This window comes from Protopterus annectens, chromosome 4.part1, assembly GCF_019279795.1.
Source record: "Protopterus annectens isolate FY-2018-M chromosome 4.part1, PAN1.0, whole genome shotgun sequence".
Taxonomy (NCBI): Eukaryota; Metazoa; Chordata; order Ceratodontiformes; family Protopteridae; genus Protopterus; species Protopterus annectens.
The window spans coordinates 43,386,599-43,458,687 of NC_056734.1; positions in this window are offsets into that span (position 1 = coordinate 43,386,599).

The following is a 72,089-nucleotide window of genomic DNA, read 5'->3' on the forward strand; positions in this document are numbered from 1 at the left end:
TTCATTTGGTTTCTAACTGTAATCAGGAGCATGCGCTTCAAGGATAACAAGTTGTACAGTGTCATAACAAAAGTGATATTGTTAAGATTGTTAAGATATTCTGTAAGTTTCAGTAAATGTTCATAATGTGATTACCTATGAAGACCAGAATTTAGCATTATAGTTCTTCATTTAAGTAATGGAAAGCTATATATATGCAGTATATAAAATATATCTTTATAAAACATAGTTTACTTTACTTTGGCATTAGCCTTTATTCATGTAATGAACTGCATATTATTTCAGATCATTCAAACAATGTGCTGTACTGTAGTATTGTTGTCATAGGCGGTATATGTTGAAATAAGGACACCTGCCATAATGGCGTAGTGTTTGAACAAAATAGGAACAGTCAAACTGTTTTGATTGACTCCCATATTTCACAGAAGAAAGTCTATTGGAGTTAGTTACATTTTAGAGCTTTGGGAGTAAGGGCATTTCTCCATATCTCCAAGGTTGCATGATCTCAGTGTGAAAATGTTGCATATTTGGAAATGAGGAAGTTGGATGGTTCCATTGTAAAAACTCTGTTAATTTTGTCAACATTGCCCTTTTGCATTGCTGGCTTAGCAGTTTTGTTATGCCTCAGACCCATTGAAAAGTTACCATTTCTTTACCATCTTTATGTACCCATGCAAGGTTTTTGTCTTTTAAGATTTCCGGTGTATTGCATTTTGATGACAGTACTCTCAACCTGCACACTGCTTCTTTTGCTATATGGTTTAGGTTAAGGTTAGAAAAGGTCTTTGGTCAGCCCACTTACATGGTTATTAAAACAAACAGACACTCACAGTAAGTTTCAACAGTACTTGAAATGACTACTTAACTAATAGAACATAAATTTAAATGTATGAAATCATTCCTTAACTAATTATAATGTGAGTTTTAGGGGTTTTAGTCATTGATATGCAGACTAGCACAATGAACTCTATTTCCATTGTAGTTAGTGTTATCTTATATTCACTCCTATAAATTTTGAGAAACACTATGAATAGGTTAGTTAACACTCAGAAAGGAGAAATTCTAAATGCCATAGTGAGAGTTATAAGTTCCTAACTTAAAAAAATTTCAGTCATAGATTTCATATTGGTAGATGATCATATTCACTTCTATCTGTTAAAGTACTCAAACATGCAACTGGTGGTGATAGTGGAGAACACTGACCAGTCCCATATGATTTTCCATGTAGCAGTCAGATTGTTATGATGGAAGCACAGATTGAGAGCTGCCTCGTCATTTTGACATGTACAGAGATTGAGGAAAAACTGGTTTCCTAACAGCAGTATACACTCATGGACAATGTAGAAGGAGTCGTATGACTAAGTTAACAGGTTTTTCTATTATTTCATTTGAAAGGAAAGTGCATGTGTCCCAATTAAACTTCCCATGATCTCCATGTCTAAACAACATGCTAGGTGTAGTGCAGTGCAGTTTAAGGAGGCAGCAATCTCCTTTATAAATTGAATTAACAATCTATATATCTATCTATCTATCTATCTATCTATCTATCTATCTATCTATCTATCTATCTATCTATCTATCTATCTATCTATCTATCTATCTATCTATCTATCTATCTATCTATCTATCTATCTATCTATCTATCTATCTATCTATCTATCTAAAATGCCAGCATTGTTATCAAGTAACAGATAAATCTGCATTTTCATGTCACCATATTGCTGGCTACTGTGCACCCACATTTATGAGAAATCCATTGTTTTCCTATAATTGCCCAGATAGTATGCCTTGAATAAAGTAACTGTACATGAAAATTAAATTGGAAAATTTGAAGCTTTGTTGCAATGAATAGCTGATTTTTTTTGTATATTACATCACACCTTTTTGATTAAAAATTTGCTTTATGAGAACTTTGAATATTCCCAGAATCCTCATTTCCCTGAATTTACATTTTCTTTAAAAAAACATGTTGCACTGTTAGCTTTTCTTTTCATGCTGTAAACATTTTGCATAAACCTTGAAGGTGAATATGAAGACACATTGCTTGAAATGCAATATGCAAAATTCACCTTTGTAATCTAAAGAAAATTATTATGCAGACTGATTTACATTAGCTTTCTAGGTGTGGATAACTCATGACATCTTTTAAATGAATTGCTCCGGTATATAGTGACAAATAATCATATATCTATATCGTGTTTGCATTTTATGAAAATTAATTAAAAGGTTTTAGAAACTGATAGTTTCTCATAACAGCATTTCTGTTATTTGAAATTACAACTGTGAGATTTGGTATGTCTTTTATTACTTTAGGTTCTGTGAAATATCAAGAAAAGTGTTTCCATTATCATTGTCTTCCAGAAGCACTCTGTCCTATTCTAAAATGGAACAATTTTGCTTCTGTCTTATAGTCAGTAAAGGATTTCATATTACTGTGTCTGAGTTTCTTCAGCTCTACTAACAGTAACATCAGGAATTCTCTATGCACTACAGGCAGAATCTATGTCTCATGCACACACTTAAACTTCAGGTTGGCTGGGGACATCTCTTTTTTTATGATATACAGCATTGCTGTATGTGTCTTCCATGCCTTATATTACATTTTGGAAATTCCCGTAGATTTTTCTGCTTGGTCAAAAACCTTTCCAGCTATCCATTTTCCTTGAGAACACTGTGGTATATCACCTTCCAATGCTGTATTCCCAAATTTCTGAAAATCTGTTAAAAATATAAACTGCTGACTGATTGACTGTTATCCAGTCTAATAGTTTTTGTCATCACTAAATTTAAAGGCAGTTTGTCAAGTAGGTAATATCACTGGAAATCTTCAATGCTTATAGTTAGAATAAGCAGATTTTTGATGTATTAATCAGATTGTAAAAACAACTATGATATCCAAACTAAACCATTCACACATTTGATTGTATTTTATTGCCATAGTATATCACCAGTTGGCATACTCTTTGCAATAGTTTCCATTTCTGGGAAACACTTTTTCTCTCTCTCATTGATGCTATGTTTTAAGAGTTGCCAGCAGTGGTTCATGAGGACTTAAGGTAGGCCTTTTTGCTCCTTTTCTAGAATGATTATACTAGTGCCTTTCATCTTAACAATGGTTTTATTGTCTTGACAGAAGATTTAATAGGTAATTGTGTTCTAACCTTCATGAGTTTTATATTCCAATTGTATTTCTTGTAACTTCTTTGCATCATTTCAAAGACAAAGTTAGGTTCAAATAGATACAAACAATCCTTTTTACAAAAAAAAAGTCATGACAAGTCAGGAGCAGCACAGCCAATGTTCATTAAAATTGTAGGAAATGCAAATTGTATAAGCTTTTATAAGTACACTGAGTTTCCTCAAGTAATAAACACACACATAATACACACACAAGGATAGGAGCACTCACAAGCTCTCACACACATACCCCCATACCCAGACATTTTAACAGAACTGGACAGACAGGTTTGCTTTTGAGATTGTCCTTGTTACACTATAGCATAACTTGGAAATATGACTGCTCAAGCTATTACAGGTTTTACAGTATAAGAGTTATGAAAGTGTGACACTTGGTTGCTCTTTCCTCTGCAGTTGTTATTTTGACATTTTTGTCTTGTAGATATATCTGTGGTTTCTTCTATGTAGCTGGAAGACTTCATTGTTAACTACACAGGATCTTTCCTTCACTCCATTAGTATTTCCAACTTTAGACTATCCACTGTCCAGTGACTTTTGGATTATTTACTTTATGCTGACTTTCAGGCACCAGTAATTGATTATTGTTGGTATCAACTTTTCAGCTTATTGCCTGTTAACACGTTTTTGGAAGCTGTTTTTTATCACAGTGCTGTTCATCAGGGAACCCCAGTGCCTCTCCTCAACTACTAGGTGTACCTATAAATCCTGGCACACCCAGACGTGCTACAGTAAGGGTCAAGGTCAACAAGGAGATTAAGGCATCACAAGTTCCAGTTATACACCTGCTGGGAGTGTTTTCATAGCTATCACCCCATGCATAATTCTTTCCTTGGAATTTCCAAGGAAATCTAATCACTTTGCATACCCTGTGCACAGAGCCCACCTTCCTCCCATCCTAGGATGGTAACTTAAATCTTCCTCTTTTAATGCCTCAGGTGCCTAAGTCTCAGATTAAATCTGGGTCATCTGTATCATAGTCAGGGCTTTTCCCTTTATGCAATGGTACTGGCTTTCTGGCTGTTAATAAGTAAGCTGATGAGTGCCTGACTCCCTGCAATAAAGTACTTTTGTATTCCAAAACTGCAAAATGGTAATTTTCACAATGTTTGGTAGAGGTATTTCTCATAATATTCTTCATTGCTTAGATAGATTTCTCTAATTTACCTTAAATTGTGAACAATATGGGCAAGATGTTATATGACTGGATTCCAATGCCTGCATAAATCTGAATTCCCAACTTGTATACTACAGACTATTGTTAGATCTGAGAACTTCTGCCATCCTCTGTCTAGGTAATATATATATATCTGAGTATATTAAGTTTCTTTAAAATTTGTTGTGCCCATGATTTTGACCGTTTGGATAGCTTGGAAGAATTATCTATACATATGAGATACATGTCTTTGCTATAATATAAACAAGTCTATACCATCTGTGGTCAACAGATGATATGTAACCAGGTCTACTAGTATGACTTCCTTAGGGTTGTTGTTTTGGCATGCATGGCAAATAGCATAATTTGCATTACTTGTTCTGAGTTTATATTCCTGCCCATATCAGTATATTTCTTATTCTTTCTTTTCACTTAACTATGCCCAGATGTGATTAACGTATCCTTTCAGCATTTATTTTCTCAGTGGATTGTAACTGCTCTTTGTTAGCCTTGAACATCAGTTATTGTACACTACTAATTATTTCTTGACTGACACATAAGGCTAAACTTATTTTTTACTGATGATTTTTGGCCAGGGCATAATTTCACTCTAATGATTTTCAGTCATTTAATTTCAAAGTCAGTGTCAGTATACCTCTGAAATTCATTTAATTTCCTTTTGTTATTAGTAACTGTATTATTAATCAGATAATCTCTAATTCATTTAACAACTTTTCATTTATTTCAGATAAACATTTTCTGTTCAACATATCTGTTATGTATAGCTCCATGCTTATTTTGCATTTCAGTGCAAGATTATTTTTCTGCAGATGAAATAACATCTTTTGCTAACCAGGACTTTATAAGGATATTTTGTAAGGGTTGGTGGGTTATAACTGTCTGAATTTCTTTACTGCAGACACAGCCATGGAATGTTTCATATTCTTGCACAGCTAATGCTAATGACTTAATTCCTTTTTACCTGAGTATCTCTTCTATCCATCTATAAACGATGATAAAAAATTTGTCTGTTCTCTTTAAGAATCACAACTCCTATGTCTGTTTGACTGACATCTACTTGAGTCACTATGGGATTCTCCATGTTATAGCCTTTTAATACAAGAGCACTTTTCACTATTTTTGAACATTTCACAACTCTTTTTCTGTCCATAGTTCAAATCTCAGGCAATGTTTTCATTTAAGATCTTCCTTAGAGACATACTTCTCTCAGACATTAATAAAAATCTTTGCAAGATAAAACCATCATTCCTGGAAAATTATGTAATGTCTGCTTGTCTTCAAATCTTGTTATTTGGACAACTGTTTGGATTTTCTTTTCTTTTCTGAATCAGATTTCAAAGCTGCAGTAGACTACAGTGCATATGTTTAATCATTCTTACATTCATTTTAATTTGTTCTTACAAAATGTGAGATCAAGCTGTTCTAATTTATTCTGTGGCTGTATCAATCATATTATACTGCATTCTGGTGTTGGAGACCACTGTTATAGATCATCACATATGTAAACAACATATTTTAGGCTTTAAAACACATGCTCAACAGCTCTTTGCAGTTCCTCTTATGCTGACAGAACATCAGGTGTCAGTCTATTAAATTTGTATCATCTCAATATTGCATAAAGTATACATATTTTGAAGTTTGAAAACTATCTTTGTATCCAGTTATGACAAATAGATTAGTATTTGACATTCATTAGTCTACTTTTCAAGAGTAAGCAATGGGTAATGTTCTTTTAATAATTACATTTAAACCTTGCAGATCAATAAATGCAATATTTACCTTCATTTATAACAGTGCCTGTACTATTAGTTTTGTTTGCTCTATTTGCTTCTTAATAACACCTAAGGTTTCTATTATCATCATTTCCTCTTCTAATTTACATCTCTGTTCAACAGGTGCTTTTCAAGCATGTTTCACTGGCACAGCCTCAGTTTTATTTGTACAGAATCTTTTCCAATCAGCTTCTGTGAATAAATCAACATAATTATGCAGGATATCATTGCTAAGGTTGTGCACACTATCTGACACATACTTGTGTTTATGTGAAACTTTCTCTACTCATCCAGTCATTAGTTATATTATGTAAAATTGCTGTACCATTCCTAGCTTCTCACAATACTGAAAACCCAAATATAAAGTTAATTACCTACTTTAAGTAAACCATTCACAGAAGTCTGTACTTCAAATTTGTATACCCGTGTGTTAGCAGTTTTGACTCAGTGATGCTATAGTTGGTCAGTATAGATCAATGATGGTCACAGCTCTGTCTTCTGTGCCATATAGCCCCAAGGCTTTAAAACTTTTGCTGAGAAGATATTACATGCTATATAAGTGTCTAGATTAAATGCCACATCTTGATAATTAATTGTCAACATTTCTTACAGCCTAAATTCTTCAATGTCTGATGATATTTTCAGGCTTTCCAGAATCAAATGCATTTTCCCTTCTACAATATTCATAAATAGTCACCTTCTGCTTTATGTAATGTATATTCTTTTGAGCCCACTTGCCTTTGCTTTTACACTGCCTAGAAAATATAATTTTCTATCACAGACTCTGCAGAATTGATTCGATACAGGATAGTTACTCCTGTCATGTTTATAGCCATAACTAATGGGAGTTTTAACTACAATTATATGGTCACTTTGTCCTCTGTCCAGCTCTTACATGTCTCTCTTTCACAAACCAATTAATTTATAACAAAGCCTGCCTTTCAGATTTTTATCTTATATACCTTCTTTTTATCCATCACTTTTTTGCAAAGGTGCACTAGTAATTTTATTTCCTCTGCACTCAGAGTTATATAAAGGGAGTTTTTTGTCTTAAAATCCTACCCTGGTTTCATAATATATTCTACTACAAATTTTCACCTTTTTTACATAAACAGCTTGTTGTTGTGTCTTTCGGATTTTCCTGGTTAGGGGTCGTCACAGCGAAGGTATGCCCATTCACACATGTCTCCACACAGAAGACGCTTTAGCTGAGAATCGAACAGGACAACGTCTTACTGTGAGGCGACAACAGCAATTCTAATTTAATGTAACAGAGTGGGATGATGCCAAACAGAAGTTTGGACTGACAGTTAGAGTCTGCCTTCCTTATGAGAGACTGATAGCAGAGTGTAGGCAAAGAGAAAGGGATCTAAGAATGCTAAATGAAAGACTAGGTCTACTAGAGTTTTAAGTCAAGTTTAGAACTGAAATTGTTGTTAGAAATTGATATGTATCAGAGCATATACACTATTGCAAGATAACCATAAGAATCAATTAGAGAAGGTTAGAAAGGTATGGGAAGATATACTGGAAAGGCAATTTACAAATGGACAATGGGGGAACATTTGTATGGTTTAAAGTATGTGACAAAGTCCAGATAATTTAAGATTTTTGCTTGGAAGTATTTGCATTGGTAATTTTTTAAATCCCAAACAGACATTAGAGAACTTTTCCTCAGACAGATACCAAATGCTGAAGGTGTAATGGAAAACAAAGAGATAAACAGGAATATGCTTTTGGTAGTGTGCCAAGCTGGCATATTTTAAAAACTAATTACACAGTACTCTGTCAGAAGTGCTGTAGAAGTAAACTGTTATAACTAAGGACATTACTCTTTTGAGCTGGGGCAGAAGATCTGAATGGCTTATACATATTAAGGCCTTACTAAGTTTAATGCTATTGGCCACCAAAAGATTAATTACTAGAAAACAGAAATCTAAACAATTGTAATTGTAGAATTCAATACTGTAAATGAAATAAAAGAGCTAGTGGTATAATCTTTAGAACAGAAAAGGACCTATGATATAATAGACCTGCTGGAGAGACAGGTATGTACTCCAGAGACTACCCCTTCTCTTGAACAGGCCCCCAATTTATGTGTACCTTGGACATTTGGATGGAGAACAGGAAATTCACCCCTGGTCTGGCACCTCTGTTTTGAACTGACACAGGCAGTCTGTAAATGATTCATCTCCCAAGCCCTCACATGTAAATGTTTAATCTCCCAAGCCCCTGCTTACACTTATCTAGTGTAGCAGTACTTGTCAAAGATTTGAGACACATGGCTAGGCTTAAAAAGATCCTTGAGGTCATTAGCTTAGTACACACCTAGGAATCTTTGAAGCTTTAAGCAAGTTCCATACAAGTAAATGGAATTTATGAGGACACATACAGAAAATTGTTCAGAACGAGGAGCGAGGTTTAAGGGAATACAGAAATTGAGCAATTTATGCATTACCAGAATGAGTAATAATTGTTAAAAAGAACAATAACATGCAGGTAATGTATAATGCATGAAGATGAAAAATGCTAATACGGTTTGCTTTCTTTTCTACTAATGTATGTTTGCTTATGTAATAATTTATAAGTTAGTAAAGGTGCATAAAAACAAATGTGCTTTAGATGAATGGATGAGTAGCTCTACATTCACACTAGTTTAGTCCCATTAGCCTTCATTGATGGGGAAGCATGCAATTACCCTAATATGTACTTGTTCAGCCTATCCTTGAATATTTCCATGGCAATGCAGGGCTAGGTTTCTTAAAATGTTCAAAGATCAGTAGCCTAGTAAGTAGCTATGAACCTATAAAATATATAGTTGACAGTCTAAAAACACTAAGTGTATTTGTAGGTAGGTGGTTAGATAATGGGATCTGGCCAGTACCTCAGACAACATAAGGATTTTATACATCCTAATGCATTTCTTTCATTAGTCAATTGTTTTTGTCCTTTGATGGACATTATCAGTGATCTGCTGCAGCAGATGCTTTGTCTTTTTAAATGGTGATTCTAGGAATTTGTAAATAGGCTTTCCATAAACTGTACTAAAGGAGACTCCATCTGGCATATGACTCTCTTCTGTTCAGAACCTGTGGCTTGTGGAACTGGACTCTCTCATTGTGTTCCTTTTGGTTGTTTGCTCTTGTGACTGATTTAATTTGTGATATTGCTGTCCATGCCAGTGATGGAACACAACGTGAAGATGCCAAGTAAAGTTTACTACAACAGAAAATCACAATGCCATAAATGAAAAGAATATCGCTTAGAGGTCTTCAAGCAAGTAGCACCATATGTCATTTCAGAAAAACAAGTGGTATCTCCAGTGTCCATATGCAGCAATGAACCCACTATCAGGCTTATCAGGTGTATCACTGACATTGTTAGATGCATGTATATATACAATGTCATCACATATCATGCAATGTGTCCTATTGTCAACAACTGTGTGTTTCCAGAACCCACAGTGGTGCACATGGGTCATGTCACACAGGGTAACATCCTGCTCCAGCTGGAAGTGTGCCACCTCCAACGTCAGTCTTACATAATAAATATCATTGCATGCATCTAACAGCAGCTCCAAAACTCATATCCAAAAAAATAACTAGCAGCTATCACACTGACCTGCCTGCAGTGTAAAGTAGCTAATGCAGCTGCACAGTGCATTAAGTGTGTATGAGTGATAGGGCTTTAGAAACTGTAAAGCTTATTTGCTGGTCCTACTAAACATAGTGGACATGACAACAGTTTTGCTAAACTGGGATATTGCGACTAAGTGCTGATGTACCTTGTGTTGTATCTGGGAATTACACTGTAAAATAAAGGTTAATGTGAATTATCCACCCAAAGTATAAGAGGCAAGCTAAGCATGTCCTAGAGGCTGCGCAGAGTGGCAGGAAGCAAATGACTCTCACGTCTGCTATAAAAGCTGAGTCCTTAGTTTTGTAACTATAGTTGTAGGAGCCCTATTACATTGTGTAGTATGATAAGAATCCAGCAGTACTTAAGCCTGTTACAAACACTGTATGCTGATGTACTAATATTTGAGTAGGAGTCTGAACTGTTTAATTCAATAGATCCTGATATATATAACTAGTGAATGGTAATTTGCTTCAGTACTATTTTTTTTTTTTGCATTTACTAATGACAGGAAATGACAAAGCATTCTGTGTAAATGTTACTTGTTTAGTGTAGATATGTTACTTGTTTAGTATAGATATGTTAAGCTGTCCTATAGTGCATTTGCTATAAAGATTACTAATAGAAAAGGAGTTTGTTCTCTATCCTAGCCTGCTCCCATATCTCTCTCTCCTTCCTAGGTATCCTATACTTTTTCCTTCTGACCCAACCCAGCCCGCCCCCATTGAAAGGCTTGCAACACTAGGAGTCTGCCGATCGCAAGTTTCAAGCAAACTAAAGTAGACAAACTGTCTTCTAATTAAAATATTGTCTACTGCAAGGAAAACAAGGTTAATATTGTTTCCCAATATTTCTCTTTTTTGAAATTTTGGGTCATAGCTCTGTAGCGTACCTCTCGGGGGTCCAAAGCACTAGTAGTGTCACATTAGGATTCCCCATTAGTCCTGCACCTAAATAAACAAGGTACTCTGAAAATACAAGTTAAAACTACTTTTACCTGCACCTACATGTACAAGGTGCTCTAATAATATAAATTAAAACTGTCCTAACTTACTCTCGGCCATCACCTGCCCTGGAAAGGGCATACCAATTGCCTCTGCAGTCTTGCGATCTGTATGGGCCCCACTTCCCTACACTGCTACCATTTCCCACCCACCCCCATGATACCTACATTTATTTCTAACCACTCATCACCTGACCCAAGCCAAACCAATCAGCTACCTCAAAATAATGTCACACCCCCTATCTGACTCACCAAACTTACACATAACTCCTATGAACCACACCCCTACTTTTTCCTCTATTCCTCAACCACCTTACCACCTACACACAAGCATCACTTACATACAACATGCAAATCATTCTAGTATCTATCTCACTAGCTCTCACAACACTAGCTTACATCACATTTATCCAAACTAACATACCACTAGACAATACTACATTCCATACAACACATACTTCCATGCCTACAAAAACCCACACAAACTTTATCAATTCTACAATATTTAATGATAGCACCATACTCTATATATATATATATATATATATATATATATATATATATATATATATATATATACATGTGTATATAAGTTCCACACACCAAGATGCAACACTCTAAAAATATCACCTACATCCAAAAAAGAAGCAACAGACATACTCAAACACCTACTATCATTCAAAAAGACACTACTTGCCTCAGGCAACATACACCCAAACCCAGGTCCACATAACAACCTGCCTATATCCAAACAAACATCAGACCTATTCATTCTTAACATCAATGCAAGAAACATAGCTAATAAACTACCTGATCTGCATGCATTTATAAGCCACTACACTCCTGACATACTAAACATTACTGAGACATGGCTAAAACCAACTATCCAAAATGAAGAAATCTTCCCACCAGGCTATGCTATGCAAAGACTAGATAGAGCAGGTAAAAATGGAGGTGGAGTAGCAATTTTCTTTAAAAATACACTAAATCTCCAACCTCTGCAAACCCCATTACCTAAATTAAAAAATGCCAAAACACTTGGTTCAGTTCTATGCATAAATAAAACAAAAAATCAATATCCTCTGCTGCTATAAATACAGAAAATGTAATAAGGGATCTGGGGACCCAAGTAAATAGTAATCTCTCCTTTCATAATCATATTGCCAAGGTGGTTAGAAAATCCTTCTATGTGACCCTCCAAATCACAAAAGGGTTCGCATCTAGAACAAAAGAGGTTATTGTGCCCCTCTACTCATCACTCATCAGACCCATCATAGAGTACAACGCCCCATTTGGGATGTACTTTACAAGACACCTGCAACAGCTGGAAAGACCACAGAAGTAGCTCACCAAGAGGATTACTGGCCTCAAACATATGCCTTATGCAGCCCAACTGAAGAAACTCCAGCTGTACTCGGTTGCATACAGCTTACTCAGAGGTGATCTCTGTCTGACATACAAAGCCATGGCCAACCCAGAATTGATAGACATGCTCCACCTAAAAAAAAAAATCCCCAAGAGCCACATGCTCTAGGGATCTAAACCTCACCACTCCGATAAATAGGACGTGCTGGAGGGATAGATTCCTGTCCCAGACACTCCCCATGCTTTGGAACAGGATTCCAATTTACAGTAGGCAGAGCCCCTCACCAACACCCTTCAAGAAAATCCTTGACGAGTGGATGGGAAACAGAAAATTTACCCTAGGGATCATTGCAGTGGCTCTGCTGGACAGAGGCACAGGAAACTAATGGCTCTGCTGGACTGAGGCACAGGGAACTAATCTAAGGAGGTGGCAAAAGCCAACATATTCTGACTAGGCTTATAGATGCCATTGGGCAGATAGCCTAGTACTTACCTATGAACCTATGAACCTATATCCCACCAGGAAACAACTCTCCCATAATTGAGGAAATCTTACAATGGTCTAGAGATAATCTCCCACAAGAAACTATTCTGCTAGGTGATCTTAATACTGACTGGTTAGCCTGCAATTCCAGCTGCCCCTCTAACCACATAAATCTCTGTGGGTTCTCACAACTCATTGATGAACCCACCAGAATAGATAAAAAAATCACAGAAACCATCCATACTCAATTGGACGATGGTCAACTGCTCCAAACAAAACTACCAGATAGGCTGTCTACCAGATACTCTAAGCGACCACCTTCCCACATTTCTATTACGCAAATGCACTAGCTTACCCAAGCCCATAGTTCATAGGCAAATCCACAACCTAAAACCACAGGATCATAACTCAATTCTAAAACAATGTAACTGGAAACCTCTACTAACCCTTGGACTAGACTAGGCAGTCAATTACTTTAACAGAACCTTTATCAATGTCCTCAATAATATTGCCCCAACTAGAAAGGTAAGAGTAAAAGCTAACTATGCACCATGGCTAAGTAGAGACACTAGAGCCCTACTAAAGTCCAGAGATAAGGCCAGGAAACTCTGGAAGAGGGAAGACACTGCCCTAACCAAACAAAACTACCAGCAACTTAGGAACCAAGCCAAAAGACAAACCAAACTTGACAAACAGAACTACTTCCTTAATGCCCAAACCGAACACTCTAGAAACCCACAAAAATGTTGGCAAGCCATCAACTCCTTACTAAAACCAGGTAAAACTACCACTCCTATTCCCAACTCCACCATTAATGGCAAGGATATAGCCTCTCAATTTAACCATCATTTCACTGACTCTATTCTAACCTTGTTTAACCAGTTATCCAAAACTAAACCTTTCATATTCACCAAACAAATGTCCAAACAACATTCCCCCCAACTCTCTCACCTGTTCCTACCTCAACAATTAAGAAACTCCTTCTGAAACAAAAACCTGACACCCTAGCAGCTAATAATTTAACTGCTAACTTCCTAAAAATGGCTGCTGAATCCATATCCTACCATGTTTCCATCCTCATTAACTGCTCCATACAAGAATCCTATATCCCTCAAATGTGGAAAATATCATACATCATCCCTCTTCATAAAGGCAGTAATTCTTACAATTTCTCAAATTACCATCCAATTGCCATTCTATCTCCCCTGTCTAAACTTCTAGACAAATGCATTCACTTTCAAGTCATGAAATTCCTGGACATACATAAACTCCTGTCCACCACACAACATGGCTTCCGGCCACATCACAGCACAACTACTGCTCGTCTTTCCTTTACTAACATGGTTAACTAACACAGAAATAATAACTTCACATCTGCTATATTTCTGGATCTCTCCAAAGCATTTGACATGGTCTCACACATCATTCTACTAGATACTCTAACCTCCCTATCCTTTGCCCCATCTACTATCGCCTGCTTCAAGAATTATCTATCTGACAGGCAGCAGTCTGTCCAATGGCATGGTATACTTTCCCCTCAACTTCCAACTTCCATAGGTGTACCACAAGGCTCAGTACTAAGCCCACTTCTCTTTTCTATTTTCACCAACAACTTACATACCCCAACCAAGCAGGCCTCACTTATACAGTATGTAGATGATTCCACTCTAATCTACTCAGCCCCTTCCCTCTCCTCCCTTCAACAACGTACCCAGGAATCCTTTAGCTCTGTGGAAAAGTGGATTACTGACATCCAACTCATCCTGAACCCCAACAAGACTAAATTATTGTTATTTACCCCCAAAACATCAAAAACTACCCCTCTTTACTTTACTGTCACTTCCAGAAATGTTAGTACCATTTCCCCTTCAACCCACACCAAACTCCTTGGCATCGAAATTGACAAAAACCTTCACTTCGATGTCCATATATCCCAAACTATCAAAATGAGTCACAAAAAATGGGGTACACTCTACAGGCACAAAAACTTCTTCTCAGATGAAGCTAGAATCACCCTAGCACAAACTCACCTATTGTCCACATAATGTATGCAGCACCTATTCTTAACCATATCAGAAAAATAGACACGGATAAACTTGACTCATGCTATAGTAAGATTGTCAAGTTTGCTAACAACTCATCCTTCAGAACATACCACTGTATAGCTCTTAGGGACCTACAATGGTTAGAATTTCCACAACTTCTCAATTGCCACCAGCTAGTCATTACTTACAGCATTTTAAAATATCCTGAAAATATCCTGATAAAACCCCATCACTATGGCAACTACTAACTCAATACACACTAAATTACCCCCTCCGCTCTAATGACAAATAACTCCTCTGTATCTCTAGAGCTGACAATATCACAGGAAAAGCACTGTTCTCCCACACCATTGCTAAAAACTGGAATATCCACCCCCTTCACTAACAGCTAGCTCCTCTACCTCACAATTCAAAAACACCCTAAAAGCACACCTACTGAATACCTGGTGATGTCCATGTATTACATAAAAATAAATGTTTCCTACCTCGCACCCTCCACTGGCAATGATAGCTTTTAATTACTTCACTGTAGTACCCTACACTACTAACAGTTAATATAATAGCTAGTTAGTAGCCCGTCAACCTTGATCACTGCTGACATATGTTCTGCTATATTCATATTTCCAGCTTGAAAATGTGAATAATGTTGTTTAAGAGTGTCTTGTCTGTCTAAAAATTCCTATATGTCAATATCTATCATGTCTTGTCTGTCTAGAAATTCCTATATGTAAAACTCTATTAGTGTTCATCAGTGTTAGCTTGTTCTTATAATACTGTTTAAAACATGTATTATGGTTATAATTCTGTATTAAACATTTATTATTGTTATAATTGTGGAGCTTTTCTCCCCGGGCCTCTGCTGTAAATGAACCTAGTCCAGTTGGACTTTCCCGGCAAACAAATGTAAAATAAATAAATAAAATAAATAAATACAAATGTCATCAATAAGCCTGATACACAATTTAACTGATAGAAGATAGCACATTTTATAGACAGCAGGCACTTGCAGTTTAGCCATCTATTCCTCCTACTGCATTTCCCCCAAAATGTCCACAGCAGATTATCATAAAAGTGCTTACATTGTTCTGCTTTTGCATGGTAGCTCAGTTCTAGATGGGAGTTGCTGCAAGGCTGTGTTATCGTTCAGTTTTTTGAAAGGTCTTTAATAGACCTTCAGGAGCTTAAGCATATATTGTCTTTGGAGATAATGCAGAACAATTAACCTGTGAACTATGAACTATGAACTTTCACTCAAGAAATCTTTGGCATTTTGTTTGTTTATATATTGTGCAATTGTTGTCTGTCTAAAGTTTTCTAACATTCATTTAGAGCTGAATACAATTTCTATGTATCAAAGCTATGCCTTCAGGTATAGACCGTGACAGGAACAATGATGTTGACAGTTTATTGGGATAAGATGAAGGAAAAGGGGGAATAGTGAATACATACAAGGTGGTATTCACTTATAGAAGTAATGGGACAATGGCAAATTAGTTGGCTGGGAAGCTATATCATATGGCTTTATCTGGAGATATGCATGTCATAAATATTATCTGACTATGTGATGAGGAGGAACTGATTAAATACTTATGTAAACATAAATGAAAGTTGCATGTGTATGCGAATGGGGGGATATCATAGGGAAAGATATTACCGTTGAGATTTGGGCTACATTTTGTTGAAACACAAAAATCTAATTCTCAGCAGAATGATCTTGCCTGTTTATTAGTTAAGCACTTTTGTCAACAAGATATCTGACTTCATTAGAACCAATAACTTAAGACACAGTCATCCTTCCCTATCATATATATATATATATATATATATATATATATATATATAGATAAATATATATATATATATATATATATATATATATATATATATATATATATATCTACACACACACACACACACACAAACATACATGCACACATAGCCAAAAACAAAATAAAGAAATAAACATATAATTAACTAAATAAAATAATTTAAAATAGCTTAATTTTTAGCTTTTAACTTACTATATATACAGAAAAGATAATTTATCCCTGGCTATTTTGAAACAACCAGAATTAATTGCTTCTAAGTTTTTTTACATTCAGTATTAACATCAGTGTCTCTGTTAGAAAGCTTCATACAATATATTACAATCCCCTCTAAAAACCCTTCCTCTAGATGATGCCATTTCCTACTTTAACCACTCATTCCTAACCTTTCTCAATCAGCAAGCCCCCCCTCAAACCAAAAGCATCAAAACCAATCCCTGCCCATGGTTATCAAAAGATACTAAACTAGCCTTGCACCAAAGGGACAAAAAATAGAAACAATATCAAAAACATAAAAACCCTAACATCCTCCTAGACTATAAGTAACTACGAAACTCAGCAAAAAAACTAATAATTAAAGATCACAAAACCCACTATTCCAAACTCCAGTCCTTGCACTCAACAAATCACAAAAAATTCTGAGACTCTATCTCATCCATGCTGCATCCTGGCAACAAAGAAAACCCCTGCCCAGACCCCAGCCTCTCCAACATTGAAACAGCCAGCCAGTTCAACTCATTCTTCATAGACTGCATAGCTAAACTATCAGCCTCCTTCCCAACCCCCTCCTCCACCACCACCCCCTCCTGCCCCAACCACTACCCCAATCATCAACCTTCCTCCACATCCTTCTGCCTCAAGCCCATCCCCACAAGCACTATGAAAAGACTTTTCCTCAAACTCAAACCCTGTCACAATGCACCTGACAACCTTCCACCCACCTTCCTCAAACAATCTGCAGACAGCATTGCCTATTCCATCTCTATTCTTATAAATAGATCCATACAAGAATCATACGTCCCTTCAATCTGACACCATGCTTACATCATCTACCTCCACAAAGGTGGCAAAAATACTGATGCCACCAACTTCAGGCCTATTGCCATCCTTTCCCCTCTTTCTGAAATACTAGAGAAAACAATACAAGCACAATTCATGGCACACCTAACACTAAACAATCTCCTCTCCCCTACCCAAAATGGTTTCCGCCCTGGCCACAGCACCATGACTGCCCTTCTTTTCTTTCTTGAAATCATAAACCTCAAACGCAACTCAGGCAAGTTCGTATCCAGACTATTCCTAGATCTGTCAAAGGCCTTTGACACCATCTCACACACCCTACTTATATCCCAGCTCTTCACCCTACACCTCTTGCTCATCACCATTGCCTGGTTTTCCAGCTACTTGTCCAACTGCCAACAAGCTCTCCAATGGAAAACTTCAACCTCCCCCTTCCATCCCACACCACAATTGTCCAACAAGGTTCTTTTGTTGGCCCTGTTCTCTTCAACCTATTCATTAACAACTTTCACCAATCCATCCCAGACTCATCTGTCATCCAATATGCAGATGACTCAACAATCATCTGCTCAGCCTTCTCCCACTCTGAGCACCTAGCAAAAACCCAACCAGCCTTCTCCAAAACAGAAACCTGGATGCAGTCTAACCATCTGGCACTAAATGCAAATAAAACCAAAGTAATGTTTATTCCCCTACCAAAAAGTCCATGGACAAATCCACATTCACCATACAGAGCCAAACAACAACCTTCTTGAAATTGTTCCTAAAACCAAGCTTCTTGGCATCATTATTAATGAAGAGCTAAAATTTGACACCCACATCCACTCCTCAATCAAGAAAACCCACCAAAAGTTAGGTGTCCTCTACAGGCGCAACCACTTCCTTAGCCCCTATACCTGTCAAACTCTTGCATCCACCTTCCTACTACCCTCCCTTATGTATGGTGCCCCTCTTTTCACCAATCTCCATCTTGGCCTTCAGTCCAAACTTGAATCCTGCTACCACAAGATCTCCAAATTTGCAAAAAATTCAAAACACTCATCCCACCACTGCCACTCCCTCCTCACCCTCATCTGGCTTGAATTACCCAACTACCTCAGTTACCTACAACTCACCATTGCTCACAAGCTCATCTTTAAACCTGCCAACTGCCCGGCTCTCACTACTTCCTTAAAAGCTTACATTCCCAACCGCTCACTCAGATTCAAAAAACAAAATCTCCTTCAGGTCACAAACCTGCATGGCCTCCTGACCATCTAATGCTCTCCCACTCCTTAGCCAAACTGTGGAACTCACTCCCCATGCATCTATGCAACCTACCTAACCATACAAATTTCAGTTCTCAGCTAGTCTCTCATCTTTCTTCCAAATGGGAATGCCCTTGCCATGCTCCAACTTAAACCCCTCGCCCCCCTCATTCCACCTTGCACTGACTCATCCAACTACCTCTACTATTATTTCATCCCACCCAAAACAATCCCTCCCCTACCAAAAACTAATTTTCTCTCTAATATCTATTGTACTATACTCTCCAATCTCAATTATACTATTACCCTCTCCATGCATAATATTTTCCTAACCTACTAATGGCTAATAGCTATATATTTTGAAATGTTGAACCTACAATTGAGTTTATAAAAAAAATATTCACTTTATGTAAATGTTGAAATTTCTGTATTGAATTATGTGTTCTCATTTTTGTAAAATTGTGATAAGCCAATTGCAAATATCATGAAGCTTATTTGTAAATGTTTAATGAGCTGTATGAACTATGTCCTTTTGTAACATGTGAAATGTAACTTGCAATTATTGTAGAGCTTTTCTCCCCTGGCCTCCACTGAAAATGGGCTCTTCTTGGCCCAGTGGACTTCCCTGGTCATCAAATTTAAATAAATAAAAATAAATAAAATTACAGCAAATGTAAATTGTCTAAAAATATATTTCAAAGAAGTATAATACAAAGCATTCACTGCTGCAGGCATTCTAATGTCAAAAACATGTCATTAATTGATTTTTTTATCTAATCTTGTTTTCCCCACATGAAATGAAAAACAAGGTTGTTAAGCAGCTTAATAAATCACCCACCTAGATAAACATGTAAATCTACCCATTGGCTGAGTTATTTTTTTTCCCTTTTACTGTTACCACTCTGTTATCAGTAAAGTTGTGGTACTTACAAAAACACAGGCATAATTGCCTTCAACCTTAAATGAAGGTTTCATAACAAAATAAGTATTTCACTAGATGAATGCTAAATATCTTAAATTTTTGACCTCCTATAAGTAAATGAAAGGGCAATAATAAAATATCTTTAATATCTGTATTACACATTAAATATTTCCAATTATTAATAATAACGGTAAGGGCTGTCATATTATGCAGACCATAATCTCATTTGTGTTACCTCAGAATTAGATCACATCACCATTATATCATTGGCAGAACCTAAAATAGGTGCATATTTATTATTGTGGTCCTGAGTTATAGCTTTGAACAGTGTCCACAAAAATTTGGCAGATAACCCATATTATTGAAGAAATCCAACAAAAACTCAGCTTCCGATATAAATTTCCTACCAGAATAAGTTAACCAAGAAACTCTTATAAGTTGTTCCTTAAAATATCCTTTTTAATAAATAATGGATGTCTACTAATGCAATGCAAATAGCTATTAGAAACAGTTTCTTTTCTACAAATTGCGAAGTGAATTTCTTGGCTTCAAGATTTTTACTAATAATGTAAATAATTAATAGCGGTAGTATTATTACTCCAATGACACAAGTGGTTTAATTTAAAAAATTTATATACTTATGCAGCTTGCTAACAACACCTAATCACATTAAAATAAATAATCAATATAACAATAAAAATAAATCTGATGTTTACATATATTTTCCTCCCATTCATTGATAACAATATTTGCGTAGTTAGGGGGTCATAATAGCACAAAGATCCATGTCCCATATTTGTTGACAATATCTCCATTAAACAGAAAAGATCTTCCCCGGGATTTATGAACCTTGCGCCAGGCGCCAGCATAGCGTCGGCGTTATAACGCCAAATATGGCTGCTGAGCGATTCAGGTATGAATGAATTCCACGTGCACTACCGGCGTGCGCCGGACCGTCTCCGCCCCCCGCGTAGGTATGCAAATCACACTGTGTGCGGTATTGCACCATGCAAATGAGGGCAAATAGTGATCCACGGCGGCGAGGTGTAGCGTAAGACGGCAATGTAAACCAAAAAAAATGGTTTACATTTACCCAAACATACCGGAGGAGTAACGGAAGGCTGTCAAAGTCAGGTATCATATAGGTGCAATATGCCAATGTGGAAAGGCACCGAGAATGTCCAAAGAAAATATGCACAAAATGTAAAAAATGACATAAATGGCACGTACGTAGAAAGAACAGCAGACCCCCCGGGATATGTGCACAGAAGTTGCAAAGCAATGAAATAATATGACAATGTCCTAAAAGAGCAGTATAATGCACATCAGCTACACAGCCACCACACACCATAGTATGTATGTAAAGCTTCAACCCCAGCGCAATGGTTGTCAAGGAGTGGTGGCGGTGTTCGGTGCCGTAACCATGTATTAGTAGTCAATTCCATGCAAATGAGGCAGATAATAGTGAATCGCAAAAACGGCGCCGGCGTAAGGATGGAGCAAACGGCGTAGCGGTACTACACCGAGGAGTGGCCTACATGAGATACATGTCAACCACAGAGGGGTGTGCCACTGTAGGAGGAAGGATATTGGAGGTCAGCAAATCTGGGCTGTACAATGCACATCACAGCATCAGGACTGGCGTGTTAGGAAATAGATGCGCTGAGAGTACAGAATGCGCGTACAGATGCATGTGCACGAGGATGACTACGTTCCCTAAACCAGTCATGTGACGGCCTCACCATCAACAACCACGGATATAGGAAGGTAATGCGGAGAATACGAGGAAATGCGGAAGCAGTGTAAATGGAGCCGTAATGAGCAATCAACACCAATAAATGCAGGAAGGGCAAACGCCGGCAGCTGACATACTGGTCCACGATGTATACTGTTACATGATGAATGGAACTGCACTGTCACCCACTACAGGGCCATCTGACACAGGTGTGTTGTGACTGGTGTAACCCATGTTTGCACAGGATACACACTGCTGTTGTAGGCAGCCATGCTGGTGGCCACCAGTGATATATGCAGTGGTCATACAGACATACCGTACACAGTGTTCATGCAGGAATGTCCATTGTCGTGGGCGATGTGCTGCTATGTGAATGTAGGTGTTTGTTGTGAATGTCACACATCCAGAAGACACCATCTGGTGCAGTCATGGTTGTCAGCACCGGTACACAGCCAGCAGTCAGAACCAGTCCTGACAGTGTCAGTCACCGTACTGTGTGACATATGTGCCTATGGCGGAAATCCTCCCACTGTCATCTAAGCTGGCTACATATGATGGCTGGAATGTGCTTTGTAAATGTACAATGCTGGTAGCCCAATGAAGTACCTGAATCGAACACAGTACACTATGTCAATATGTAAACCATGCGCAACAATGACGTAACAGACGCAAACAGTACATTGACACATGGAACATGTGCGCGACAACCCCAATGGTATGTTGCACATATTGATGTACAATTGTCATCTATAGCCTTAGCATGGATACGAACACACATATACTCCTGGAGTAGTACCATGTGATGTAGGTAAGAGCATTAACAAATTGTACATGTCACAGTAACTGTACACACACATGTCCTGTAGCGTCATGTAGGGGTAGCTGTGGTATGTGACTACTAGTTTATGCCATACAAGCCAACCATGTCCCTGGGAATGTGTTAGGTGTAATACTGCTGATGTGTGCTGACAACAAGCTGCGATGTGTGGCTGCGGTGTGCCTGTGGTATTGTCTGTGATGGGTTACAAAGGCACGCCGACGTATTGCATGCACACAAGCCTGTAGGTGCATAACCTGAACATACAGTACAAGGAGTGTGTGGGATGATAGCAACCCACAGGTGGAGATGGGTATGGGACGGCCCACAACCACATGTGTGTGTACGGTGTTCACATCCACGACACATGAGCATCTGAGAGGCTAGCGTCACAGCTGTACAGGGTTGCATGCATATATGTTCAGCAACATCCCTGTATGTCCCACCACTGGCCCGTGGACCGATGGACACCAACCAAATGTGCAGATATGAGATGTGCACAGCACATCACAGATGCCTACCGTAGAACAGGCCTACCATGTAGACATGTGCACAGTAGGTCTCGCCACCTGCAGTCAAACACGTTAGGTGCCAAACCACACCAATAGTCCAGGCAATGACACAGTTGGGCGTGCATGCCTCTGTGTATGTATGTCTGTGAATGCCTCCGGCATAGCAATATAGCTGTGTCACCGTTGTGAACAACAATATGAATGGGTTGTATGTGTGAGGGTGCATCATATGTGTATGGTCAGATCAGCGATACCATCAGTGGGCCTGCTATGTGAACATCCCTGTCCCCATACATGGATACCTCTGCTGAGCCCAACACCACATTCACAGAGGGAGGGATGGCGGTGTGTAGTGCAGCAGCAGACATGTGGGTGGCAGCGGGCACTGGATGTACACATATGTGTTACCCACATCAGTTCAGGCAGCCATCCATGTGCATGGGATAGCGGTGTGTGTCCACATACAGCACTGTGTCGATCAATATCCCAGCACATAGCACCTGCCAGGGCTACAGTGTATGCATGGATGTGTGATACCTGCATGCACCAGACACACCCTCAACAAGCGTACAGCATACCTCGCTGGAGGACAGTGTCCACACCATGGTGATAAACATGTTGAATGTCCATATTCACACAGCTATGACATATGCAATGGACAGCCACCCTGCCAATACCGTCAACGGCCAGGTGGATCACACCCAGTGCCATGTATGTGGCATACCCTGCCATATCATGCAGAGCTGACCAGCAAGGCTGCATGAGCTATCACAGTCCCACATGGTGCAATGGACAAAAGGCACTCTCACTATCAACCATACACAGCAGTAATGTGGCGGTGATGCACCCTGTCATGTTACAGGTGCTGTGTGATGCTCTGCACAATGTGTGTGTGTACATGCTATGCATGGCCTTTCCTGCTAATGTGTCATGGTTACACATTGCTCCATGTCTATCACATATGCAACACAGGTGAGCTGTGGCAAGTTGTCCAACACCCGCACCCGTACAGTGCTGTGTGGAAGTACATGGCACAACACATGCATGTGCAGGTGTCCATGTGTATGTGTACAGTGCGCTGCTGGCGTTCACAATGGACACAGGCGTGATGTGTACTGACATATACACAGCGTCCAGGTGAACAGTAGCACAGGCGTCACATGGGGACCTATGCCAACTGATATGGACATAGGTGCAGCCAGGTACACATGTCCATGGCAGGCTAACATCTACATGGTGCGTGTACAGTGTGATGGGGTGGCACACAGATATGATGTGACACCCAGTGCTCAATGGTGTGAAGCCACAACATCGGCTGTGTCACTGCCACGATGCCCTTCACAGATCACTGTGCAGATGTCGTACATGTCATAGCAATGTATTTCCAACAGTATGCCAGCACAGCAGTGTGAATGTGACCTGCCACCATCATTATGTCTTCCAGATAATGCCACGTTCCCGGCTTCCACCATTTAGCCGACAGGAGGAGGAGGTGATCATACCATACCTACATGGCATGCGCCCTGTTTAGCCATGTGCCACATCAGGGACAGGAACGGCAGGAGATGTGGGAGGAGATGTGCAGGAGGGTGAACAGCGTGGGCGGAAACAACCGCAGCTATCAACAAATCCGCAGGCACTGCACAGACCTGATCCGGCATGCAAGACAGCGTGCCGCTGCAATCGCCAGGCAACAATGTGGGACAGGTGGTGGGCCACCAACCCAGCCCCCACTCACAGCCACGGAGGAGCTCCTGGCCAGTCTGGGGACACCCGCGGAACAACACGAAACACTTGGGTCCATCGTGGAGGTGGGTCTCTCCCCAACTATCAGCCTGGAGCCGCATGGTAAATCAGTGTTGCATTTTTGTATGGTAGGCGACGTGGGTGTGGTGGTGTATAGTACAACACATGATATGTATGCCAGATATATGGCCACACAAGGATACAAAACCATTTATGCGCATGTTGTGTTAGCAGACATGTGCATAGCACATGCTACCACACATGCATGATGTGACATGCAGTGCTGACCGTGGAGATAGTAATGGCTAATGTATGCAACATTGTAATGCCTTTTAGATGCGTCTGGCGTTAATGCATAAGGACAAGGGTCTGTTGCAGGTGAAGTCTGTTGCTAGTCAAACACATGTTGCTGTATTGATATTCCCCATGTGTCTAGGCATGACATGCTCACCTGGTGTGCTTTGATCACGGTGCCAGCTGCTTACACCCGACACACACACCACCCATGTACGGTAGATACCCGTTACCGTGGGGTGGTATGACACCACACAACCCTATTGGTTAGTATTCGTGCATTCAGCTATGCATGCAATGGTGTAGGTGTTACACAATGGCTGCGTATTGTGGTAATGCGTGGTATGCAGTTGCGGTATGCACGCAGTACATGGTGGTGTGATCTGGCCAGAGCACAGGTGTTGTTACCAAAATGTGACCCAGCCAGTTGCACCACGTTGTGACATAGCACATGCACCGTAATATGCTGCGATGGATGTCTGGCTGCAGCATTAATCGCACCATGATACCTTGACCATGCACAGCATAGCAGACATCCACGCACTGTGTCAGCATATCCGTGAGAATGCGGGCACCTCGCACTGGTAGATTGTATATTCATGGGCCACCACGGAGACCCGTAAACGCGATCAATCACCACACACGGTGTCAATGACTCAGACAGACAAGGCCATGGTTGATACCTACAGGCATGTTGCCACACAGCACATCCACAGTGGGTACTCTGCGTTACCCTATTACACACTACTGAGTGGGTTCATCTACATAGTGGACCCCTGGACATCTGATGTAGCCGAACACCGGTGACATGGAATGCCTCTCCACGGCTACTACACAGGTGCCTCCAATGTCCACCATAGCATTTTTCTTTGAGCGAAACTGAGACGACTGAACAGCAGTAGCAATGCGTCCAGGTCGCATCGCTGGAGCCGCGGCTGTGTCCCTGCAATACCGGTAACGAAGCCCGCTACACACCATACAGCTATGCACACAGCTCACAGCGTGCGCCACGGGAACACTGTTACCCATACATTTGTATCTATGGGCTATTTTATAACGCACTGACGGCCATTGTGATGTGGTTGCATCGCGGTGGGATTTTCATCTTCCACATATCCACATGATGCCGCGCATGTTTCGCGATTGTACATTACATGGTGTCGGCAGCCATGTACTCTCAACCGCCCGCTGACCGCGATTAATATCAAACGTACAAACTACCATGAATGTATTGTGTACTGCATGCCTACTAAATCGACACCTGCCTGTTATTTGCTGTCCCACCAGGGCGGTGTACATACTATGAATGTCTGGTCTGCATTCACTGGTCTGTGTTGATAGCGAATGCTGCATGCCACCTGCATTATCATGCATGCTGGTATTGTGTGTGTATTGTGTGTGTGTGTGTATTATTGTGTGTGTCGTATTGTAACCGATGGGGTATGTGTCTTTATTGACAGGTGCTGTAAGGTGAGTTCCCCTCCTCCGGTCAATCTGATGCTAGTGTGCCCACAGATTACTAGTGAGGTGACTGACCATGTGCATGAGGGCGACAGGCAGAGGGTCGTCTGAGGCAGAGAATCTGTGCCACTGGAGAACATCACACATGTCACGTCCCTTTCATCCCCGCTGCCGGTTCAGATGCATTGACACATACCCCAACACCGTTGCTTACCATAGATGACGGTCAGTCAAAGCGTCTCTGTTGTCCCGAGCAGAGATATTATTGGTGGCTGCGGGAAAAGGTGTTGGGTACACCACGTCTAATTGCCAGTGTAGGACTACGGTGCAGTGCCACGCGCAGGCATGTGGCGGTGCTAACGCTCGTAGGGGAGCACCAGCTAGACATACACCTGCCCGGTACAGGGGTGCAGCAGCTGGTACGCATAACCAGGCGCGTATGTTCCAGACTTCGCCAATGGCGAGCGAACAGCGTGCCGGTGGCTGAACCAGGAAGGGGCAGGGCTGCAGAAGTCATAACGTCAAATTTTCTGGATGACAACATCAGGCATTGGCGTATGCACAACAGCATCTTGCCGATGTTTCTGTGGATAGGAAATTGGGTGACATGGCTGGTATCAGTCTCGACGCCGAGGCATGGCCAAATCGCCTTGAAGGTCATGATCGATCGTTGCGATCAGGCACGAAAGGAACACCAGGTAGGGGTGAGGCATAGGGAGCGCGATGGGCGTGTGCCAGCAACACCACCTGCTGCAGGTCCAGCGTTAATGCGCTTCGCCACCTCCATGCCCACCCAGATAGTGCGCTGGTAGCAGCAGCACTGCAGCTGCTTCACTACACCATCCCGCACCAGGACAGAGCAGGCCACGTGGGGCCCATTGGCCCATGGGCCAAACCCGATAGGTAGACGCGTTTCCGGCGGACATGTGACATCGGAGGTGGACGGTAGTCCATTCCACCCAGTGCGTGCCCGTGCGACCCCAGGCGAAGCGGGTAGTTAAGATTACTTACGCCCGGCGAAGACACAGTGAGCCAGTAACACCTGCACTGTACAGTCAGGGGCTGCCAAGCATACCCGTGTAGGCATCACCAGATGATTGAACTGTGTACACACACACACACACAGCAGACTTTAACTGTAGGGAACTCCCTTTCACACCCATTGCAATCTACATAGTCATGCCCACTCAATGAACTGGCCCTTACACACACATGATGTCATCCATTGGTACAGCCCATGCCTGTGGCTTTATATCACCCTGTGCATATGATGAAGTCTCTGCCGCGCAACTGTGAGCTACACCATCAATGCGGTTAAGCTAACATATTCTGATGCACAGGGTGGACCGATGGTGAGAGGTGTATGTGATACCTGTGTCCGCATAGTGCGTGATGTGTATGTTGTGGTGTGTGTTATTTATTGTATGGCTGGTGACAGGTGTGTATGTGATGCGGGTTGTGCACGGACATCATGCAGCAGACATACCATGCAGGACAGGTGCAGCATTCATTGATATGTGTACACAGTATGTGTGGTGGTTACATGTGGCACCATGTCGTAATGGGTGCAGTTAACCCATTATGATACTGATGGGGCTGTACTTCCACTTGCGTGCCTACTGGAACTGTAATTAGTTCCCCGCGTGTAGTGGTGGGGTACCCACAGCATGTCTGGCAACATCAGCATAGCACAGTTACCGCATCCGGCATGGACCCTACATAGGTACATAGGCACATGAGCGTAACAGGATATGTGCCCTCGACATGTGTGGACCTAGCATGACTGTGTGTGGCGTCTAACACCCCTCAGGATGGGGATGCCATATCCATCAGTCCCCAGTCCCTGGTCTAGCAGTGACACACAGAGGTTGCCTGGCGCGCTAACTATCGTCGCATCCACCGTCATTAGCGGTCCTGGACAAAGGCAGTCAGGCCTTTCCTTCACATGGCCTGGCACTCCTCCCGTGTTGTAGGGGGTGTCTGGCGTTAACCCTGTTCCCCCGCGTCCCACTCATCTTTGTGTTGAGGTGTGACGGTAGCTTCTGTGCCCGTGTTTGCATAGGGCCTGGGAGGTGGAATGTGCCCATGTCACCCAGGTCAGACATGGCGTGTATGTCAGGCACAGATCACCCGCGAGCAGCTGTGCTGTGAAGATCCACAGCGGTGTCCTTGGCGTGCAGCTTGTGACACATGTCCTAGCACCGTCATCCCGTCTTGTGGAGCGTTTGCGGTCCTTCCAGTGCTGCAAGCGTCAGGTTAGCTACAGGCCACATGTGCCATTATGCGCAGTCATTGCTCTGGTGTGTGATGTGTACAGGGGTACAATGAACACCCTGATGTGGTTGCCATTCCATCCAGACCAGGGAGGCCACAATGGAATGTCTTCACGCCCACATTGCCATTGTGTGTGTTGACAGAGGTTGCCGACAGGTGTGGTAGCCATTTCCCTGAACCCGTCCATCATCTTTAATGGCGACCACCTACATGGGACATTGGGGCCGAACATGTCCTTCACACTGGGTAGGGCTGCACCTTCTCTGGCATTTAGTAGCAGGCCATGGCTCTGGCACCAGTCATCCATGTCTATGACGCCCTAGGTGGATGTCCGTGTAACATGGGGTGTTGGGTATGTTGGCCGGTCGCGTGGTAGTCATCTGCATACCTTGTCTGCTACAATCCCCTATGATTGCATGCACATTGGAAGGTGGGATGCCATGGCGGGGGGCACAGGGTGAGCCCTGTGGGCCTCCACTGGGTCCAGATATGAGTGTGACAAGGCACCTTGAGCACCAACCCTGTGTGGTGTGACCTCCAACCTGTCTGAAGCATCGGGTGACATATGTCCCCACATGTATGCTGGAGAGCCTTTCCATGGGTCCCATGTGTGGTGTGCTCTGAGCGCTCCCACCAGGTCATGGTACTGTATGCAAACCCGTATCCCCATCAATGGCCTTGGTGACCACTCCGAACTGGACGAGAGCAGGTTAGGAGGCAGGATCTGCCCTTGACTATGTAGTTTGTGGGTATGTTCGGTATTGGCTGTACACGGCTATCTGTAACCATGGCCCACCTGTATGGACCTCCACACACAGCTTTGCAGACAACACTTGTCAAGCGATATGAGGGTGTGGCTGTTGACCAGTCCATAGGGCACTACCCTGGCATAGTGGGACCACAGATGCCATATGGCATCCATTGGGGACATATGCCCATAGTAAAGGCTAACGCTTGACACAGTGGCGCATGTGTGGGCGAGGGCCTCAATGAGGGATGGGTAGCACACAGCCAGGGGACACCATCGATTGCCCATTGCTGGCGATGTCAACGCCATATAGAGATATGGGATCACTCAGGCCATATGACATGTTTGGGAGGATACACTCTGGTGGGATGGATATGTTCCCTGTTGGGGGATGTATGCATGGAACATGTCCTGTGGTTTGCAGACAATGTCTGTGGGTGCAGTGACTGTTGTACCATTCTGGACCATTTCAGGCAAGTCGCGTGCATTTAACCATGTCCTTACCACAGTTAGGGGAAGGCCCTGTGGTTGTCTCATGTGCCCTCTGCGAGTACCACTCCCACAAGCGGACCTGGATGATGGTATGTGGGGGCCATTATAGTGGCTTGGTCGGTATGAATGGGTGATGGTTTCCTGGTACTGTCATTGCTCTGCCATGTAGTAGCTCAACTGTTGATGTACCGCTAGCCAGTGGCTGCGGTCCACCACACCATGTGCCTACCTGTGGTGGACTAGGTCCTGATGTCCTCATCATGTTTGCCTGTTGCAGACATGCATGTGGAGTGGTCGGGGAAGGCATTAAGTTGCAGGCGTTTTGCCGGTCTGGCCTCTGTTCAACACTGGCATGGAGGACTTGTAGGGTACCACACGGTCATTATGATGTGTGTGGTTTTCTGTGGAGAGGTCATCACTGAGGTCCCCATGCTGGTGTTGGTTTACAGTGAGTGGATGACCAGTGGATCACTATACGGTCTTGCATCACCATTGAGGGCTGTACATCCTGTGTGGGAATATCCTCACCATGTGTGATGGGCAGAACTGTCAGACATCCCCTCTGAGTATGTATGGTGCATGGCGCTGTTTAACGGTGAAAGCGGTGTAGGTGAATGACCTGGGACTGCCAATAACCTGTGTTGTGCCATGGGTAATGTTCCCGAGCTATGTATGGGTTGAAGTTCATGTCACCCAATACGGTGCTGTTGTTATTGAGCATGCCACTCACCAGTCTGTCCTCAGGACATCTGTGAAAGGTATCTCCTGTGTTTGGAGGGTTGTCACCCAGCATGGCAACAAACTGCCCAGACCAGTCCTACACATGGTTAGTGCACCTAGATATTCCCGCGGCTTAGCGGCCGTCTGTGGCATGGCAGGAGTTACTGTTGTGTGTACGGACACACAGGGCCGGTCCGCATTCATGCCACCATGCCGTGCGCACCATGTGTATGCATGTCTGACGTCTGCAATGCCGACTCTAAGTGTCTGAGCATGCCCAGTGAGCAGCTGTGTGAATAGACACACAGCACAGTGCACGTTTAGCGCCCGATCTGCAGTTATACCCAGTTGCATGCCTGTATCCCCCATAGCGGCGTGTGGCATGGCCGTTTCTGTTATTATTGGCTGGTTCCTGACGGATCCACACGGTATTCATACACCACCCATGCGGTAAGCACCATGTGCGCCTTGTCTGCCTGCCCTGTGCGAGTCTAAGTGTCTGAGCACGGTATGCAGTGGTGTACTGATCAGTAGTTACTTATTTATTCCGACTGCAGCGCATTGTCGCAATATGGGATGTTAACAGACTCTTTCGCTCTGTCTGAACTCGATGGAAGCATTGCCTCTGCAAATGATACCACTCCGCGTGAGGGTGGGTATGCCTCCTATTAGCTCTGCTCAGTAAACTTCATTGTACGTTCTGTAAATGCTTCCATAGTGTGTTCATGTATGAATAAGTGGGATTCGTCCCCGATCCCTTCCGTGTGTGTGTGTGTGTGTGTGTGTGTGTGTGTGTGTGTGTGTCTCTGTGTGTGTGTGTGTGTGTTATTGTGTTTCCAGCTGCCTACCGACTGATTATACTTTTAGATGCTCCGCCAGCATGCCTTGGCTGGCTGCCAGCTTCATGCATCTTCTTGGTGGCGTCAGTAGCCTACAAGAGTATGCGTGTGACAGCTCTGTTCGAAATGATAAGGTGGTGGCGCGTTCTGTAAATGCTTCATACTGTAGTGTGTTCATGTAGATAGGCGTGCCGTGCCCGTCCCTTCCGTGTGTGTGTGTGTGTGTGTGTGTGTGTGGTATTGTGTGTGTATTGTTGTCTCTGTTATTGTGTGTGTGTGTGTGTGTGGTGGTATTGTGTGTGTTTCCAGCTGCCTCTGCAACTGATTATGCTTTTAGGCGGCTCCATGAAAAACACATACCTTGGCTATTGCCAACTATTGTCGGGTGGCGTCAGTAACCTACAAGTGTCGTGACAGCTCTCTGTTCAGTGAAGTCGGTGAAGCGTTCTGTAAATCTTCATACTGTGGTGTGTTTCGTAGATGGTAGGTTAGGTGCTTTAGATCCCTTCCGTGTGTGTGTGTCTCTGTATTGGTGTTTCCAGCTGCCTCTGCGACTGATTATGCTTTTTAGACCAGCTCCTGGCTTACATGCCTTGGCCAGTATAGCTAATTGTCTTCCCTGCGCCCGGGGTGGCGTCAGTGAAAGCCTACAAAGTATCGTGTGACGAAGCTGTTCAGTAAAATTGGGTGGCGTTCTGTAATACTTCATCTGGTGTTGTAGATGAAGTGATGGGTTAGTGCCCTGGCCCTTCCGTGTGTGTGTGTGTCTCTGTGTTATTGTGTGTTCCAGCTGCCTCTAAGAGCTGATTATGCTTTTAGGCGGCTCCGCTGGCGCAATACCTTATTATTGCCAACTATTGTCTTCTTGGTGGCGTCAGAGTAGCCTACAAGTATCGTGTGACAAAACTCTGTTCAGTAGGTAGGTGGCGCGTTCTGGAAATGCTTCATACTGGTGGTGTGTTCATGTGAATGAAGCGTGGGTTCGTGCCCGTCCCTTCCGTGTGTGTCTCTGTGTATTATTGTGTGTTCCAGCTGCCTCTAAATGATTATGCTTTTGGTACTCCATGGCGTACCTTGGCTATTGCCAACTATTGTCTTCGCGGGTGCCATCAGCAGCCTACAAAATTATCGTGTGACAAGCTCTGTTCAGCCAAAGTCGTTGAGTGTTCTGTAAATGCTTCATGCTGTGGTGTGTTCATGTGAATGAAGCGTGGAGTTGTTGCCCGTCCCTTCCTTGTGTGTGTGTGTGTGTGTGTTGTGTGTATTGTCTCTGGTATTGTGTGAACAGCTGCCTCTCTGGAACTGATTATGCTTTGGTGGCTCCATGGCTTACATGCCTTAGCTATTACCAACTATTGTATCGCTAAGGGTGGCGTCAGTAGCCTACAAGTATCGTCAATGCTGTTCAGTAAAGTCGGTAGCACATTCTGTCTCTTCATACTGTATGAGTGTGTTCATGTAGATGAAGCGTGGGTTAGGTGCCCCATCCCTTCGGTATTATTATTGTCTGTGTGTGTGTGTGTTCTAGCTGCCTGCGACTGATTATGCTTTTAGGCGGCTCAACACATGCCTTGGCCTATTACCAACTATTGTCTTCGGTGGCGTCAGCGGCCTACAAGTATCGTGGTGACAGCTCTGTTCAGTAAAAGTCGGTGTACAGCTATATGCCAAATGCTTATACTGTGGTGTTCATGTAGATGAAGTAGGTTCGTGCCCGTCCTTCCGTGTGTGTGTGTGTGTATTGTTCCAGCACTCTGGGCTGATTATGCTTTTAGGCGGCTCATAGCATGCCTTGGCTATTTACCAACTATTGTCTTCGGGTGGCGTCCGGTAGCCTACAAGTATCGTGTGACAGCGGCTCTGTTCAGTAAAGTCGGTGGCGTTCTGTAAATCGCTTCATGTGGTGTGTTTCACATTATGTAGATGAAGTAGGTTAGGTGCCCGTCCCTTCCGTTGGTATTGTGTGTCTCTGTGTGTGTGTGTTTCCAGCTGCCTCTCGACTGGTTATGCTTTTAGGCGGCTCCATGGCATGCCTTGGCTATTACCAACTATTGTCTTCTTGGTGCGTCAGCAGCCTGATATCGTGTGACAGCTCTGTTCAGTAAAGGTAGCGTTCTGTAAGTAAACATGCAGCCAGTGTGTTCATGTAGATAGTAGGTTAGGTGCCCGTCCCCTTCCCGTTATTGTGTGTGTCTCTGTGTGTTATTATTGTTTCCAGCTGCCTCTGGAGCTGATTATGCTTTTTAGATGCTCCGCCAACGCACATGCCTTGGCTATTGCCAGCTTATTGTCTTCTTGAATTTGACATCAACCCAACCTATAATTATCGTGTGACGAAGCTCTGTTCAGTAAAGAAGTCGGTGGCGGCGTTAAATGCTTCATACTGCTGGGTGTGTTTCAAGTATAGATAGAAATTAGGTTGATGCCCGTCCTTCCTGTGTGTGTGTGTGTGTCTCTGTGTGTGTGTGTGTTCCAGCTGCCTCTGCGAATAGATTATGCTTTTAGACTCCATAACATACCTTAGTATTATAACTATTGTTGTTATCGCGAGATTGTCATGGCACAAGTATGCCTCTGACAGCTCCACGTGGGTGCTTCGGTGGCTGCCATACCTTAAATACTTCATAATACTGTGTACTGGAGTTCAAAACAGCAAAATGAAGTGGGTTATCTCCGTCCCTTCGTTATTATTATTATTATTGTTTCCGTTCGCTGCATGACTACACAACTGAATAAAGCAAATTCTTAAAGTGTTCACAATTAACCAATTATTGGTATTTAAAATCGTATTACGACTCACATTGTTGATTGTAGACATTCTTATAGCATTTTCCTGCACTGCGTTATTGGAAACAACGTTGCATGTTTAATGAACGCTGTTAAATGTTACGAAGACTTGCTGTTTGTGTCGGCTTCTGGGGACTAATGTATTCGCCGCCGCGGTTTACTTTGGTTTGTTTGTGTTTTCATAAGGTACAATATCGTAATAAATTAATGTTCATAGTAGCTATGCTTTCTGTGATGTTGACGTATTATTGTGTTTAGTTAGCAGTACGATATAAACGCATGCGAAGTGGGCGAATGGAGTGAGAGTTGGGGCGTTTGGTACCGGATGGCATGACGTCGCGGATATCTCTTTGGCGGGTAAAACGTATGCAGCGAGATTTTGGGACGCGTAGCAGGTATGGCGTGCGATATTTGGGTGGGCATTTATCCACCTATGGTAATGAGCGGTTTGCATTAGCCATAGGGTGCCAGCAAGTCTTCCCTGTTCATTGGGTGTTTACCATGAATTGTATTGACATCAATCTATTGTTCACGAAGAAGAATTAATGTCTTTATTGGTGGCAGCATATGGATTTAACAATCCTGTGGTTCGCGGGCGTTGATTCATTTTGGTAGTGTCTGCTGCGTAGGCGATGGCTTGATCCCCATATAGATGTGGCGCATTGGAGTCATTTAATCGCGAGTATCCCCAAAGCCCGGTCTTGCTTTGAATAGAGTGTGGCTGCTGTGGAGCCATTATCTATATTCCCTGGGTTATGCCCGCAACTGTAGGATTCCCCAGGTTTGCAGCTATTAAGGTCTTCATCTTAGCCCGTCACGTTTGTCCAGCGCCAGAACTACTGGACACTAGTATCGGGCCAATCAACATTTCACAGCTGCATTCTCTCCATTTCCGTTGGATGATGCGGTATTATTGCGAATTAGCGTATACCGCCCACGTCCCGCTGCGAGGTAGGGATAGCGAATCACCAATCCACACGACATATTTGCATACCCACGCGATCCCATGTCTGCAACCCTCGACGGTACCCTTGCACGCCTTCATGTGTGTATTGGAAATGGGATGGCAGAGGCATGCGATCTTAGCGGGCGGCCCACCGAGGGGTCTATTCATATGTCCTGCATTTCATGAATGACTGTCATCACCCATGAAGGCGAAGCGCGTTGCATATATCTGCCTGTGCGTGATAAAACACCACCTCTTCAGTTCACACTATGTTGCCACGCTTACTTAAGAATTCAATTTTTGGGTCCTGCAATGGATACCGTTATTGCATATGTAAAGGTTTGAACATGTTGGACTGTGCCATTCAGCCAGTGGGGTTTTGACTGCCGCCCGGTATGTTCCCATTCGAGGATGTCTGTCGCCTACCCATAGTATGGCAAAGTGCTTCGTAACCGTGTCCTTCCACAGATTTTATACTTCGTTATTTACTGTGATCCTGCGGTTGGCAACTGCTTTAGAACAAATCCTCAGGAGGTACCATTTACATGAACTATCCGCCCACTGTATTGTCCGGTGCTTATAAACACGGCGGTACATGTAGAACCTATTTATTCATGACAGTATGTTTTGTTTGTATGTGTAGGGCATGCATATGTTTTAACGATAGTATGACAGCGTACCAGATGCGGGCGTTGAATTTGGTTGGTGCCATTAATATGTGTTCCACAGGTCGCTGCGTATGTTCGCCCGTAGGTGGGCAGCTGATCCCACAGCATGCGATGATAGCACCTTGGCTGCTGTGTCGCGGCGTGGGATTCTGCACGCCGCGACGGGATGGATGTCTGAGGGTGTATCTACTGTTGTTTCCATCTGTATGTCCTGTGTCATGCTTCTTCACGGCTGTGTGATTTCCACAGAGGTTTTGCTATTATGGGTGCCATCTTGTCCGTGCGTTTACGTCCATCCTTTGATGCCAGCCTGGACACTGATGTGAGGGCTGAACACGACTTTCACACCTGCAGCTTTAGCATTACCCTATGGATGCTTCGCATCCTTACCAGGGACTAAACCCTGGCGTCCTGTACCCGCAACCCCTCTCACAGGTAGGGACAGCGGATTATCTGCCAAACACCGGGCCCATTTTGCGCCTACCCAGGATACCATAGCTTACCTTCCACGGTAGCATGACACATCGCTTCATGTGTGCGGAACGCTGGGATATGGACGCACATGTATGGACTTCTTGCGACAGTCCTGGGGACCTCTGTTCACGCCTGTCCTGCCATGTCATGGGCGAGTATCATCAACCTGTAAACACGCATACGGTGAAGTTGCGCGCTGTCTAGCTGTGCACGGTGAAGTCACGGTTAGTACTCTGATTAGCTGATCCCATTGCTCCGGATGGGAGCAAGCCGTACGTAATTTTTTGGAGTCCTACAATGGACACCCGATGTGCATTTGTAAAGTGTATGAGCGTGGCATTGGACTGTCACCATCTGGCCAGTGGTACGATGACTGCAGCTGTATGTTCCCCAATGCGTGGATGTCTGCTTGACTACCGCCGTTTGTACATGACATGGCCTATCTATATCACGCATTGCCAGTATCTTGCCGGAAATACAGCAAACCTTCGCGTCCTGCCCATCTTCATAAAGCGAGCATTATGGAACATATACTCGGCTTAAAACTTGACAATTTACAAATAAAATGCCGTCGATAGAGCTCCACAGTGAAAGGGATACTGAGCTCTTTCACCCCTACTAACATGGGGCATCATCGGTCACGGCGAATGCATGACATAGCCGATCCCTTATACACTTCCTTCAGGAGTCGGTTTTAATGAGCGGAAATAATCAATAAACCTGCTTTCATAGTTGGGTGGACAGTGCTCCAAAAGTCTTGATGCTATAGCATTGACATATACATATCAGTGTTGCATGCCTTACTTCATGGAAACAATAAATATATGGCAAGGCGTAATGTGTTAATATATATATACAATATTGGTAAAATACAATCAGTGCATCCTGACACATAGTTGATAATTGTTGTGAGTGCACCTTAGAATGTAGTGTGTTGATCAGGATGTGTGTATATCAATGTGGCATAATGAAGTAGCGATTCACGAATGTAACAAAGCATGGAATCAATAAAATTACCTATTTAAGCATATATTTTACAATTATGAATGTAAAATAATGTGGAGGAGACATCCGTAACCTTCCCTGGTTCCACTGGATCACACCGCACCGCTTTTACTTTTCGCATGTCCGGTTATTGTGGAGTTTACTGGCGCACATGCATGCGCATCACGTAGTCCGTTTATATATGTTTACAGTGTCTGTGGCTGGTTGCGTGTTACTTGCGTTTTGCCACTTGTGACTATTCCGGTAACATATGTCTGATCCGGTTGGCCGGGACGTGTGCAGAAAGCACTTACAGCACATATATGCTGGCACAGTCTTTGCAGCATGGGCGCTTTACGTTACCGCGATGCCACATCTATATATTTGTTCTATAATTAAAGCCAATTCAAAAGCGTGACTGCATTCACGTTTGCAGTTACTGTGACCAGTACCCGTTAGCTGTTGGTTGTCATTAATATACGCTGCATACTACGCATGGTACCCTGCCATGCACATTTACACTCCCCATACACGCGCCACGTCACAGGCATCCATTCTCCTGCTGGAAGGTGCAAATACTGCATCATTGAACATTCCTAATTCCCTACTAAGCTCATGGCCCAGGATGCATATGTATGCGTCACGCGGAATTTAGGGCTGTTCAGATGACAGCTGCTTTATCATCCCATCGCATACAGGCCTTGATTTGTCCAGGGTGTTGCTGTGGTGCTTTGGGTTTGGTCTTACGTCATAGCCACTTATGCAGGACTGCCCTGACTGTTTCCTGCGCGAATATTAGATAGTGAGTCACACATTAAGAGCACGTTTTGTCCGTGTCCATGGTGACACCATGCAGCTATTTTAATTATTAACCGTACCGATTGGCGGTGTCACCCTGGGTAGATCTCGTTAACACTAATGTTTACTACGGTTCTGAATTCCCGAACTAATGAATTTCCATTGCACTAACCCTCGATAGCCCATGGCCTGTGTTGCTGCAATATTACAAAGGGGTTTAACATTCGTGGCGACTTTCACTATGAGCCACAGACATGTCCGTTGCTGTTTGGCGGTTCGCTGTGCTACACACATTTATGGCGGAACAGGTTGAACAGCTCATGCGAGGACATCGGGTTATTATCTATTATTGAATGTCTATGTGGAGTTTGTTTCACAAAGGCGGGGGCAATGTAGAGCATTGTTAGCAGTGGACATCAGCGATGCGTCCGCTTTGCCCGGGCGCATAATGCTGGCGGCCCGAACAGGCATTATGCTGTACCGGCGTAACAGGGATATATGGTTTCCTGACGCCAGATGATATGCCATACTAGCAATGACCCTAGCAATGACCAGCGTGGGTGTGGGTACTTGCTGGCTATTATTACCCGCAGGAAGAGTGGCCTTAGGTTAAGTGGTGACCTAGGCAGAAGTTGCCACCGATAGCGGTCAGCCTATGCCGGGCCCATTTGTGTGTGGTCCATGGTGCTCCGGACTCGAGCGATGCCCGCGTCTGCCGTGGGTATGTAGCGTGCCACATCCCATTTAAGACCGTTCAACACCGGCGTCAGCGGGTCACATTGGTGTCCCAGCTGTCTTTCCAGAACTCTATAGAATTAAACACATAGGACAGCTGTTTAATCTTAGCCTCGCACTCAGGATCGTGCCTGGTGGTAACTGCATTCAACCTGTAGTCACACTCCCACATAGATGGTGCCTCCACTGGCCTGGTTATTACCATGCCATTAGTTTGACAGAAACATCTGCAAAGCCATGGAGATGGATCATAATGGAACACATGAATGGTATGGGGACGCATACTTTGGATCCTGGCGTTAGTTTAGCTTGGTCGGGGGTCAGATCATGCCCGCTTACGTGTTCACTTTGTGGAATCGATCACCAAGGCCATTGCAGTGAGCAGTCCAGCCTGACCTACCTCCAACCCACGGCCAGAGGCCTTGAGGCACAAGCCACCCCCTCGGGTCCATAATTGAAGTAAACCAAGTCATCTTGAATGTAAATCCATACATGTCCATATGGGTTCTCTGTGTAAGTCACAGAACACACATAGCCATAGTTGCTGGCGCCATGTCGCCCTCTGACCAGTCTGGGTGGTGTCCATGGGGCTCAGTCCTGGTCCACTATTTCCCATCTCTTGTTTCAATGTACCGCATACACAGAGGTTATGGGTGACAATGTTTGCAGATGACTGCAAACCGGGTACTGAAGTCAGACACACATCTTAGCACAGATATCGCTAAGTGCCTCACAGATGTGGATAAGTGGTGCCAGAGACATGTCCTGCAGCTAAATGCCAGGAAATGCATAGGCATGCCGCGGGAAGAACAAGGTTGCAGGCTATAGGTGGCAATCCACTGAGCACAGAGGGTTACCAGTGATCTGGGGGACGTGTTGTTGTTAACCATTCGTTAGACACACACATGTTTACTAACATAGTTAGGTAGACCTTCCACATTGCCCACACATCATCATGAAGATTCACATCTAGATCAGGGAGGTCACATTTGTCACATGTACTCATCACTCCAATAGACCTATGATTGGGTACAATGCCCGTTCAGAATGTATCTGACTAACACCTGCAACGGCTGGAAGGCGCAACAGTTCATACGACAAACAGATGCAGGGTCTCAGGTATGTGTGTTATACTGATACCATTGAAAAGAATTCCAGCTGTACACAGTTGCATACCACTTGCCAGGGTGACCGTGCCTGGCATGCAGGGCTGTATCGAGACAGATCTGATGACTATGCTTCCGTAAAATAAGTTAGATCCTCAAGAACCACAAGGGCAGCTGACACCTTGACACTGTCATTAATCGAACATTGTTGGGACGAATTCATCACCCAGACACTCACTATGCTGTGGAACAACATCCCGGTACGTAGCGAGGCAAGCACCTACTTCAGCCTTGTGTTGAAGTATTTAGACATGGATTAATGAATTGGTTAATTTAAGTAACCTTCTACTTGAATATTTACATTAGCACGTTAGCAGATCTTTACATTTAAGTTGGTCTATTTTACAGTAGTCATAATCATCTTCGGTTTATATTATTTATATATTATGGTTCGTTTATATTACTAAATTAATCTGCAGTTCTGTTATTATATTGGCACAAAATCATGCGGTTTATATATATATCTTACACGGTCAGACATTTTGGAAAACATTTTATGTTGGTTCATCTTTCATATGTACATATATTTCTATTTTCGATGAAGACTGTGCACCTTTTGAAGCAATGTCTGATGTCCTCTCACTGTGTGGGATCTGTAATAGTAAGGTTTGTTCCTTGTCTGCTACCTTTAAGGCATGTAATTAGTACCTAGCACATCTAATGTACTGACCAATTAAATAACTTGTTAAATGTAGTAGGTTGGACTGCATTGTATGTATATTCTGAATAAGTCTGTATATGAAGCAGGCCAGTGAGCTCAATAGACTATGGTGACTGCCTTTAATTCTTGGTGTGCTCTGGTTGGTCACCTTTGTGGTCCCTACAGTACCCTGCGTCTTTGCTTTGGAAACTTCTATGCAGCGAGTTGTCTGTGTTTGTTGTATGGGGAATCCTTCAGCTGTGAGTCCCTATGTGTATGACTTTGTGTAATGCCTTTTCTACGTGACAGTGTAATTCCACGGGTTTGCAGTTATGGGTGCCATCTTGATGTCATGCGGCTTGTCCATCCACATGTGGTGCCTGCCTGTACACTGGTATAGGGCTGTACATTTCACACCTACATTTGCATTCTCCGGAGTATGGTTTGCGTATTAGCGGTGACACATGCTACACTTTGCGTCCCTCCCGGCGAGGTAAGGACAAAAGGATTGCCTGCTTGAAACAACACCGGAAGGCCAGATTCATGCATGCCCAGACTCCCTTGACTGCAACAGTGGACGGTACCCATTACCACATCCCTTCGTATATTGTGTGCTTGGGACGCTGTGTTGATGTGGAGCGCCAGCTGAATGGACCCGATACCCTGGGGTATTTCTGTGCATGTGTGCTGCAGTTCATGGACAGCTATCATCAACATTAGAACAGCTGCGTGCCTATATGTAACCTGGCGGCGTGGTGGCGCCGTTCAATGAGATCACATGAGTATGCAGGAAGCTAGCTTGAGGCATTCTCTGAACAGGGTACTTGGGATTACCTGGCAATGGACACCGATGTGCATATGTCAAGTTAGATGTTGCTGGACTGTGTCCACCTGCCCAGTGCTTTTTCCACTGCTGGTGTATGTTTGTCCCAGCGGATGTCTGTTTTTGACTACCCACATTCCACATGAGTGCTACATAACCAGCTGATTTGGTACTGTGAACCAAATGACATACATCCAAAAGATGCTGGTTAGCAACCACTTCATATAAACCTCAGACATCCAATAGGGTTCATCGTCACTGTATTTCCAATATAACACCACCGGAACATGTTGATTACCTATGTATTCATTTTAGCATCTTGGTAGGTGGGAATGCCATAGTTTACATATCCTCATTGACGTTGACATGCATTGCCCATTAGTATGTGTTCCACAGGTACGCTGTCTGTTCCGCTGTAGGTAGCGGAGTGCTCCTCGATTTCTGTTGCTGGCAGATTGAGTGCTGTCAATATCGCCCGGTGTTGGCACAGACAGTCCGGCTTCTGTATGTGGAATATCAACTGCATGTCCTATGTACTATTTCCTGTGTTATGCCTTACTGCGGCGGCTATGTCATTTACCGGGTTTGCAGTTATGGGTGCCATCCTGTTAATAAGCAGTGTCCATCATGCAAACAATTTACCTACTGGACGCTGAGTATAGGGCTGTACACATTCCACACCTACATTTTAGCATTCTCGGTGTATGGTTTGCATTATTAGCGGAGAAGTAAGGCAGGTCCTTTCACCGCACACATCCCTCCCACGGGGGCGGTGGATAGAAAGGATTGCCCTCGCGAGAACAACACCGAGCACAAGTCTACATGCCAGAATCCCATGGCTGCAACCAATTGACAGTACCCATTACACATCCGTCATGTGTCGCGGGACTGTGATGTGAGGCGCAGTTCTATGGACCCAGTACCTGGGTGTTCTACCAGCCATCTGTGCTGCATTACATGGACCATCAGCAACATTAAAACCGCAGCTTCGCGGTGCATATGTAATATTACCCTGTGGCGACAATGAGTTCAGTTAAAGTGATGAAGAAAGCGGCATTCCTGTCTTTAGACAAATTTTGGGTCTAATGGACACCACTGTGCATATGTAAAGTTTAGAGCTTGTCGGACTGTGATCGCTTGTGAGCGGTGGTTTCACTGATACTATTGTGTTCAGCAATGGCGGATGTCTGTTGGACTGCCATTCCACATGTGCTACATAACCAGGTGATCTAGTACTGTGGACAAATGGCGCACACCAAGATGCTGGTTAGCAACTGCTTCTGCAGAAACATGAACATCCCAATGGGACATATCCCAAATCCTTTCCAATATAACACCATACCGGAACATGTTGATTACCTATGTATTCATTTTAACCATATTTGTCTTCATATAGGTGGGAATATATATCCTATGTGGCGTTGTGTAATGGCCACCCATTATTATGTGTTCCACAAATTCGCTTTTATCTGTTCCAGCTATTGTATGGTAGCGGGTGCTCCTCAGTCTGTTGCTGGCAGATTTGAGTGCTGTGTGTCACGCCCGGTGTTGGCTGGCGATTGAGCTTTGTATGTGGAATGTGTCAACTGCAGTCCTATGTGTATTTCCTGTGTTGCTTACATGACTGTATAATTTACCGGGTTTTGCGGTTGTGGGTGGCATCTTGGGCATCGCAGTTTTTTGTCATCCATGACATTTGCCTGGAACTTGCCTGAGCTGAACATGCATTCACACCTACCATTTGGCATTCTCCAGTGGATGGTTTTGCATCATTGGCGGATAGTATGGCGGGTGCTGCAGCATCCCTCCCGCAGGCGGGGACAAGGATTGTGCGAAGCAACACGAACTCAGAGTCTATACCAGAATCACCCGGCTGCAGCAATCGACGGGCCCATTGCATCCTTCATGTGCGGACTGTGATGTGTCACGCAGTTCTATGGACCCATTGCCCAGGGCCTGTGCATCCTGTGCTGCGGCCCCATGGACGCCTCATCCAAGCATTTAAACACGCTTGCAGTGCATATGTGTGCCTGTGGCGATATTGGTTTCAAGTGCGTGTGCAGGAGCATGAATCTGGTGTGATGTCAATTTTTGGGTCCGACAATATTGGACACCAGTATTGCATATTTAAAAGTGTAGCAAACTTGTCAGACTGTGTCGCCTTGTGAGCAGTGCAAGTTTCACTGATGCTGTGTGTTCAGCAATGGCCAGTGTGTGACTACCATTACTGTGTTGTGCTACAGGAACCATGTCTTCCGGCGCAAAACCAATACTATACCATCCAATGTTTGCGGGTTAACAACCACTTTCCTCACCATACCCAGAGGATCACTTGATTGGGAGGTATTGCCACTTTATTATCGAGACAACACCCCAGACTGTATTTTATCACGGGAACTTTAGGCCAGTCTTACCATTACCATTTCCAATTGTAATTAGCAGACCGTGTCCAATACATGTATGATAAGACATATTGTCATGCAGTTGATCTATGTTATTTGGACATTGCTTCTGCTTTTGGCATCCGTTGCTGTGGTATTTGCCGGTTACCATACATTGCTTGCTCAGGGCAGACTACACAATTCTGCGCACTGCGGTCTCCTTTAAGGACCCTGAGCCAGTGTTGAGGTGGAAGTAGATACGGCAGCCACCACGCTAATCACATTTACTTATCTGCCAGTACCAACAGGACTGCACGTGGAGCCGATTTCACTTCACCCAACTGTGGTTCACTGTACCAGTATGAAGCATCGGTGTGGTGTACCCTGACCATACACAAATGTACCTTTTGAGGAGGTGGCTACTAGATGGAGCAGACGCATGGGGTATGACACATTATGTATGGCCGGGCTTACACTGTCATGAAATAGTCCAGGGCACATTCACAGATCCTACATAGGACCTGGCTAACAATCCTTACCACCTTCCCAGTTGCTATGCTCGACACCTGGGAGCTCACTCCCACATATGCTCTGACTGGGTTCACGCCAGAGGTGGGGTTTGCTCAACATACACACGGCTGCCAACATACGGGCTGACAGTCCAGTGAGGACCTCACACCCTCCCCACCACATGAGGAGATGTGTGTACAGTGGTTTGTGGTCACCAAATGTTCTGTGACACACAGGTGGGACATGTCTCTCCAGGAGGTAGTGGTACATAGCATCCATGAGACCAGCTGGTGACCCCGCTGTGTCACTATCTCAGTTATGAATTGGACCCACCAGTTGGGACAAGCTATTTCTTTGTAGCCTCCTGCCTCAGGTGGGGTGCCCAGGTTCTAATCACATGGCAACTGCATTCACGTGCAGTGGTGCCTCCACTGAGGCTGGTTATTGCCTGTCCCACATTACCCTGAGACCTATCTGCCGAACATGGGGAGGGATCATACTGTTAACAAGTATGACTGCACATAGGGGACATCATACTTTACCTCCCTGCAGTTTATGCTTGTTCAGGCGGTTCTGTGCCTTTGAAACATAGTTGGGGACGATGCAGGGCCAACAGTAGGGGTGTTGCAGTCCCTTGGCCTCCCTCGGCTTACTGGCAAAGCCCTTCATCCCTGTTACCCCACCTGGGTATGGGTGGTGAAACCCATTGAACAGGATGTGAACCACGCTGTCTGGGATATTGTAAACTGTCTATGTGACACAACCCACGGTCATGGTTACAGCAGCATATCAGACCTACTACCTGTCTAGAGTGGTGTCTGTGGGAGGCCCTTCATGTCTGCCTCCTGTCATGCCTGCCCTACATTTTCCTGGTGCAGGCACACAGGGGTGCCGCTAGGCAACAGTGTTTGAATGGCTGCAAAACAGGTGCCATAGTGGGACAGACATCTGACACAGGTATCATGAAGGGCCTCCCAGAGTATACTGTCTGCTGTCGGGGACATGTCCCACAGCTAAATGCAACGTCATGCCAACATCTACATACCTGTGGGAGAACTACTAGGTCACCCCTGTCCAGCATATGGGTGGCTGTCCACTCCAGCACAGGGGTGATTATAGGGATCAGGGGACAGTGGCGGGTCTCATTCCACACACCACGTTCCTATAGGTGGTTGTGTGGGTCTTCCCAGTGCCACCTGTTGGTGCAGGGATTCCCCCTCTACATCAGGCTGGGTCGTGTGTCTCCTTGCCCCACCCCATTACCGTGTACACCTGATCTACATTTGCCCATTCAGACTGTGTCTGACCAACACACCTACAGCAGCTAGGAAGCTACATGGGATTGATTGTTACAGATGCAGGATGACACGCCATTTTTGTGTAATGCTTACATGGGACCCCTGCCATCACGTCACATACCTGCTGTTTGAGTGTTGTGCAGCTTGCCTGACGCTCTGAGGCCTGTCATCCCATATGTCTGTGTGTTAATACTTCACCCTACTGTATCCGCATCCCTCAGAATCACTAGACTGAGTGACATTTTACCTTGTCACAGTCATTAATAGGATGTGTTTGGGTGGCCCTTATCACCCAGACCTCATTATGCCAATGAATCACCACATCACAGTACATGTAGAGACAGACATCCTTCTAATACTATACAGCTATGTTGTCCATTGGATGGAGAATTGCAGGTATAGGCTAGAGGATTACATCATGTAATTGTAGCGGAGATACAGCAATATCATGGGTATTTCATCTACAGAAGCACAGAAGGATTGGCAAAGTCATCCTAACTATGGTGTGAAAATAGTATTATGGAAAAAGCTGGGCCCTGGGGCGATGGACTACCTAACACCTGTGCTACTATAATGCGTTGTGAACCTATATTCATAGTTTGTCACATGTACAATTGTCTATCCACTATAGTCTTCCGCCACTGTATATTTCTGTAGCACAATTGATTGTCCTCTGTATTACATGCAGGTATGCTGTGTCGTTGCCATACGTCACAGTTGATGACGAGTGTATCTGTATCCCACTAACTGCTACAATTGATACTGAGGGACTACCACACATCCCCTTCTGGCATTGCATGCATATGTCCATTTTCTATTCTTCTTTTGGCCTATGGGGGTGTTAAAATAGCAAACATTACTCAAGTCCCTGTTTGTGCATGCTTCATGTTGGTGTTTGACCAGGCTCACGTTACGAGTCATGTGTTGGACAGTGAGTGTGTCTGTGTGTGTTTGCCATGTGTTTTTATTGCCGGTACATCTGTGGGAGGTGTAGTTGGCACATGTTCCTCTCTTGCAGGGACACCCATCCCCCACCAGGGTTTGTGTCATGCATCTGCACTTGGCACGTGCCATATGTCCTGTACTATCCCACAGTCGTGTATGCCTTCATGCACTACTACTGCGTGTTACTGGCTGTGTGTATGTGGTACACATGGACATTGTGATGTTTATCTTGACCTATTCCCATGCTAGAGCGTAAACATCTGTCAATTAAGTCTTTTTAAATCAAGCTGCTTAACACTCATTCGTATTTTCAAAATGACACTCATTAACACAGGAAGCTGGGATTAATAACATTTTAGTTGCTACTGTGCAGCAGGAGGCAAAGGAGTAATGCATGATCAAAGTTTGAACATTTGTTCAACTCTACCACATGTTACATCTGTATGAGCATTCTGTATACTATCATCTTTTGCACACATTAATGATGTGGTCAGTCACAAGGCATTTACATTGCTAGAGTACAGAACATTGTATTCCTACAACAGTGCTCAGGTAATGCTTATTACATGTTTTCCCATGAGGATAGCCCAACCTTGCGAGCCACATATTCAGTTAGACTGTACTTTGGTAAATTCTGCTCTGTCACCGGTTCCAACACTGTTCATATCAGTCCTCACTCCGTGTCCCTCTACTAGGTTCCTGTGTCTCTCTGCTGAGCAGCTGTAGTCTGTGTTACAGCTCACAAGCCCTATCCTCCTCAGTGGAAGGATGAGCAGATATACCTGTACATCCATGTATTATTCTGTCACCGAGCAGATGAAGTAATGCTGACTGACATACACCTGCTGCGCACTGGTTACTGCTGAGGGTTGGAGGTTCAATCACCTGCAACTACACTACAAGCAATTACATCCATGAGAACCTGTACTCCTATATTGTCACGTAGAATAATACATGCATTATACACTATTTTGCTTCTAAAGTTACGTCATATCTATGTTTAAATATGTATTTTGCTTGCTAACTTATTCTCCCTCCTTTGATTGCTTCTACTCTATCCAGAACCATATACAACAGTACTTCATTCGCTAGCATCTTCCTGTGCGGAACGTTTAACTAGGCACAAGTAATTTGATGTACATTGCCAAGAGTAGGATTGCATTTCATATTGACAAATACCACTGGGTCTTGATACATAGTCTGCGGGTACAGGTATGTATGAAGTCCCTGACCTAATACTTACATGCACAGTATCGCACTAGACACATGCTCCCAATATGAGCAGAACAACACAAATGGCAATCATGATATTCAGTATGACCCCATCCACCCAATGGTTTGTGGGAAATGGTTCGGCAGATGGGTTTGGAGGCCTGGTTCGCGCCATGGATGACACCTGCTATATTACCTGTAGGTGGGCGTTGCTTTTGGTCTCTTCATGTGAGTAGTTGGACACAGCGATCTTCTTCAGTAAGCGCTTTGCGACCACCAATTCTCCAAGCGCCACATGGTGCAGTGCGTGCAGCCTATTACATTTTGTAGCGACACAACAGTTCTCCATTGCATCCAGTTCATCAAGTCACATGTTCAGGAAGTAGGAGTCACATTCATCCTTCCTCCGACAGGTTTGATAACTTCCTCTGTTCCCTGATTGATTTCACTACTCCAGAAGCTGGGGTGTTCCAGCCCAGGTTGTGGCAGCTGTCACTGAAGTCCACATATGAATACGATATTCCTTTATCTCTTGCAGAAGACTGACATGTCAGAACAGCTTCCATTTCACCCACTGGATTAGTAGGTTCTCGACTGTGTTCCCAGTTCTTGAGCTATATGTGTCATAGTTCGTTTGGCACCCACAGGCAATTGTGCAGTATGGCATGTGACTGGAGCCAGATCACCCAAAGAACAACTGCCGGACCAATTTCCCAGGTAACCATTGAGTATGCTTATTTCCCACAAACAACATAACAATATTCTACTTTATACTGATCTGGGTTACCTGTGCATGTAACAAACTCCTGTGTCTAACAGAGGACTGTTTATACCATTGAGGATGTTTCTGCACATCGTTCAACATTGTTCTCATGATGTTTCAATACAAATTAGGAATGGTGCTACAAGTAGTACTGTGAGCTTTGGCGGTTATATGACATTACGTAAGACACAGTTATGTTTACAAATACTCCCACACCAACTGAAACTGTATCATGTTTATGATAACATACAATTCCTTTTTGTGTAACAGGTAAGTACATTGCCACGTTGTCCTGTGATCTCACAGAACCCTGTATCAAGAGTGTAGATATTCACAAGTCTCAATCTATCCCCAAGGGGACAGCATGCATCGGAAGTCCTCCATATGATGTAGGGTATGGCGGAGTACAAACACCGGCAATTTAATGTGTTCCTAGTCTCTATATACACGCATCATGCCTAGGTATCTGTTGGAAGTGTGGAAGACACTCTGTGGCCCAGTTCATCACGATATCAGTATTTGTATCCGTGTAGTTATATGCAGGTGAAAGATCCGGAGGTTGTAGCGTAAACACAAACATGGTTAATAGGTGTATAATCATTAGGACAGCAAACATAAATGTCTTTGGGGTTGCTTTGTATTGTTATACAGTCTTAGCCGGGTGGTCGGGCTCTTTGGTATATCAGCTACAAGATGTCAATCAGACTTGATATCCTTTTACCAGTTTGAGAAATGTGAGAACGGTGGACCCAGGGCGACCTCTCTGCAAACTTTACTACGGTAGAAGTTGCCAACAGTACCGGTACAGACATTAAGCACTGTCACTTGGCAATAATGTTCTTTGGATAATAACAGTGACATACACACAGGATACTGGTGTCAGCTATGCTTCGTCTTAGTTTGCTCTTATCTGTAACAGACTTTAACTGAAGAACAGTGTTACTAGTTAACAATCCTCTCATGTCACCTACTACTGAGTCCTTCGACCTCCGGCTCCTGCAGGCATGACTGAAAGCTTTCCACTCTGGCACATGATATGCCATTCCACATACTACTTGAAGTGGGTGCAGCACTTTACATTTGGAACTGTTGTCATGCTCAGCAATGCTAGAGGTAGACAGCTCATGTAACCTGGAATCTGGATGTCACCCACCAGACTCCTCTCCTTATTTCTCGGGATCCATTCTACGGCATTTTAGCACGTCCTGCTGAGTGTGGGTTGTACATGCTAGTGACATTCATGGTAGTACGAAGTAATCCCCTGGGTAGCGTGGTTGTCTGGTGAACTACATGTGTGTTCTATTGTCACTGTAAGCTTCTTTACAGCATGCCAGATCTAGGGATACTTAATTTTACTGGCACCTTTGCCACTGCTGCTGCATCGGATTAATGGTTGGAGAATGCACTTCTACCCATTTGATTATATATATGTGTATGTCGGCTAAACGGTATTTGTTCCTTCACATTTATGCAGATGTATGAACTCCATACAAATGAGTCTTGAGACGGTTATGGTGGTGTGAGTAAACTCACTCCCTTCGGTTTAAATACTCCTGTGCATGATATCTCTAAAGGCAAGCGTGACCAGCTGCTCATGAGGTTTGTATGTGGTTCGTAATTCCATTATGTTAGGGGTATTCTGTTAACCAAATGTACCATCCCCCTGTTGAGACATGTCTCTGCCATGGCTCCTAAAGCCGCATGTCTGAATATATTGAACAGAGGCGTTAATATTGGCTTTCTCACTGTGGATATGTGCAGTCCGTGTTCAAGGATTGCTCCCTCTCGTCATAACCACGTCGACTTTTCTGCTTTTCATTAGTTGCTGTTTGCATTGTTTGTACAGTTTCTACATCTAAACTGTCTGAGGTTTGTCATTCCTCATTCACACACAGAACACTTTCCAACTGTGGCAGCTGCTTGTTTTGCAGGTGCATGACTCATGCCTCAACTTTCCTACTGTTATCCTGTTGCTTTCTATGCCCTGCACATTTACAATTACCTACTTCAGTGGGTAACTGCATGTAGTCTAATGCATTCAGGTTAAATTGTCGCATGACGGAATTAATCGGTTTACGGTGGATGTTATCATTCCTATTCTTCCACTGCTGCTCATAAACATGCACTGCTGCAGACAACAGAATGACTATGGGACATGTCCACACATCAGTTTTCGCTACAGTACAAGCGCGTGTTAAAGCTATCTATTCTGCTGCTTGAGCGAACACGTTATCTGCAGGGTTTGGCCGTCTACAATGTCATTATCAATAACAACTGCATAAACTACTTCATTCGTTCCTGTGCTTAGGACTCTGTCTACATAGTCCGTACACATTAACTGTCCTCTGCATCATCTAAGGGTATATCAGTTGTTATCATGTCTGTGTGTAGTTATTTAATCCATTTCGTATAGGCGACTGTGTGGTGTGCCATACACGGGTGTCGGACGTGTGGCGTTGATAGGTTTAATGTTGTACAGCGTTCAAAGAAATCACCATGTGAGGTTGACTCAGTGGTATGGTCCAAACATGACAAATGTCTAGCCGCGGGTCAGGAATGCTATCTTCTCTTGCAGCAGATTGATCGCCAACTGCATGGACGCATTCTCTACAGTGAGAGGTGGTCTAGTAACATTACGGCGGGCCTGTACTGCCATGGGTGCTACAACAACTGCCTGTACACAGTGTGGCACTGACCATGCCACAGTGTCAACTGCAATGAGTAGTCAGCTGTCCAGCAAGCGTTGCTTACTTCCCTGCTGTTGCATCAAGACTGGCGTCATATATCTCCGCTTACAATCTGCGGTCTGACAACATGTGTTATGATTATTCACGAGACCTACTACAGCTGTTGAGGCTATCAATGGTTCTAGTCTGCATAACGCTGTTTCTGCTACTGTAAATCGGTGTACTATGTGTTGTGCTGCCATAGGTGTATTAAAGGTTAAGGCAAACAATACAGCGGATTCCACAGCATTGTTTGGTATCCAGATTTAACAAGTGTTAGTGCGGCCCAGACGGACATCATTCCCTTCTTGTTAGTTGGCTTGGGTGCTTATTATATTGCTACCTTCCTATCGTCATGTGATGTTCTACCCTACTTGGATACCAGATATGCCAGGTAATTGACCTGTATTCTCTGTAGTTGCAATTTATGCTTGCTTACTTTATGTCCCTGTTCTGCTGATTATCTCAATAATGCTATTGTATCTTCCATACATTGCTGCTGGGTAGGGGCAAAGCAGAATATCATCAAATAAAGTAGAACTTGACTGGCCGGTGGAGTTAACACGGAATGTAGCTAGCCATCCTGTGAATATCGTTGTACTTTCACAGTAGCCCGCGATAGCGGGTATGGCTGTATCTGTCACCCTGACTGTACATGCAAAGCAATACGGACTATGTGGATGTATAGGTATTGCAAAGTAAGCATAGCTTATATGTACCACGGTAAGATACTTCTGTGGCATGTTCATAGCGTTGAATATGGTGTGTGGGTCTGGCACCAACGCTACCCTAAGTATTCTTACATGATTTACAGCTTGTACATACTGTACCATCCGCCATTCCCTTTTGGTTTCCGATCAGGAGATACAGGGGTATTGCATGGTGAATAGCGATTACTTTGTGGATGGGAATTCCCTCTATGACTTTACAGATATCTTCTGGTGTCCCGCGGTCTGCCTTCACGGGGTTGGGTCCTGGCCTTCCAGCCTGTCCTGCATGAGGTTCGGTACTTCAATTAATTGACAGATATCCTCCACTCTGTTTTAGTACTGTGTTCTTACTTTCGGGTGTCCCTAGGTATATTCGTGTTAGGGATGTGGTTGCAATAGCTGCTATTGCATTTGTACGTTGTGCTGCCTCTGTTGCCACAGGATAGCGATGTGGGGACTAGCCTGCCCTCCGCTTAATATCCTGGATGTGGTATCGGGTGGTAGGGGGTTGTGGGGGGCTATCGGTACTACTGTATTATGATCTTCTCTGTATGCGTTATGATGCTTAGCCATTTGTAGTGTTCTATTCCCTTGATTTTACTACCTCAGTCCACCGATGTGCATGGCGGATACCCAATTGTAAGCTGTTTTGTAAGCCTGCACATCTTAGGGCTGCCACCTTTTCAATGCACAATGTGGGACATTGAGTGTTGAACGATGTAATTTGCCTGGAAAATGCATACCACGGCCAGTACATAGGACAGGAATTCACGTTTGCCAGGAGAGCGACCAATTGTTGTAGCATTTCAGTTGCTTATTCTGTTTATTATTATATTTTGCTGTTCCACATACAAATTTACTGTTTTATGCTACCATTTTTGATATATATCTGGGAAATGTTTGTCCTGAGATATCAGGACATTTGACATTGTTCAGTTTGTTTACAGGACACGGCTGGCCAGAGGGACTATCCCTCTCAGGGTGGAACAGAGTGTTTACCTTGGAACATATGCATCAAATTTTCAGGGATTACAATGTTTCAGTAGTATGATATTTTGCGTAATATACCATCAATGTCATATTTATTACCCCATTTTGCTCGTAACTCACATTATGTGCTCTCTGCGATTGCATATTCTTCCGTCACCCGTCAACGCGGATCACATGATCTGTTGCTTCAATAATCTCCATATCCTCTACCACGACACCTCGTACCCTTCTGTCATACACGTGGTGTCTCCTTCCTGTATCCACTGTAGTGTCTACAATCACTATTTACGCTGCTGTGTGTTCCCCTGACCTATGTTCAGATTTAACAGTATGGGTAGGTCTTGACCGATATCACTACTGTTAACAGAAACCTAATGTAGTCTGGTCCCTGATCTACAATACACACAAAAAGGCAGACACTCCTTCCCTGGGCCTCCTCTTTAAGGCTCCCCGTTTTCTTCTTGGGATCCACTTTCCGCTTTTCAGCCACAGATCCAGACAGTAAACAGCCTCTTTACACACAACAATTCAGTTGGAGTGCTTTTCATTCAAGCAGAACCATTTATGCATATTCTCCAGCGTACATGTCTAACCAATATGTACTCTGACCTGTAACTTACCAAGGGAATTCCGGATTACAAGGATCACAATGTGAAATAAGTTGTTACAACCAGACTGTAGTTATCAGTAGGCTTTTCTAAGTGACAGCCGATAACACAGGAGGCTCGGGTTTGGAAAGTTTTAGTAGTGTACACAGGCAGGCTAAATAATATACAGTCCAAGTATGAGAGTTTTGTCTGACTCTTTACAGTAAGCAGTTTCTTTATATAGTGTTTACAATCAGCTTTTGCCCACCTTACTGGCATGGTGGTCACAGGGCATTTCCATCACTATGGTCCATAATAGTCTATACATGCGTGGGTGCTGGGGTCGTGCTTTAAAATGTTTTCCCATAGAATAACACAGCCTTGCAAGGCACCTTGTACATTACAGTATCCTTTTGTGATTGTAGCTGTTTCAAGGACCCTAGACTGTTACGATACAGTGGACAGTTAATTTCTTAATCGTTGCTTTGTCTCTCTGGTAAGGAGTTGTACTGCTATCTTGATAGAGCTCACAAAGCCATCCTCCTCTGGGAAGGAGTGCTGTTATGCATGTACATACATTTATTGTTCTGTAACCCAGCAAATTATGTGATGACAGACATGAGCCTGCTGTACTGCTTACTGCCAGGTTCAGAATTCCATCACAGTACAGCTTAGCTTCACCAATTACATGCAGGCTTAGTTCTACTGCCATGTTATGCAGTACAATTCAATGCATTATATAGTATTTAGTGTAAACTGGAACTTCATATGTGTTTCTATATATTTCTGAACAACATCCATCCGGCCATATGCATGTTGTTCCGTCCTTACCTTGACCGTGTGTATTTGTCCGTCCAGCTATGCTAATCTCCACATGTGATGTCCCAGCTTCCCCTTCTTTGCCTGTAGCACCCTGTTAGGGCGTCCTGTTTGGTAGGCACCTGTTCCGCTATATGTGATGCGACTTCTGCATAGATAATCATCGATGCGGTGGTCCAACGACCGACTTGTCCACATGTGTACAGTTATGTGCACCGTAATGCGTCATATGCAAACCTAGATGGTTTGGGCGGAACATACTACATGCGGGATATTGCACATTCTGCTGACACATTCACATACAGCCATTTACATATCTGTACCTGCGGTTGGGTTGGTGACATAGCTGGTGAGTGCGTATTTGCCAGCGTGGCATTGCCTAACACAAACATCTTACCACAGTTCAGGTATGCACATTGTGTGTGGTTGTATAGCTGCACGGATGCTATGCAGAGTTTGGGTGCAGAGGTATACATGGGTGGGACTGACATGTACAATGAGGCTATTATTGTAGTACATCCGAATGCATGGGTTCTGCTTCTGGATATTACACTTCATCATCTCACGCCATCCAGTGTAACATGCAACAGAGACGTTGCTGGGTGTGTGGGATATGTTGCTATGCATGTTTGCCTGTGTTTGAGGTATCTTGCTTCCTTACTGTTGTTATGTGTCAACACAGCTACCCAGCTATGTACTCTCACTACTGCTTGTGAGACCATTATGGTTGGCACCTTTTCCAGCATTATGCCCATAGTGGGGCATGTTATGTATGGAAACTTTCGAGTTGCAGGACTACACATACCCCACGGCTAGTGCTTGGTTGACAGATCTTCACTTGTTTGCCATACTATAAGCTTATTCTGTAGCATTTGGGTTCCTTATTTATTTTCTTATGCCATGTCTGTGACCAAATATATAGTAATGTATATGTTTTATTACTACTATTACATGCCAACATATTAGCGTGAATTTTCTTGACGAGGGGTCCGAGGGTCATTTTCCATTTTCACGATTGTTGCAGGGACACAACTGTCCAATCCAGGGACTGTCCATGGCACATTCGGACAGCAAAGGTAACCCTGGTGACCATGGCCATGTAAGCTACTTGGGGTTTCCACCTTTTTCACACAGTTTCCGATCTGGGATATTTCCGGGACTCATCTGACTTTACAGGCGACACACCACAAGCGGTCACTATATAGCATAGAACTTCACTTGTTTGCCTAAATATATACTGGCTTATTGTTGTGGCAATTTGCTTCCGCTATATTCTGTTTCTTGTGTCATTTAGGTATTTCTGTTACAGAAATAATAACCAATTCATGCTACCATTACATTAAATACGGGATATCATTGTGTCCTACAATCGTAGCATCAGCCATTTCCCTGTCGTTTTTCAGGACACAACTGGCCATGGAGACACTGCCCACAACCAAAGTGGGACAGGTGGGTGACCTTAGCAATGCGCTGCTCCTATAATAGCCGATGCGGCGCTGACATGCAGCTGTACACCTTCTCTGAAGGTGTGAAAAACACTGGCCCGGTGCATTGCGCGAGAATGGCTTAGCGGTCTTATCGCGTATCCTTTGCTCCTTGGGCGGGTACACTTATGTAATGGCTTCGTGTATGACCCTTCTCCGTTAGAATTTGGGGCCAGGGGACTATGTTGCATACTGTCACGTCGTTTCATTCTGCACAGGACACAGCAGCTGCTGCCATTACTATTGTGGGCGGACCGTGGCTGTCAGCACATTAGGTTGCTCACCTCATGCCGGCTTAGACCGCCTCAGGCGCATCCCTGCCTGGGCTCGCTCACGTACACCCTACATACGTGTCTGTGATTCGGTGCACTCTCATTAATATGTATGTAGGCTACTGCTTGACTATTCCATGCACACCGCCCGGCGCGGGTACCTACGCCCGACCTTCGCGCCCGAGAAAACTTCATGAATCCCGAAGTTATTTAATACAATGTCTATCAAGTTACAATATAGTTTCTAAAATCTGATGTAGATATATTATTATAAAGTTGAATACAATAATGTCCTAAACATATCAAGGCCCATATCAAAAGGAAAAACAGTATAAAGATTAACATTTACTGTAACAAAATAACATCTTTTATTGAAATCCAAACTATGGATATTACATAGCAAAATGTCAAGAATCTCTAGTAAAAGATGTAGGGCAGGATTCCGCGAAGGCTTGCATGCTGGAGTGTAAAGAGGCGTGTAAGACTCCATGCAAGCCTGGCGATCCAGGAACAGCCTGAAACTCCATGTAAGAGACCAGCTAAAGGTCTCTTACAAAGGACTGAGTGTGGATTAATGCTAAATACCTCACTTGCAGCGAAGGCATGCAAATGTAGTGTAAGTAATGATCCTGAAGCAGCCAGGTCGCGCCACAGATCAGTGTACTGTGGCCACGGACGTGAGTACCTGTGCCTGGCAGGGTGCTACGTTGACCGTATCCGGTATTACTAAGCCAGACTGGGTACTGTCATCAGAAGCGGGTGTTAGTTGACTGGACACAGGTCCCTGTTAGGACTGTCCAGAGCCACATGTACGTGGTCTCCTGGGGTGGTCTGATGACGCTGGGACCCAGCATTGCTGGGGCTGCTGCAGGCACACTATGGGGGCATCCAGCGGGCCTTGTTGTCGTCTGCACCGACTTCCAGCTGCTGCTGTTGTTGCTGGCATCTGACCCACATCGGCCAGCTGCAACTGTCACACCTGAGATACAGGACACGGCTGGCCAGAGAGGGACTATCCCTCTCAGGGTGGAACAGGTGTTTACCTTGGAACATATGCATCAAATTTTCAGGGATTACAATGTTTCAGTAACGATATTTTGCGTAATATACCATCAATGTCATATTTATTACCCCATTTTGCTGCATAACTCACATTATGTGCTCTCTGCGATTGCATATTCTTCACGTCACCCGTCAAACGCGGATCACATGATGTGTTGCTTCAATAATCTCCCATATCCTCTACACGACTGCTACGTACCCTTCTGTCATACCACGTGGTGTCTCCTTCCCTGTATCCACTGTAGTGTCTACAATCACTATTTACTCTGCTGTGTGTTCCCCTGACCTATGTTCAGATTTAACAGTATGTGGGTAGGTCTTCGACCCGATATCACTACTGTTAACAGAAACACAATTTAGTCTGGTCCCTGATCTACAATACACACAAAAAGGCAGACACTCCTTACCTGGGCCTCCTGTTTACGGCTGCACGTTTTCTTCTTGGGATCCACTTTCCTGCTTTTCAGCCACAGATCAGACAGTAAACAGCCTCTTTACACACAACAATTCAGTTGGAGGTCTTTTCATTCAAGCAGAACCATTTATGCATATTCTCCAGCGTACATGTCTAACCAGCCATGTACTCTGACCTGTAGCTTACCAAGGGAATTCCGGATTACAAGGATCACAATGTGAAATAAGTTGTTACAACCAGACTGTAGTTATCAGTAGGCTTTTCTAAGTGACAGCCGATAACACAGGAGGCTCGGGTTTGGAAAGTTTTAGTAGTGTACACAGGCAGGCTAAATAATATACAGTCCAAGTATGAGAGTTTTGTCTGACTCTTTACAGTAAGCAGTTTCTTTATATAGTGTTTACAATCAGCTTTTGCCCACCTTACTGACGTGGTCGGTAACAGGGCATTTCCATCACTATGGTCCGCAATAGTCTATACATACGTGGGTGCTGGGGTCGTGCTTTTAAAATGTTTTCCCATGGGAATAACACAGCCTTGCAAGGCACCTTGTACATTACAGTATCCTTTTGTGATTGTAGCTGTTTCAAGGACCCTAGACTGTTACGATACAGTGGACAGTTAATTTCTTAATACGTTGCTTTGTCTCTCTGGTAAGGAGTTGTACTGCTATCTTCGATAGAGCTCACAAGGCCATCCTCCTCTGGGGAAGGAGTGCTGTTATGCATGTACATACATTTATTGTTCTGTAACCCAGCAAATTATTAATGATGACAGACATGAGCCTGCTGTACTGCTTACTGCCAGGTTCAGAATTCCATCACAGTACAGCTTAGCTTCACCAATTACATGCAGGCTTAGTTCTACTGCCATATTGTACGGTACAATTCAATGCATTATATAGTATTTCGAGTGTAAACTGGAACTTCATATGTGTTTCTATATATTTTACGAACAACATCCATCCGGCCATATGCATGTTGTTCCGTCCTTTACCTTGACCGTGTGTATTTGTCCGTCCAGCTATGCTAATCTCCACATGTGATGTCCCAGCTTCCCCTTCTTTGCCTGTAGCACCCTGTTAGGACGTCCTGTTTGGTAGGCACCTGTTCCGCTATATGTGATCGACTTCACTGCATAGATAATCATCGATGCGGTGGTCCAATGACCCGACTTGTCCACATGTGTACAGTTATGTGCACCGTGTCATATGCAAACCTAGATGGTTTGGACGGGTACATACTACATGCGGGATGTACACATTCTGCTGACACATTCACATGCAGCCATTTACATATCTGTACCTGCGGTGGGTTGGTGACATGTGGGGTACGTATTTGCCCGCGTGGCATTGCCTAACACAAACATCTTACCACAGTTCAGGTATGCACATTGTGTGTGGTTGTATAGCTGCACACGGATGCTAGCAGGTTTGGGTGCAGAGGTATACATGGGTGGGACTGACATGTACAATGAGGCTATTGTGTAGTACATCCGAATGCATGGGTTCTGCTTCTGGATATTACACTTCATCATACGCCATCCAGTGTATGCAACAGAGACGTTGCTGGGTGTGGGATATGTTGCTATGCACATGTTTGCCTGTGTTTGAGGTATCTTGCTTCCTTACTGTTGTTATGTGAACACAGCTACCCAGCTATGTACTCTCACTACTGCTTGAGACCATTATGGTTGGCACCTTTTCCAGTGCCCATAGTGGGGCATGTTATGTGGAAACTTCGGGATTTGCAGGACTACACATACCCACGGCTAGTGCGGTTGACAGATCTTCACTTGTTTGCCATACTATAAGCTTATTCTGTAAGCATTTGGGTTCCTTATTTATTTTCTTATGCCATGTCTGTGTTTCATATCGTAATGTATATGTTTTATGCTACTATTACATGTATATTGCGTGAATTTTCTTGACAGGGATCGGAGGTCATTTTCCATTTTACGATTGTTGCAGGGACACAACTGTCCAATCAGGGACTGTCCATGGCACATTCGGACAGCAGGTAACCCTGGTGACCATGGCCATGTCGCTACTGGGGTTTCCACCTTTTACAGTTTCGATCTGGGATATTTCCGGGACTCACATCTGACTTTACAGGCCGACACATACAAACGGTCACTATATAGCATAGAACTTCACTTGTTTGCCTAAATAATAAGCTTATTGTTGTGGCAATTTGCTTGCTTATTCTGTTTCTTGTGTCATTTAGGTATTTCTGTTACAGAAATAACCAATTCATGCTACCATTACATTAAATCACGGGATATCATTGTGTCCTACAATCGTAGCACATCAGCCATTTCTAATACGTTTTTTAGGACACAACTGGCCATGGAGAGACTGCCACAACCAAAGTGGGACAGGTGGTGACCTTAGTCGCTGCTCCTATGTCGGTCTTGCGGCGCTGACATGCGGCTGTACACCTTCTCTGTGTGTAACCACTGATGCTGCATTGAGGACGAACGCGGTCTTATGCGTATCCTTTGCTCCTTGGCCGGGTACACTTATGCCTTCGTGGCTTCTATTTGCTTCTCCGTTAATTTGGGACGGGGACTATGTTGCATACTGTACGTGCGTTTCATTCTGCACAGGACCTGGCTGCTGCCATTACTATTGTGGGCGGACCGTGGCTGTCAGCACATTAGGTTGCTCACCTCATGCCGGCTTAGACACGCCTCCAGACGCATCCTACCTGGGCTCGCTCACGTACACTACGCACGTGTCTGTGATTCCGGTGCACTCTCATTAATATGTATATGGCGCTACTGCGCCGGCTATTCCATGCACCGCCGGCGCAGGCCTTACGCCGGCCTTGCGCCGAGCTTCATGAATCCCGGGGATTATTTAATACAATGTCTATCAAGTTACAATATAGTTCTAAATCTGATGTAGATATATTATAAAGTTGAATACAATAATGTCTAAACATATCAAGGCCCATATCAAAAGGAAAAACAGTATAAAGATTAACATTTACTGTAACAAAATAACATCTTTATTGAAATCCAAACTATGGATATTACATAGCAAATGTCAAGAATCTCTAGTAAAAGATGTAGGGCAGGATTCACGAAGGCTTGCATGGAGTGTAAGAGACGTGTAAGACTCCATGCAAGCCTCGCGATCCAGGAACAGCCTGAAACTCCATGTAAGAGACCAGCTAAAAGGTCTCTTACAAGGACTGGGTGTGGATATGCTAAATACCTCACTTGCAGCCGAAAGGCATGCAAATGAGGTAGAGTAGTGATCCACAAAGCAGCCAGGTCATACAGATCAGTGTCTGTGGCCACGGACATGGTACCTGTGCCTGGCAGGGGTGCTACGGACCGTATCCGGTACTAAGCCAGACTGGGTACTGTCATCAGAAGCGGGTGTTCGTTGACTGGACACAGGTCCCTGTTGGGACTGTCCAGAGCCACATGTACGTGGTCTCCTGGGGTGGTCTGATGACAGCACAGACCCAGCATTGCTGGGGCTGCTGCAGGCACTATGGGGGCATCCGCGGGCCTGTTGTCGTCTGCACCGACTTCCAGCTGCTGCTGTTGCTGGCATACGGCCACATCGACGCTGCAACTGTCCACCATTGCCCTGGCTCATGGACATGTAGTTGTGGAATTGCTGTAATATGTCCCCACAACGTCTGTCTATGACATTGATGAAATTACGGATAGCATCCGCAATGTCATGCATACTGTCAGTCATGAATGTGCGACATGCTCTCAGCTCCCTCAGACCCTGTCTGGTGTACCTTTCCATACGTGACTGTGCCTGCATGACAGCCCAAAACATAGCTGAGGTTGACAGACCTCTTTGGGCACGTCTGCCAGAGGCAGTACGCCCACGGATGCTCCCACGAGAACCCATGGGCAACTGTCTGTGTGGTACCATCTCAGGACCCTGCCCATGGCTGCTGTGTGGGGAAGCATGTGCCACAGATACCAAATTACCCTGGTCAATGCCCACTGTATCCTGTCCATCACCTAGGGACATTGGTGACATAGGATGTACTGGCAGGATGACTGTGCGCAATGATGGGGTTGGCAGCTGTGTACTGTCAATTGGCTGACCAATGACGGGCCCTGACACACCTTCCTGTGCCATTACACAGATATCATCATTATCAGTACCTGTGGCACCAGATTCAGGTTCCCTGCTGCAGGACACCAGAGCAGCACCAGAACCTGTGGGAGGAAGACAGGAAACACAGTTTACAATGTCTACACAATGTTGCCAGTGATGCACACATACACACATGCACACGTGGACACATGCACACATGCACACATGCACACGTGGACACACACACACACATGCACACATGCACACATGCACACATGCACACACATGCACACGTGGACACACGCACACATGCACACATGCACACCCCGCAGTATACACACAGAGCACTACTGAGTTACACTATTATTACTAGCACTATCAAGACTATTATAGGTATTGTTAATACACACTCACCAGCATGGATGGGCTACCTTGCTGTAACACCGGAGAGACCTGCAGAAATGAGAGGATTAATGTCAGTGGGCACAACTGTGCCATTGATACTGCGTATGATACAGTTCAGTAGTACAACAGTTGCCTTTCACATGTCAGCTGCTGATATTGGCAATATCACACCTGCACAATTACATACTATGTTGACAGCCACATACCAAGGACACACCTTACACATGCATAAACTAACAGTGTACAGAACAGTCAAGTGTACATATGGCATATTACCTGCACGCTCCATGTCGTGTTGCTGTGTGGCTCCAGCCTCCATCATAATGCAGGTGTGTTGCTGTTGTTGTTCCTGGGCTGGAGCCACAACACTTAGGAGTAGCCCCTCCAGTCTGGCGAGGGGGGGATGTGTGGCCACCCCACCTCCTGTGGCCACCTGTTGCCTGTGGATATCCAACGCATGCTGACGGACATTTCTGATTAAATCACTGCAGTGATGTCGTACCTGCTCATATGTCCTATTATGCGTGCCAATGTCATTTACCCTACGGATAAGGTCTTGCCACAGTGCAGCCCTCTCCTGCTGATTCTGGCTGGTGCGGGAAAACAGTATGTCATAATCCCGCACCAGGCTCTGGTGTATCTCTTCATCTTCTGCAGCAGAGTAGGCAGGATTTCTCTGACGCGCCATGTCCCTGAAAGAGAACACAAACAGGATATCAGCAAACTATGACAGCAAAATATGGCACACATACTATACATGATACTCAACTGTAGTGATATACTACTACTCCCATATGTAGCACGTGTGTGTCTCTTGGTGGATACACATGTACATGGCCAGATATCAGTGCTCAGCTGACACCTGTGCAACAATACCTGCCACATTCCATACAACATAGTACCAAGCCCCATCAGTCAGCACACTGAGACAGGTCCAATGCACCACCTCACTCTGGGGGTTCATAACAAGGTACTGTATGTGGAACGTCATCCACTAGTGTGATCTGGACACAAACTAATCGGCCTGGATATACATATCCCACCACCACCACCAGCACAGTAGACTACTTTGAAATATATGTGAATAGACAGATTTTCACTTGTTAGGACTGAGATGGTATCCATGCAGCCCACTGGGCCAGTGGAAGCCACAACCCACAATGCTGACCCCTTTGCAAATGCTTCCCACGGACATCCCCAAGAATGCATGGAACATGCACACACAATTCTAACCCAGACCCTATGCACAAAGGTTAAGCATCCTGTCTGGTGGACCCCAGCCAAAGACAAATTGTATAATGATAGAAGGAGGCTACTGCAAGACAGAGAAGAATCACATAAAGGGAAGGCATCTGTGGTCAGCACTAGTAAAAAGCTAAGTTCTCTTATAACAACATCCAAGGCCAACTCTGAGAGGAAAATGGCCAAGGACACTAAAGTTAACCACAAGGCCTTCTTCAGTTTTGTTAGAAAGATGGACCAAAAGCCTCAGATATGCTCAGAGTTAGTACACAACTACATAAAATTCAATGAACCCACAGATATTGGCAACATTCTGGCAGACAGGTTCAGTGCAAATATCCCCCCTCCCTCTCCCCCAAAAGAAGAAATACTTATCACAGCTGAATGTAACCTCCCTGTCATCTCAGATGTCCAGGTGAGGGCTGCCCTCAGCAAAGCAGAACACACAGCATCAATGGGACCTGATGGTATCCCTGGATGTGTGCTACGTGAACTCCAAGAGGAGCTACAACCGCATATAAAAATGATATTTTACCTTAGCTTTACTACGGGATATGTACCTGAACACTGGCATACAGCAACAGTGGTCCCACTCCACAAAGGAGGCACCTCTACAGACCCTGGGAACTACCGTCCCATAAGCTTAACCAGCCTGGTCTGCAAAGCTATGGAAAGATTCATTATGGGACTCATATACAGCGACATTGGGGACCTACAGACACTTGATTCCACCCAGTTTGGCTTTGTGAAGGGCTGATCCTGCCTTTTGAACCTGGTTGACCTTTTCAAAACAGTCACTACAGCTATTGATGAGGGCAAAGCAGTCCATACAGCCTACCTGGACTTGCCTAAGGCCTTCAACACAATACCCCACTCAGGCATCATAGACAAGCTCATCAGCTTAAATGTTAATACATATGTCACATGATGGGTTGCAAACTGGTTAAACAACAGAATCCATAAAGTCAAACTTGCGGGAGCCATGTCAGACTCAAAGCCAGTCACAAGTGGTATCCCACAGGGCTCTGCCCTAGGACCCCTCTTGTTTGGCATTTACTTCTCAGATGTGAAAGCAAACATGGGCAGTTTATGGATGACAAAGTTCCCAGATGACTGAAAACTAGGCGCCATAGTCGATACACCAGCTGACACACACATCCTACAGACAGGCCTCACTGAAATGGACAACTGATGCCAGAATCATGGCCTAACACTGAATGGCATGAAATGTATAGTCATCCCCTTTGGGTAAAACAACGTACACAAAACTTATCACATAGACATACATATAGATACAGACCAATAACACATATGGAGGGTTCACAGTATGTAGACTATTAAATTGTTACTTTACATTACCTGTGTTTGTCACAGCTGATTGCGTTACTGTTTGTATAGGTTCCTGCTGCTGCTAGCCCAGCTTGATACTGTCACTGATGACAGCTTCAACTTAGTTTTCTTAAGTGTAGTTTTTGTTTGTGTTTTTATTTTCTTTTTTTCTTTCTTTTTTTCTCTCTCTCTCTCTCTCTTTCTCTGTCTGTCTGCCTCCAGACGGTGCAATGAAAGTATTGCATGCGTGGACTGGGAGTACAGGATGCTTTTGTAGGTATCTGCATATGTCCATGTGATGGCCTCTGCACCAATTGTTAGCCAGCATTTGCTGATTGCATGCAGCCAGTTGTGTACTGATTGCAGTTCTCACTGTGATTTCAGGACAGTGCTATAAAAGGGTATGTGAGATAGGCATTGCCCTTTCAGATTGTAAGGGCGGGGACCATGCTGGTATGCTGTGGGCACTGTTCTGTGAGTGTAAAGGTTAGTATCTCTCTCATAATTCAGGCTGTGTTGTAGATTAACATTTCTCCATTCATCTCTCCTGTTTCCTGTACTAAGTGTGTATGTAAACTGACACCTACAACTACTACTACTACTGTTAATATGGGTGTGTGTGCTTTCCTGTGGGACTTGTGGTGTGTGGCTTGCAAGGTACTACAGTGACATTATTACCTACTAGCTACCAACTAGCATGGCTGTTTCTGTTCACACACTACTATTATAGAAATCCACTAGATTTGACAGTAAATATACATGACATGCTTTGTGTACTACACATCCTATATTCCCTTTACATTCATTCCTACTATTACATGATATATTTATTGTAGCACAATGTTCTTATATAACAGTCATGGCTTAGTGGTAAGTCATGCAGACTACTGTTTCCAAGGTCCTGGGTTTGGGACTGACAGTGGGATTTTATTTTGCTTTTGAACTGACTACAGGACCTGTCATTCAGAGTGACTAAGGCACTTTTAAGCAGTTGTAACTGGGTTAGCGCTGGTTTGCTCGGAGCTCCCGCATGCGCACTGGCATTCAGCTCAGCACACCGCTACAACCGCTTAAAAGTGCTTACTCTTGACACCTGCACTATTTTCTTTGAAAGAAATGAAAATGGGGAGACAGGAAAGTGGTGAAAAAGGGGTCACAAAGAGGGTAAGACAGTAGGGAAACAAGCTTGGGTTTTGCAGGAGGGATGTAGGTAAGGCCCATAGCTGCCCATTTCTTCATCAGCAACAGCTGTGCATATGTATGTAATTTGGTGTGACATTTGAAACCCTCCACCCCTGAGAGAGGTGTAAGGACAACAATAATACTTGTACAGCCAATTGTAATTGACAGTTTCCATGTCCAGCAGACATGTGTGTGAAATGGGCAGCTATGTATGGGGCATAATTTTTTTGTGGGTACAGAGTGCCCTTTTTTTTTTTTTTTTTTTTCAGGTGAGAGTAGTATGTCAGGTAAAGGAAGTTGGTATAGCTGGGGAGGTAGGTTGAGTAGGTCAACAGACAAGACAAACAAGATGCATACTGGGGTGGTGTATGACATGTGTGGGGGGATACACAATTGACAGGGATGGATGTTTGGATATCCAGAGCCCATGAGCCCACAGATGGCAACAGTAGAACTGATATCCCCACCCATGGGCAGTTGCCACTGTGCCTTCACTGCCCAGGACGGGGCTGTGCTGGGGCTGTGTAGGCTGGGCAACAGGCATGCCCATTAGTTGTGCCACCTGTGCCTCAAGCTGGCGTAGGGGCCCAAGAACAGATTCCTGGATCTCCCTATGCACCACAGTCCGGACGCTACGGAGGGTGAGTGATGGTTCTCCTCTGGCCACACTTGCAGAGGGGGGACGAGCCCCATCCCCTGCAGTGCTTCCACCTGCAGGTGGCACAGGGCCACCGGAGGAGGGTCCGGACTGGGCACTACTGCCAGGTGCGCTCGCCAGCTGAGGTGGGAGAGGTGGGTCCGCTGGAACCCACCTTTCCTGTCATCCTATGTTTTGCATTATGTCATGACAGTTTGGGTTAGTAACATACAATACCATTCGCAATTAGTTGTAACAGCATGCATTAGTATTCCCATTAACCAAACACCCAGAAATTCACACCATTGAACAGCGAGTATAACACATGCATAATTTGAACAGCAATACACAGGCCAACAATATGCAGGGTTGATTGATGGCAACAGGCCATCAGGTTTGGGTGTATGAACAGGGCAGATGCATCAACGTACATGCAAATATGTATGACCCAACAGGACAAATGTCCAGGGGTGTTAATTGTGATTGCACATACCAATTTCACGTGGAATGGATTATATGTGGTTATAGGGTAGGGTTAAGAAAATATAATCAACACCTTCAAATACCAATACATATGCTGTACATTTCTAATAGCTGCAGATATATACACACTACAGTTCTACCTTCAGTTTCCTATGTGATAACTACTTCAAGTTGGTGATAGGAATGTTACTGCTACATCAATATACATTTCTATTTTTATTCATACACGTTCATATCTGGCTCTGTTCAGCTACATCATCCTGCTACATTTGCTTTATATAGCTATAGACAACTGTGGATGTTTGATATTTCAGACAATCATACTATCTGCATATTGCAGACTAATTTCAACATATCCAGATTTTAGGTACACATTCCAGCTGCAGGAACATTTTGAACACATTTCGCAGTTTGGTTCTGCTTGTCACATTAATTTCATTCTGTACTGACTGCAGTATACTTTATTCAGGAGTTATTACTACTTTATTGGTGGATTCATAACTCTTTCTCACACTCTCTCACTTGTTTTATTTTTACAATTCAGGATGGTACTTACTTCTAGGCTTTATTGACATGTTTTACCTGTAGTTATTACAATCCTTTCCAACAGTCTCACTTCTGTCATGTTTCAGTATTTCAACAGGGATATATTTCACACATGTGATTTGCTCATCTTCTGCAGCTGTACTTTTCAGCCTGCTGCAGGTTGTGTACTATTATATTACAGGTGGGGCATCTTTATTTCAGACTTTATTTCAGACATTTACATTTTTCTATTTGGATTACAGACTGCAACACACTTTTCTAATCAAGCAATACTTGCAAACACTCTTACACTGTTACTTGCACATTTTATTACTTAGTGACTACACTGCACTCTTTTGCTAACTGTCATACTTTTATATTTATTTACAGTTACAGGGAGAGGATTACTGACCTGCCTGGTGGCGCAACCGCACCAGCCTATCGCCATAGGCTCTGCGGTTCGCAGAACGGACACCTGCAGCTGTAATATAAATAAAGTAATATTGGAATACACATCTCCATAATATCAACTAGGTTAATTTCTTACATACATAATTAGATGTAACTTACTCAGTAGTGGGGCATTGGGCATTTGCCAGGCCTCCTGGATCCAAAGGTTCAGTTGGTCCTGCTTACGTCTCTTCAAGTCCGCATGGTGGTGACAGACCTCCTCACCAGTCCTTGGAATCCCTGTGGCACTGGTGAGATCATGAGCCAACCGGTCCCACGCCTCAACCCTATATGCTCCCCACAGGACCTGGCCCTGCATGAGTTGGGCCTCATGATTGTGGACAAGGAGCCAGACCATATATCTGGACTCCTCAACGCCCCACCTCTGTGCTCGGAAGCAACTACCCTCACCTACTCCTGACATTCTGGCTGCAAGTTAGTTCTACAATCGGTTATGCTGTGTATTCCCGCCTATGGGGCTTATATATGCCGTTTTTCCCGCACTTATCTGTGATTGGCCATTTTGGAATTGTATCAGCTTCACAAAACCTGCTTTGTCATGCTCCTCTTTCTATTCATTCCTATATATGTGCTATTACTGCATTTCTAATTAAAGCTGTCATGGCTTAGTGGTTCAGTACCTTGACTATGGTGCATGGTGTCCTGGGTTCGAACCTGGCCAATGCTTTTTATATTTTATGACTGTCTAGACAGGCTAGGGGGTGTGTCTGTGTAAAGGCAGTTTTGTTACAGCTTGCTCAACGTTGCCCATCAGTTAGCTTGTTGGCACGGTGCACAGCTCCGTGCAAACGGGTTACGCTGGTTTACACCTCATTTGGCTGTCAGCACGCATATTACGCTCAGCTCAGCTAGGGGCACACAGTTTCAGCGTGTTAAACCACGGCTCACCTACGGGCACTCATTTTGCACCTGTTTAACCACTGCTCACCTACGGGCACTCATTTTGCACCTGTTAAACCACTGCTCACCTACGGGCACTCATTTTGCACCTGTTAAACCACTGCTCACCTACGGGCAGATGCACTCACCTTGTTAAACTGTAGCTCAGCTATAGGCACATCTGGCATTTGTTATTATTTTGTTATCTCACATTTCTTCAAAATAAATGGCCTATTTCATTACATTTTACATAAAATATAATTTTATATGTGTACATATATGTCAGGGACTTGTTTCGTGCTTATTTCAGTAAAAATAAATATTGATGTTGTGGGGGCTCGAACCATGACTGCCTGTTCTTCAGCCAACGTCTCTACCGCTACACTATTGCTTTTTGGCTTGCTTTGCATAGTTAGTTCTTATATGCTTTTCCACTTACTGCTAACTTTGGCTGAGCTACGGGCATGCCCGTGCAAACGAGCGCACTCACGGGCAAACATCTTTACAATTTAAAAAAAATATAACATGTTCATTTATATAATTTTATGTTCATAGTCTGTGGGGGCATGTGTTGTGTTGTGTTTATTCACATTTCCATGTACTCTGTCGTGGGGGTTTACTTTTGGCACTTTTACTCTTCTGGGGGCGTGTCCGCTTGCAGGGCTCGGCCTACGGACACGCCCCCTACTGTCTTCCACGGACCGTGTAAGCCTTAGGTGTGATTCAGCATGCCCTCATGCATATGCATGACATGCTGACGTCACACCGTTTAACTGCAGCCTCCGTGTAAGCCTTGTAACTCTTACATGGAGGCTTCGTGAATCCTGCCCGTAAACTTTACAACCAGATGGCTGATGGTTTTTCTAAATAAAAACCCTTATGGTTCTGTCTAAGAAGGCAAGGCTGAAATGAATAGCCTAACAGGTAGATCTAGAAAATTGTTATCCACCTTGGGTATACCAACCAAGACTGTCGACTTTGCATGTTCAACTGATAAAATTTAAATAAATCAGAACAGATATAACCATTGGAAACAATTTCTAACAAAGAAATACCAATATTTTATAAGCTCTCACAATAACAGAATAACTGTCAGTCTTATACATAGAATCGTTAAAATACAAACCAAGAGAATGCTTCCTCATGTGCAGCAGAAAAACAAGCAACCAAGTACAAAAATCCTTTAAATTAATTGACTAAAGTATTGGAAAACCAACCACTCAAAACACAAAATCCAACACTCAGAAGCAGAATCACTGTCTGTTGATTAGTTAGGCACTTAAGTCAAAAAGTTGTTTGAACTCATCTAATCTAATAACTTAGACACAATCAACCTTTAGTATAAATACAGACTGAGATAGAAATCCAGGCTGGAATATTGTTTAATTTATGCTCTTTAACAGATTGTACAAAAGGTTTTGATTTTTTTTTTTCATTTGGTTTTACCAGTTGCACTACTATATGTGTAAAGAACACACATAGCCATACTCTTACATGCATTATAAGTCATTCAAGAAATGCCTGTCACCAACATTTATTGAAGTCTAATATTGCCTTTGAATGGGGCATGAGGTCTACCTCCACACTACAGAACACCAGTATGACAGTTGACAAAAGATCGAATTATGAAAATATGCTTTGTCTACAAAATCATTTGTAGTCATTCACCCAAAAGGCCTCAGCATTTTCTCAGCAGGACAAATCATTTGTGCAACTGAGGATGGTGGATGTGTCTGTCAATGCTTCCAGTTAATGTTATAACAGATCCCATCACAAGATGCAGTACTTAGGTGTTTCTTCAGCAGTGCAAACCATAGAATGCATCAGACATACTGAGATTCTTATGTGATACCTCAGACAAGTGTTAAGGGTTATGTAGAATACAGAATGTACATCAAAGAGAAAACTAACAAAGGGGTGCAAATTAAAACATTGTTACAGGTGGAGCAGCAACAGCTACCATATGGTACTTACAGAATAACACATCCCACATTTGGGGGTCAGCAGAATGATAGACAACATTTCAAAAATGCAAACAGTTACTGCAGCATAAGCAGATCCTGTGGCACAGAGGGATAAAGCCCCAACCAAAGCGTAGCTGACCTGAGCTCAATTAGTGGCTCTGTTGAGCAATGGAGTGGCAGAGCGGGATGAGTGTACCCATCCTGAGGGGCGGGCCCTTGCTGGTGATGCTACCTAAAGGGAGGAGTGGTCCACAGAGAGGAGTTGCCCTCTGATATGACCAGTGAGCATGATGGTAGGGAAAGAGAAAGTGGGTAGGGCATATAATGCACACACACACACACACACACACACACACACACACACACACACACACACACACACACACACACGCACACACACACACACACACACACACACACACACACACACACACACACACACAGACACACACAGACACTCTGGATGGAAGTGCAGCTGTCCAAGCCCCTAGGATGCTACCTTAATATCCATGATCAGCCTCAAGCAACAGTAGAGTAAGTGTGCAGGGGGGGGTAATAGGGTGGCTGATTGACCCAGCATGGATATGGGGTACTGGGGACCATGCCATTAATAATGAGGTCTGAGTGACCCAAGCAAAAACAAAAACAAAACCGTTCCACAGCATATGTGTGTGTGTGTGTGTGTGTGTGTGTGTGTGTGTGTGTGTGTGTGTGTCTTTCAAAGGTGAGTAGCGCACCCATTACTTACAGGCAGACTCTGGCCATATGTTACAGCAGTAAAGATAAACATTGTTGTACCACATACCATACCTCTCAACTGTTCAGGTTTTCTCAGAATGTCCAGATTTCCGCCTAATATTTTTAGTCTGTTCCTTATAAAATTTTGATTTTCTGGCAAATCACTGAGGATTAAAGTAAAAAAATAATGACAGACATTTGAGTTACAGACTTTATACTCTTCAGAAAATTCATACTAATTCATAATCTGTTATTCTATCAACTTTCTAAGTTTTAAGAGCAACATTTAAAAACTGTCCCTATTTTTGGGCCTTTGTCCCCCCTTTATATATGGCTTTGTCCAGATTTCTTGGTCTTAGAGGTTGAGAGGTATGCATATGGCATGCTTTTAATTTTGTACATTATGATTAATAGTACATATCTCCTTATCGCGAAAGCCTTACAAATGATATCCCATCTGCAATACCCTAATGAATTGAGCATAGTGCTGTGCTATATTACTATCATTATTATTACATGACTTCTTTTGCTCTCATAGTTGTCAACTGTATGGTTTATTGCAATCATCTTTGTACTATAACTGCATCCATATAAAACAGAGATACAAGAGTGTAATAAATATTTTCTGACCTCC